Below are 58,796 nucleotides of genomic sequence, written 5' to 3'. Positions count from 1 at the left end.
TCCGAGATTTTAATGGTACAAGCCACACCTAACCATGGTTTTCCTCCCAGTAAGTTCTAGAGGGGTACTTTAAAGGACACAGTGAACACAATATAAGCATCTTCAATGAGCCAAATCTTCAAAAAGAGGACATGAAATATTTTGCAGGACAAAAGTGACCCACGGGAAAAAGCAGTAAGAGTGACTCTGTAAGGAGACGACGGCGTGACACGCAGCGCGGTTTGCCGGAGGACGTGTGTGCAGAGAGTCCGTCGGCCTGCGTGTCTCATGATCTTTCTTTCAAATCCCATAATCCACAGCTGCTCTAAACCTGCCGATGTTTTCGATTTGGCAGTTTAAATAGATAAATTAATATTCGGTCTCTTCCATTCCGCAGCAGTAGCTCAGAAATCGCCGTGTACTCGAACCTGCCGCGGACCCCGCAAAACGTAATTTTCATGTACATACATATGGGCATTTTAAGTTATAAATTACACAGAGTAAGACATTAACAACGTTAAAGTAATAATAAAGAACATTGTACATTATTACACAATACTGCACTTGAATAAAAGCGATTCTGATGCTTTAGTTCAATTCTCAAGAGACAAAACAGCAATGAAAATATATCACATATCAACCTATGGCAGAGCAATTAAACTCTTGCTTTTATACCTTTCAAAGCATGAAGAAACTATTAAAAAACAGACTACTGTTACACATTTTACAATGAAAAATAGTGTGTCATGTACCTGTAATAAAGATATCACTAAGATTGCGGAAACTCACAAGCCGTTTCTGTAAATTTCACCAAAACTTTTGGTAAACTAACTGCAGAACGCGGTATTCATATCTTTCAGTTACGAAAGACTGCACACAGAAATCACGGAATAATACGGATATCCACCAAAACGGCGCATGCGCGCACATCGTGACTGTCCTGATGAATCTTGAGCTCCTGCCCAGCAGTCGGGAAACACCTTTGGGATCTCTGCTGTCACAGCGCAGGTGTCGCTAGATTTAAGGAATAACTAGATTCAGGAGGAGTGTGAAGAGGAAGGTGTTCAATCGACTTTATTCCTGACTTACCTCCACGCCAGTCTAACATGCTTTAATTGTTAAAATCAAACAAGTGGACTGATGAATGTATTGCGCTCAGTGTAATTTATTACAGAGGGTCTAAAAAATATGGTCTATATAAAGGAAATGATCATTATCTGCATATACAACATACCTAAACATCATTTCCAGATGGAAACCTAAAGATGGTTGAGAATTTTACAGATGTATGGAAAAAAAAAAAAAACTTGAAACAAACTAGTAAGTTTTCAGGTAACAAACTGACCGGATTCAGTCCAGACGTTAGAAAGATGACACAGGCCACAATGACATGGGCAGAGACATACCATATATGGGAGGAGTCAAATCTGACAAAAAGACCGATAGCCAATGTGGAATGGGGCCACAACTAAGGTGGGTGTGGCCATAGTTGATATGGGAGGGGTCAAATTGCATGTGGCCAGAACACAAAACATTTCCGAAGGCCTTTCTTCAGCTAACAAATAGTGGGAATAATGAAGATAGACAAAGGAACAAAGATTACAAGGAAAAACAAAATAGCTTCTTTCAAAAATCACTTTTATTAATTTTTAAGAAATCAGTGGTTAAAAACCTCAATCTGCAGACAAACACAGCAGACTGTGAAGAAGTCGAAAGGCTCGTGTGCAGCTTAGATCTCAGACAGAAACAATTAAGACATCAGTCTTAACAGCCGAAGCCAAAATTGATGTTCTCTCTCCAGACAGAACAAATGAGCAAACTGACAATTTACACCGCAAATGCCAGACACTCCGAAGAGAACCATCACCCAAAACAACGGCATTACAAAATAAAAACGACATATTTAATGCCACAGTATCAAGTCGGAGTTAATATTTAAAAAGCACAATCTTGTTCAAAACCAATCCAATCCTGTGCCCATATTGCATGTCCCATTCCCCTCACCTAAAACAAATCTTAAAAGTTGGTTTTCAGGTGTTTAAAAAAAGAAATTTACATAGAAGCATCTAAGTAAACAGCTGAGACAGTCTGAGTGGTTTGGTCGGTCATTATAGCCCTTAAAATGGTTCAACATCCTAGAGACGGGCAGCTTACAAAAATAAAAATATACCTTATAAAATTTTATGCAGCCTGTTCACCTATAAACAGTTATAGTGTATTATGAAGACAAGAAAATGTTTTTTTTTAATTATTTAAATAAAATAAGTACCAATCTTTAAGAGAGTTTTTAAAATCCACTGTCAATTAAGAAAGTCGCTATACATTTTTTTTTTATTTACACCATTTGAGCTGCCAAGCATGTAAAAGTCAATATTCACAGAAAACTATACAATAAACTTTAATCAGTAGGTCAATGTTCCTGGGCATGAAGGTATCCCAAATACGCAAAAAGAAATTCACCCAGTATTTAAAAAAATAAAAGTTTATATAGATTTTAACAGCTGTGATACTTTATAGTGCAACTACCTATATCTCCATGTTTAAAAAATGTGTATTTAAAAAGCTCTGGAGTTTTTGTCCACAACCAGAAACCTGTGCTGGTTATTGCCATGGAAACGGGTCACATGGAAGGCACATGGGCACCTGACATCTGGCATCTCAGAGGGTCAGGAGACGGAGGAAGGTTCTTGAGAGGGAGGGGCCGGGCCGGGCTGGGTCAGAGCCGGATTAGGGTGGGGCGGGGGCAAGGTGAGGGTAAGACACATGCGGGTGATGTTGGAAGAGTCTCTGAGGTAAGTCTCACACAGATGTGGTCACTCTGTTCACAGCATTATTGACCTCGTTCTTGTTGGTATCCAGGGCTTTGGCCGCCATCATGTCATTGCGAAGGTTCTCCGCTGCTTTCTTCATGGACTTCAGCTCGCCGGGGTGGGGTGTGGCCTGCCGCAAGAAGGTCCCCTACGACACAGGCGGTGCCAGCGCTCAGAAACTAACACGCGCAACATTTGCACTTGGGAAGGTCTGGGAGAGAGAGAAACCCCAGTGCTCACCTCCTGCTCCTCCTCCTCATCCTCATCCTCCACGAAGCGGATGGCGCTGATCCGATGCATGGCTTGCTCGTCCCACATGTCATCCACGATGTCGTTCACTAGGCTCTCCAGGGCGCCGCAACGGGCCAGTTTATCGGACCCTTGGGATGGGGGCATGATCCTCATGAAGACGCATGGACAGTCACAAGACACACTGCCCTAGTTCAGAGAAAACTCACTGCAGAATGAACAAGTATCTCCCGTATTCCTCAGCGAAGAATCGAAGGACAGCGTCGAGCACTCCCCAGCCCTGGGTAACCAGACCAACCCCCACCCATCACCCACACCTCACCAGCCAACGAGGGCAGCAGCATCAGGACAGGTACTGCACAGATAGCCCACTGAAGGCCCTAACCCTAACCCTAACCCCAACCCCAAGAAGCCGTTGGCTAAATGAGTCAGGAATCAAACATGGGGCGGCACCAGACAAGCAGCAGAGTTAGCGGCAGGGTTTGGGGACTGGGAGGGTGCCGCAGCTTCCTGCCGAGACCCGCACACGACCCGCATCCAACCCGCACAATCACAATGCAGTCTGAAGGGGGACAAGGCCCAGCCAGTGTTACAGCCCCACCCTCATGGAGGCTCATGAAATGACAGATAACTAGCGCTCAACACTACACTGACAAGGTCACTCTGGGCTAACGGTACAGTAGCCTGGAAGGGTCAAATTATCTCAGAAATTAATTCCACTGCATGGCCAGTAGAGCGGGTGATTTATATAAACCACATGGCACATAAACTGCAATCAAGCTCACAATCGGTTAAGAATTAATGAGCCACTATACTGTTAGGTTAAAGAATTAATGAGCCACTATGCACTATACATTCACTGTGATAAATTCAAAAACTATGGAGGTGCTTCACAAGATGTATTTTATCTACCAGCAGGAACTATATTATATTCTGTCTCATGGTTCAGCACCAAATCAATGTCAAGGGCAGGAGGAGTCTGTGCCCGTCTCTCTGAAAAGCACCTGTGCTCCTGAAGAGCTGCTGAGAAGACAGCCTGCAGGAGGATTCGCCCAAAATGCTTGAAGCTCCTGTTATTTTCTTTCTGACACAGATGGAATGTGATCTTCTGGCATAAACCTGTTGCAGCAGTTTGAAAGCACTAATGAAGCCCATGACGAAAGGCAGATGGCATCAAGTGTGACTGGGGAGTGACAGACTTCACAAAAAAGGTAACAGCATTTCCTCACTAAAAGATCTGCATGTGGCTTAGGTACAGCTCATAAATGGAACAGAGCCAGACCATAACCTGAGGGGTGTCATGTGACAGGAGGTGACCCGTGATGCCGCAGATAAGCCCCCGACGAGCAGTACCTTTGCCCTCGGGCTCACTGCTCTGCTGGGGGAGCAGCACACAGGTGAGCACCCTCTCGCCCGACTCTGGGTCCACGTCCGTCTGGAAGGTGAGAAGCGGCTGAGACTGGTTCTCAGACAGCCAGAGGGCTTTCAACTTCAGGGACGTTAGGGACATGGGCAGGAAGACCAGCCTGAGGACAGGGGACAGGGTCACATGAGCCAGACACCCACAGAGACAGCGGGCAGATGCAGTCCCCTCACTGTGCAGCCATCAAGAACTTAATGTCCTGGTCAAGTGTCAGCCAGGCCTAGCCGACCCCATCCAGGTGTGACAGACTTAGTTATGCGTCATTCTCCACCCCATTCTGACAGGCCACTGAATGGGAGGGGTCATTCGAGTCCACTGCAGCTGCAGCGTTCAGCCCTAACCCTAACCCAGAGAGATGAGGACCGCGTGGCCGGCATTCCGGCACTCCCGCTTACCGGTTCCCAGAGACATCAAACACGTGCAGCTCCACGGCTTGGGAGATCTCAGCCGGGATACGCGAGAGCCGGTTCTCTCGCAGACACAGGACGTTCAGACTGCAGCAGCCGCCGATCTGTGGGGGGGTGGGACAGATTACAGGAGAACCAGAAGGAGGACGTGAAGTTGGGTCTAATGAGCCAGAGGGAGGCGCTGTGCACACAGCATTAGGGATGTTCAGTGGTGGTGCGGAGAATGAGACCATTTCATTCTGCTCATCATGATAAAGTAAGTCACCCACCTGAATACCTGCTAATGGCATCCAAAAAAACATTCAAATAACTTAGCATTTTAAATGTGCTTTCATTATATTATAATCTGAAACAAACTGGACCTAATTTTTCAGCCTGATAGGTCTGCGAGGCTCCCAGTAACACCAGCCGATTATAAAAACCAGTCAGCTCACCATTGCCACAGAAAAAAAAACAGGCACATCAGGCATTACCGTGAAGACCACAACACAGACCATAATCTGTGTCTCAGCAGGGGGGGGGGGGCAGACTCCTCTATATGGCAGCAAACAGCGTCATGGCAGGAGGGGTGGTGTGACCCACGCAGAGCCAACACGCATACAGGCCTTCACAAACACAATGCAAGCGGGACATGCCAGAACCAGACTGTCCTCCAACCAAAAATATCATGCTATGCTTAACCCCGCCCATTTCACACAAGCCATGCAAGCCTTGACAACGGGTTGCAATGTTCAATGAAGATCTTGACAACCCCTTGCCCCAACAGGGATAATAGGAAAGGGCCCTGGAGATCCCTCAGGGGTGGGGGCACATGATCCTGAGGCACACTACTGACTAGCCAGAGTGCAGAACACATCTCCCTGGGGGGCAATTAGAAGGGGGAAAAATATGCTGTGAGATGGAACTCTCATGCGGAGAGCAGCACGGAGCTGCAGAACAGCGTCAGCGGCGAGAGGTGATTTTAAAAGCCCCCAGAGAGCACCGGCCCCCAGGGACCCCTGTGCAGGGCTGGCAGGAGCCACACAGGCGGGGGCACGCTCACAGAAGGCATGAGCTCTGATAGAGGTAGGAAGAAGGCCAATTGCCATGCTGACCAGGCGGAAACGTGAGAATCAGCCCTAATCACACCAGCAGCATAATGCACATTCCACAGGTCAGACACGACCTAGGCACACAACATAAAGCCCAGAAAGCCGCAGCTGACCGAGAGAGCAGGATCACACACTCAAATGCTGAATCCCAGAATGGATGTTTAGGTCTGTCGCACGCTTCACTAAGCAGCCATATTCCTGTTTCAGAAGTCCATGAAGTTCTCCATCAGTGAAGTCACGTGGCGTTCCTCTGGCAGACGGCTGTTTATCCAGGTCACGCCTCACTGGGCCGACCTGCAGGACTTCCGTGACTGAGTGCTGCCCTTAGTCAACATAATACTCAACTAACCAGGAACCAGGGCGGGGGTGGGGGGGTGCTGGTGTTTACAGGGCGGGGGTGGGGGGTGCTGCCTGGGCATCTCATTAACGGCCGTGATGGACACCGAGCCTTCCAGCGAGGACAGTGTCCCCTCACGGATCCTGCTGCATGGCCAGCGATTACAAAGACACAGTCAGGTGTACCGGACACACACCCTCCACCATTTCCAAACAAGCGTTATTCCACTGCGTTACAGCCCAGGGCACAAGCCAGTTACATTTTCAAACAGTATCTTCACAGTTCATCGCGTCACGCTTTCATTTCCTCTCTCCTTCACCTGATTCGTGTCTCCTTTCCTCTCTCCTTCACCTGATTCGTGTCTCCTTTCCTCTCTCCTTCACCTGATTCGTGACTCCTTTCCTCTCTCCTTCACCTGATTCGTGACTCCTTTCCTCTCTCCTTCACCTGATTCGTGTCTCCTTTCCTCTCCACAGGCCTTTCTTTTAGACACTTTACTTTGCATCCAAACACTCCCTAACTCCGCCACACCCACTTTCCCTACATCCACGTTTCAGGTCACGTCTGGGAAATAATGTTTTTGTAACGATGACGGCAACAGGAAATCCCAGGCTAATTATGTGAGCAGTTACATGACAAGTGATGGGCTCAGATACTAGACTCCAAACTTGGGTTAAAGTAGGTCACCCTGGCAGCAAAATCCCAGGCAGTACAGTGCCCGTCATCCATCCAGCCCCCCCGGGCAGTACAGTGCCCGTCATCCATCCAGCCCCCCCGGGCAGTACAGTGCCCGTCATCCATCCAGCCCCCCCGGGCAGTACAGTGCCCGTCATCCATCCAGCCCCCCCGGGCAGTACAGTGCCCGTCATCCATCCAGCCCCCCCGGGCAGTACAGTGCCCGTCATCCATCCAGCCCCCCCGGGCAGTACAGTGCCCGTCATCCATCCAGCCCCCCCGGGCAGTACAGTGCCCGTCATCCATCCAGCCCCCCCGGGCAGTACAGTGCCCGTCATCCATCCAGCCCCCCCGGGCAGTACAGTACCCGTCATCCATCCAGCCCCCCCGGGCAGTACAGTGCCCGTCATCCATCCAGCCCCCCAGGCAGTACAGTGCCCGTCATCCATCCAGCCCCCCCGGGCAGTACAGTGCCCGTCATCCATCCAGCCCCCCCGGGCAGTACAGTGCCCGTCATCCATCCAGCCCCCCCGGGCAGTACAGTGCCCGTCATCCATCCAGCCCCCCAGGCAGAACAGTACTCTGACTGGACAGAACTACACTTACGAGCAGCTGATTCCAGTTCAACAAAAAGATTAATTTTAGTTGGCCTTCCCTTGGTTAGTTTATCTTTTCTTGTTGCCTTTTTCAGGACTGTGGTCATTTCAGGGAAGCTAGTATTTGGAGGCTTTCTTCAGTAACGTAGGCAAAGCGAAAGCTCAAGCAGCCCAGCATGTTAGCAGGAACGCTACAGCAGCTGCCCGCTAATCCCTGCCTGTCCAGATCATCTGCCTACGGTGACACCGCCTGCGGGACAGTCACAGCAGAAAGGCGACATTTTCCTGCGTGATTTCTCGCACCAAAGTCCCCAAACTTCTTCTGACCACTAGACGAGGCCGGCATACTTCAGCTAAATCAACCATTTCTGGCAAGTTGGTGGGCCAACGAAACGGGTTCGAGCTACAGACCAGACTTTTCTTTGTTTTTGAAAGATCAGGTGACAAATACCAGTGTCCACCAAGACCCTCCACAATCGACCCATTCACAGCACCAACTGAATGAATCTAGGCCATGTAGAGATTATCTAAATTACCATAGTAGGACATATATTTATGAGGTAACATGCTCTCGTGCTGGAGCTGATCTGGCAGCCCTATGGGTGCTCACTGCGCAGTGTCACACTGGCAGTGGAGACCTATGGCTGGCCAAATCTCTCCAGCACACACATTTCACCAAAGCATCTGTGTTGAATTTTATTAACCCCTCAAGGAACATCAGCTCTACATTTTCCACTACTCTGCCTCCCTGTACAGCTGTGTGCAGGAAAGTGCCGCCTATTAACTGTTCTTACACAGACCAATTAAAACAACAGTGTTCAGGAACACTGTACAGTGTACAGTGTACAGTCCTAACGATGCAACCAGATACAGGCACACACTCATATTCTTATACAAACTGCAGTCAGCCTGCTTACGTTCTACTTTGGGTATAAACAAGGTCGACATGCACAGCATTGAAACAAAACAGAACTATCCCAGCCAGTAACCCTCGTGAGCTAAAGTTGTCGGAATAAAGCATACCTCTTTTGGTAAAGATAGCAGCCGATTTCTGTCACAGTTGAAGTTTGAGAGTTTCTTTAATTTTCCTATGCTTCTTGGTAAACTCTGGGGGAAGAAAAAGATTATTTACAAGAATAAAAATATTTATTGAAAAATCAGAATTTGTGATAGAGTCAGTGACAGATGTACAGAGAGACAGAAGGAGACTGACACAGAGACAGTAGCAGAGAGAGGGGGAAGAGGAAGAAAGAGAGAAAGACAGAGAGGCAGGGAGAGAGACAGACAGGCAGACAGAGGGCAGAAAGAGAAAGAGAGACAGGTAGACAGAGACAGATAGAAGGACAGAGACACAGACAGAGACGGGCAGGCAGACAGACAGAAGGGGGGAAAGAGTGAAAGATAGTCAATAACAGATGTAAAGAAAGACAGGAGACAGAGACAGTAACAGAGAGAGGGGGAAGAGAGAGAAAGACAGACATTCAGACAGACAGACAGAGGGACAGTGACTGTGGTTAGATGCCAATACTCACAGTCAGCTCGTTCTCGGTCAGCACCAGCTCCGTCAGGCTCTCACAGTTCCCGATGCTCTCAGGCAGCTGGAGCAACCGGTTCTGATCCACTTTCAGAATGGACAGCCACTTGAGCCTGCCTGTCACACATGAACGGGGGGGCTGTGAACTCAGGCGGGGCCCATCAGAGTCTCTCACCAGGCACCGACACATATTGGGCACTTTCACACTGCCAGAACTTTTCTGGTATCAGAAGCTTTTTCCAGAACCAAGGACGTTTGTCATGTTCACACTGCAGGAACTCAGCCCCACTGTAGTTCCTTAGAGGCAGTTCCAGAAGCCATGTTTAATACCAATTGCAGACTCTACACTTATCGTTGGAACACAAACTATGGAGGGGGTGCTGACAGCCATCGCTTGCTAGTTGGTCGACCATAAGCCGCAAAGCTTGGAAATCTCGGAAATCATGCGAAAGTGCAAAACTAAGTTTAGGTTTTGCGGGGCAACAGATGGAATTATTTTTGTACCCCATTTACATTTAATATATCAATTAATCATTTTTGCTTGCATCTCCATATTTCTGCATTGAGAAATTCGACTGATAACCAATATACTTCTGTCTAATATCGCCAGTGCTGGGGGTGAAACTTCTCAGTGCTTATTAACGGAAAACATTACATTAATCTTTCATTTTTAAAAAACAAATCTGCTGACCAGATTTAATAAGAACCATGAACATGTCATGGGTAATGTAAGAAAGATACAAATAAAGGCTGTGGTCAAACAGCCCGGGAGCAGGTTCTGGAACTTCGGTGAAAGTGCCTATAACATCCCATAATATGGTGCAGCTGGAAGGTCTTACAGAAGTAAATGAGTAAAATGTGAACTACACAGGCCGGCATCTACCAGGGTAATTATTAAACGGGGAAGTTCTTCACACACGCAGAGCTGAAGTTATCGTGACAGACTTCACATGAACCCGACCCTAACCCCCCCACTGTGGAAGGACAGCAGGCCGCAGTGCAGCTGCTAACCTATGCTCTCTGGCAGGACGTCTATGAGATTCTGTGACAGCAGCAGGTCTGTGAGTGAGACCAGGCTGCCGATCTCCTCTGGAAGGTGCTCCAGCTTGTTCTCCGACATGTCCAGACAGAGCAGGTTCCTCAGACTTCCCATTTCCTGGACAGGCAGAAGATAAATGGCTGCTTTAGCCAGCAACATGAATGCTGATCTCAGCTGTCCAGATACTGGCATGGGGGCTGAATGTGGGGGTCACCAGCACAATGTTTAAGAGACAGACACCAGGAAACATTCTCAACCAGCAAGAAAGTTCAAATGATCATTTGGTTAAGGGTGTTCAGTTCCAGGGTTGATGTTGTTCAAGATTACCCCCCCTTCCAAAACTGGACCCATCACTGACATGAGTGCAGCTCTTTGACAGGGCACGACCATTTGCTGAACCAGTCTCAAGGCAGATGACACCACACAATCACTTTATGGTTTGTCTGTCCATACAGGGCTGACATCTGGAGAACTCTTCCTGAAACCCAATATTTAACACCTTCACCCCAATGGCTGTTAGTATTTCATTTGCCATTTTTCTGTGAATAAACCAACTCTTTAGAGATTAAAGTTTTATCAGCTTGTCAATCATAGGGGGACTGGAGTGGAGCGGATAAGGTCATTCTCAAATTATATAAACAGCCATTCAGCCTGACAGACCTAGATGTTTACAGTGTTCCTCCAGTCCCCGTCACAGACTGTCATATACGGAACTCACTCCTCACGCTACACAAATGATATTTCCAGTTTTCGTTCCAATACGAGAGCCAGGGATGCGAAGGCGATGATGACGTACCATGGGAATCTCAGCTAACTGGTTTCCATCCAACCATAAATCCTTGAGGTTGACAAGACAGCCTATTATCTTAGGCTGTGGAGTGAAGAAACATCAGCAGTTAGAGAATGGCACCACTGCTTAGCGATACGGCAAAACAATCTGGCAGCTGACACGGCGCCCTGTGAACAGTTCCTGTTATGGTTTGCATTTCCAGCCAGAATCTCCCGTGTTCATCTACTACAAAGCAGCATGATATCACGCTGATAACAATCAGTGCTGTATTTACACAGATGATTAAGCAAACAAAAATGGTCGAATGTCACCTGCAACAACACAAAGAAGCAATCCAACATCATTTCTGGTAACTAAATAACTTCTGGTAATATTGACCTCCGGACCACAAAGCTGACAAGCAGCTTTGACCCTCCATGACAAAGAGGGGAACATCTTTGCTGGAAAAACAGACAGACCTCATACAGGTCAGGTATGAGCCTTAAAGCCCTGAAACGTCATTTTCCCTGGATGACTGTGCTATTTTACAAACCCTGGATATGAAATAATATGATTAACTTACTAGGTTATACAGCTCATTGTTCCCAAGGTCAAGCTCTTCCAGTTGGTGGAGTTGAGATAGAGACCTGCAGGAAGGCAGGAGAGGTAAAGAAAGCTGAACCATCAAACATCTGATACTACAATACACCTCACTGGTGTTGCACTCTGTGGCAGATAAGAGGTACTTATTTCCTACTATAACCAGCACATTAGCTTCTTCTTCTGCTCTATTGTTCGCTCGACTCTGTTTAACATTAACGGCTGCGTTCCATTATGAGCCGGGTCATCGTTAAGCTGCAGGCCACTGACAGCACGGCAGGAATGGCGCCTCGTAAGAATAACCAGCGCCAAGCGGCTCGCGGGAGGCCGGCGAGGCAGGGCAGTGGGACGCCGCTGACTCAGGACGGAGGGCTGGGCCGTGTGCTAACGCGGGACACGCCAGAAGTGGGTCTCCAGAAGTGGGGTGGCGAGCGGGCACGCCGTAATTAGATCCCACATTTTGTTTACATGCTGTGGCCTCGTTAGACTAAACACACAAGGCCATTATCAGCAGAGGTACAACATGGCAGGTCACTGCCCTGTCGTTCTGTCTTTATTCACACACACATTTATTTCACGTGTTTATTTATCCAGTGGATGTTTTTATCCAAAGCATTTTTCAAGAAAGGAGGGTTCAGGCAATCCATGGAAGACCCAACTCTGCCCACCCTGGGATTCGAACCGACAATCTTCCGATCACAGGTGCCGTGTCCCAACCTGCTAAGCCTCACACCAGCCTCGATCAAGAAGAGCAGAACTGCAGTACCACACTCGAGCACCAAGTCTGCCCAGTTTATATAAACATGCCCTTAATGGACATTACTGCAAATGTTCCTCAACCATCACTCCCTCTACAGGTAGCAGGCCAGTAGAGAATCGCAAGGAGTAAAAAGGTACAGGAGGACTTACTCTGGTAGAAGTGACAGCATGTTCTCACGAAGTTCCAGGGATTTTAGGTTAGAAAGGCTGTAATGAGAAGAGAATTGAGAAAATTGGTCAAGTCAAGGGCGTCACAAAATCTGACAAGTCCAGAAAAATTAAGCATCAAGCACCACACAAAGCTTAAGACATTGTCGAGAACATGGACCCATTTCTCATTGGGGCCTCTGGATTTCAGTGAGAGGAGAAGCAGCAAAAATTGGCTGCATATCAAGACCCAGAAGCTCAGGGATTTTGCGCATCCAGCTTCTGCTGAAGGGTCATTATTAAAAGGCGCAGGCAGGATCCAAACCGAAAACCCAATTTCATAAGCAAGTCAAGGACGAAGCCTCAACGTATAACAACAGTAATAACAATAACCACAGAGGGGGGGGGGGGAGGTCTGATTATGACAGATCCTCCCACAAAGCCACAATGGGCAGATCGCAGGTCATCACAGTGAGATCAGAGGACGGTACATAGCATTACATTCTACGAAACCATAAACGTTCACAATTATGCAGCTTTCCATTTAGATGTAGTCAAACTAAACATAGAGGTGAGGGAAATACTCAAAAGCACATCAACTGCTAAATGGAGACATTAACAAAACCCAAGCGAGTCTTCACACCTGGAGCCATTGGAATAGCGGGATTGGGGGAGAGAGGAGGGGAGCAGCTGGAGAGCAGAGAAGATGTGTACACCCTGTTTGGAGAAGCTCCATACACTGCATCACCGGACCAAATAAACGCTACTGTGGAGACTACATTGATGGACTGAAGAAAAGTTATCGTGCAAATCATATCACCCGAGCTAAGAGCCGCAACTGTGACCACTGCACCACCCGAGCTAAGAGCCGCAACTGTGACCACTGCACCACCCGAGCTAAGAGCCGCAACTGTGACCACTGCACCACCCGAGCTAAGAGCCGCAACTGTGACCACTGCACTACCCGAGCTAAGAGCCGCAACTGTGACCACTGCACCACCCGAGCCAAGAGCCGCAACTGTGACCACTGCACCACCTGAGTGATGGATTTATCACCCCTTTCCTGATGTTTCAGTAGATAACACTTTTCTGAAGACATGTCACTTTGCGGCTCCTTCCCTCTGAACAGAAGGTGGGCCGCTGGAAGAAGCTTTTCAATGCTAATAACTGTTAGCATGCTACTACAGGTAGCTTTGGGGGGGGGGGGGGGGGGGGGTTAGTTCTAGTTCTGCACTGGTCTGATAAAACAGGACAGACAAAATTAAAGCAAGCTACAGAGAAACAGGACGAAAGGATTAGCTGGAGAGTAGCGGATTTATAAATAACATCCCCTGGGCTGGCCGCATGTGGACCCAAGGCACACGTGCCGGTACTGGCCACCTGTGGTATTCCAGAGGACAATCTCCAACTCCCATGATGCACTGGGGAGCTGTGCTGTATAGCTTTCAGTTTGCATTCGCTGGACATTCTCATCACAGACCATCACGGCAGAGGAGGAGGAGCGAAATCCGGCCACTGCCAAAGCTGACTGACACCAGTGGGGGGTGCTAATGAGCAGACTACCAGCAGGAGGGTGGCGTGTGACCAGATCATGCCCATGTTAATCCCACAGACGCAGGGATTAATGGTGTTTATGCAGAGTTATGAGCCTGTCTTCGAGGCAGGGTGAGCCTGCCCTGCCTGTCAACGAAAGCATCAAATAAGCAGATCAAGCGGAATGTAGCATAATGTAATGAGTTTTGGTCATGAAATCAAGACCAGGTGATCACATGACCACACGCCAGGATGTGGGCAATGCTTTCTCTCTCTCGCACCACTAGCGTAACCCCAGGGCGAGGACTAAGGTATCAGAATCACATTCACCCCACGGGCAACAACAATGCAGAAGAACATTTAAGATTTAAGAGACAGACTCCGGGGCAAGACATCTTCATGAACGGAGACTTCAAATTCTTCTTTTCATGTCCAAACACGTGGTAGCACCAGTTAGGAAGAGGCACGGAGAACGTCCAGAGGAGCACAGCCCGACTTATTCCTGTCTCCAGCACTGGTGAGGGCCACGGAGAACGTCCAGAGGAGCACAGCCCGACTTATTCATGGGTCCAGCACTGGTGAGGGCCACGGAGAACGTCCAGAGGAGCACAGCCCGACTTATTCCTGTCTCCAGCACTGGTGAGGGCCACGGAGAACGTCCAGAGGAGCACAGCCCGACTTATTCCTGTCTCCAGCACTGGTGAGGGCCACGGAGAACGTCCAGAGGAGCACAGCCCGACTTATTTTTGAGTAGACAAAACATACCTTTTACATACCTTCTGAAAGTTTCTCCATCTGAATTTTATCACGAGGTGGTGATTAATCCATTCTGCCCTTAGACATAATGATGTGAGGTTCTCTCCATACGCTTGGGCACACACCACACCACCATTAGGTGACCCACATTAATTGTTATCTAAACCAGGTTTCAGCAGTGATGGAAGCCCTGGCAAATCTATCAAGCATATCTGAGATTTGAACTGTTGGCTACTGAGTACTGGAGAGGAAAGTACAGTCCAGCTGTGATCAGCAGTAAGCAAACATCTGGATCAGCCATAAGTTCACCACCCACCAAGCAAGGCGGGAGAGACGATCGCAGAAACCTGACCGTGTCAGAACCTCAATGGACCTCTGCTGGGTTTCTATAAATGCTTATTCACAAAAGCAGTCTGTGTCTGAAGATCCAGCCCAAATCCAGGATGCAGATTCTCAAAAGCAGCCATTACCCATAATGCTTAATCCTCACCCACGAGGAAGACCATCATTACCCATAATGCTTAATCCTCACCATCAGTGCTCTGAAGGGATCCGACCCAAACAAACGCACTGCAGACCAGAATACCCACTGGCATTAAAACCATCATAAATCTGTCAGTTTAAGGAAAAAAAGCAACAAATTAAACAACAGGACACTTACTTTCCAATGTTATCAGGAAGTGCTTGCAAGGAAATGTCATTCAAGGATAGGCATGTTAGGTTTCGTAACTCTGGAAAACTATCAGGCAATCTGTAAAAAGAAAAAAAAATGGATCAAAAACAGCCATGGAAACAAGAGCATAAGCAGAGATTTACCCTGCAGCAGCCCCTCGGGGCCACAGGGGTGCAGAAGCAGGCAGCTCGACGTGCTCAGGGCCGCCAGGACGCTGGGAGCACAGATGGGTGCAGCTGCCGATCGTCGAGGCATCAGTGCTACTAAGGCCTTTTACTCTTCACTCCATTTAGTTCAGCCTTGTACACTAATCACATTCTGGCCAGGAACCAATCAGTAGGTGACAGAGATGGGAGAGACTAAGCTAAAATGGCAGTGGGTGGGATCAGCATGCACTGCCAACCACAGCCCATGTGAGAGACCCAGATGGAATCTATAAACCAATAGGAAGCTGGATCAATAAATAACTGACAGGGGCTTGAAGGGCAGCGGCCCATGGCAGAAAGTGGGAGAAGCATGAGCTGTTCCTTCAGACTGCAGGTTTCTGCGGCTCACCTGGTCAGGGGGTTCCCACTGAAATCTGCCACCTGGAGAGCTTTGCAGAATGAGATGCTCTCAGGAATTTCCAAGATATCTGCCATAGGAAAGAAAACACACAATGTAAAAATGACTGTGTGGTCATACTGCAGGAGGTAACTAGACCTGAAGAGACTCAATTACATTCATCTTTATATAGCGCCTTTCACAACAGAGTTGGCCCATGTAGCTTTACATTGGGACTCTTGAAGACAAAAAAAATAAATAAAAACATAACGGGTCATATGCAGCGTTTCTATCAGAATATTTAGATGTAACAAACACTCCACGACAAGCAAGAATCCTTCAGACTCTCAAAGATTAAACGGTCAGAGATGAGAGCTTTATTGAGCAGAGTGAGCAGATGAGTTTGTCCCCCAACACGACAGCGATGGCGGTCGATAACATGCCACTCAAAAGGACTTAGCTTTGTGTCCTACGTACCATTTCGGGAAATGTCGAGGTCCACCAGTTGCATGAAGTTAGCGATCTCAGGAGGTAGTCTCTGGATCTCATTGTCACTCAGACCCAGTTTTCTAAGTTTCACGAGCTGGAAAAATTGCTGAAAGATGGAATTCCAGCATCAGATTTTATAAGCAGACATTCACACTTCACAGCAGACATTGAAAATTCAGCTTCCAGACGCTTATTTCTGGTCGTGCATTACAACCGAATTTTGGATGACGACAATTTTTAAATATCGTTATTAATAGGCTGTTGTGTAATTGGGCTGCTGACCTCGGTATTAATGGTGCAATGCTAATCCATACCTCAGTGCACAATCACACTGGTAACTATGATACCGGTGCACTGCCCACTCCTACTGCTAATCTGCTTAACGCGTGGCTGTAAACGCCCATGTTAATGAGAAGCTGGTGTTTGGTGAAAAGCCTGTCTTCTGAAGCCCTCGTGATTATTGATTATTGTGCACGGGCAATATAATATTAATGTGATATTACCCAGCCCTACACCTCACCGTCCCACAATCAGGGGTGTCCAGGTGAAAGCCGCCCCCCCCCCCCCCCCCAAACATAATTATAAAATAAATCTTCACTGGAGCCCAGACCTTTGCCTAATATCTCATCCATCTGAAGATACATAATACATAAATTATCTTTCCATTATAATTCTCCCTCCTTTTAATTAAAAGCAGACAGACAAGCCTGCCGTGGAGAAGCGGACCAGCTATCCTGACAGTTACCAGGGCGTCTGTCACACTGAGCTGGAACACTGCTAAGCATCAACAGCGATACAACAGTGTGCATGTGACATGGCCACAGAGACCTGAACCAGAAAGGATCACCGATTCATTAAATCCAGCAGACACAGGCACAGACAGTCCCTCACTGCGAGGCGTGGCCACGCTCTGGCATGGAGCAGAAACGGCATTTGATCAGGATATCAAAACCGCCTTGACGATCCGTCACATTGAATTCACCGTAGTGATGTGATTCCCCGCCTGAACCAGATGTTCTGCTCCAGCCTTTGGGGAAGACCCACAGGCAAACAAAGGACAACTTCAGGAGTCATTCAGGAATCATTCCAAATATTAAGTTTTGAAAATTCACTTCTTGCCAGACATTTCTGCATAACAAACCATAGCAAGCTAAACTGGCTTCAGCGGAGGATCGATCGCATATTAACGTAGTGCTCCAGCAAGATCCTCCCGGACAGCATCACAGCTCACCGTGACGACGACCTCGGAGGGTCACCACCTCTCCTGTTGCTCCAAGGTATCTGTGTCATCGGCCAACCTCTGCTCCACACAAACGTCCACACCAGCAGCGCCTCTAACTCAGGCCCGTTAACCTTTAGGATCTGAGCTCTTCCTCAGCATTACAGACTGGCTTCAACGTGTGTGTGTGTGTATATACGCCTGTGTGCCTGTGATCAGAGGGTCGCGAGTCGAACCCGGCTTCAGCACGTCTGCAGCTCAAGCAAGGTCCTTGATCCCCAGCAGGTTGGAGGAGGGGAACAGAGAATTTCCCCACAAGGATCAATAAAGTATGAATTATATTTTGTTTGTTTGTTTGTTTGTTTGTTTGTGTGTTTGTTTGTGTGTGTGTTTGTGTGTTTGTTTGTTTGTGTGTTTGTTTGTTTGTGTGTTTGTTTGTTTGTGTGTTTGTGTGTTTGTGTGTTTGTTTGTGTGTTTGTTTGTATGTATGTATGTATGTATGTATGTATGTATGTATGTATGTATGTGTGCACACACACGTGTGTCAAATCACTCCCTAGCAGGTGGTTCACAGGCTTGCTTATTAAAAAGGTAACTCACATTGGACTAAACACCTTCTCACACCTCACAATGTCACGTCACACAACCAGTCATTGTGCGAATAATGTGTTTAACACGGCCTTCATCTCCACCCCGCTCTACTGAATACGCCCACATCGGACAGAGATTAACGTCCCAGGTTCATCTCAAGCTTCAGCACTGAAACACCACAGTTTGCACACGATGCCCCAGCCTAAATCACACCCAGCTGTAAAATTTATAGCTCCACAAAGCACCTTCGGATGAACCTTTCACATCGCCGCAGACAGCATTATGGTGAAAAGGTCAGAGTCTTGGGTCGGGCAGCTTTGCCTTATAAGAACAATCCATATAGAAGATCAGGAGCAAAGAAAATGTTTGATGATCTCTTTACATTGTCTGGCTGACTGATGTACACATGAATCATCATCTGAAATTGAGGACAAGACCTGCTGCTTCAGGATATCTCCTCAGCATTCAGGAGCAATTATGTAGAGGTGGGGGTCCTTCACGAGTCATCAGCGTTTAACGCAGGAGCAAGACGGGAGTTTGGAGGTGGCCTCTGTGTTATGCCAGGAAGTCAAACTAAATAGGCATCACATCTCAGGCATGGATCCCACAGCAACATGATCTGAACCATGGTGAAGGTCCTTTCAGATGGCAGCTGAGTCACGTGTCCGTCACGTTACACTTTAACCTCACTGTGCACCAACTGCATGCTGGCACTGACATTCAATCACTTTGTAATTAACATTAGTCACAGAACTGGCTGGCATGTAGAAACTACCAGAGGACATGTCCCGTTGCATTCTGGGGCAGGCTTGTGCCAACAAGCCAGGCCATGCCAGTGTGATATCGGAGTGTGCTAACGTTGTGTAGGAGATCCGGGGAACACAAAGCAATAATTTTCCATACAGAAATATGTATGAATATTAATATACTTCAGCAATCAGTATTTAATCCATACTCATTATACCATCAGACAAGAATATGTTCAACAAACTAAGCAACCAAAAATCACTGGGGCTGCAGCCTAATTTACATTTACAGCATTTAGCAGACGCTCTTTTCCAGAGCGACTTACAATAGTGGTTTGTAGTCCATGACTGTTCTTTGATCTAGAAGCTAGACCTAAAATCAACAACTGTCATTAAAACCAAGTTACTGCTAAAGTACATTGTAAAAACCTTGTCAGGGAAAAACAGTGCCCAGGTAAACACTGTTAGTGGGATTTTTAATATTTTTTTTAATGGAGAGAGTGGACAGTAAGAGGGGTGTTAGTCTCCAAGGTTCTCCTTGAAGAGGTATGTCTTCAGACAACGTCTGAAGACAGCAAGGGACTCGGCTGTTCTTTTGCAAGATGAAGTTCGTTCTACCACTGAGGAGCCAACATTGCAAGAAGTCTTAATGCATGTCGTACTCTGAAGTGTTGGTGGTTCGAGACAAGCAGCGCTTGATGCTCCGAGAGGACTGTCTTCTCGTAGAGCTGAATCTTCTCAGTTATAGCCATTTTTCTCATCCTTACACTGAACGACTATCAAAAGACTTCACTCAGCACATGGAGAAGTGGTTAAGGGTTAGTATTAGGTTCGGTTACGTACCCACACAGAGCCCTGACACCAAAGTACGTCACTATCTGGAAGCCGAACAAACACGTCTTCAAAGTCGTCTGATGCCCTACAGGACCGTAAAGTATATCAACAGGACGATATCGAGGCCCACGGGGGCGTGTACAGCTCTGCCGGGCAAGTGCTTTTATGAAAATTGTCTTTTTCCGCTTAGTCTGTGAAGATCGTATCAGCTGCCCCTCAGCTAGGATGGAAGAGACGACTAAGGCCCTGCACTCTGTGGAAAGCAGCCACCAGCATAAAAATGTGGATAAGTAAAACCATGGGCATTCCCACAATGCCACCTGAACACATGCCCAGTCGGGATAAATGGCACCTAAGGGGCACCCCCAGCGGGGCCAAAAAAAACGGGAAACGAAGTTTGACATCAGACTTCAACAAAAACTGGAGCTTCTAGGGCTGAATAACCAAAGGAAAGTCCATATTTACAAAGCCAACCCTCATCACAGCCAAACTGTAGGAGCAGCACAGCAACGCGCGAGTAGAAGAGCAAGCTGGGGTGCCCCCCCCCCGAACCCGTGTCCTACAGACTGGCGGGAATGACCCAAAAGAGAGTCACCATACCATTTTTGTTGTGTTGGAGTGTGAGGAGCCGTTACTGTCACCAGCTGGTTACGTAATAACCAAAGAAAACATGGATCCTGACACCAGAGGTCTGATAGACAGAGCAGGAGATGGTCATTTAGGCAGCGATCTGATTGGAGATTCACATAATTATTACCCGAGATGTGAATACAAATTAATGAAGAGACGAGAAAGAGCCACTGACCCCCCCCTCCCCCAGCCAGCCCTCAATATGAGGTTTGAGGTCAACATTCCCCAGTGATATTGTCCTAAATGCTCAGCTGAATCTAGTGAACTGTCAGAAGTGCAAGCTACATAGGGGTCACATCACAATGGAAAGAATCTGCAGCCTGTGTCACTACAATGTGTTTCATGTTGATTCCCCCCCCAATCTACGCAGTGCAGCTGTTCTCATCATTAAAGGAAACATTATAGATTATTGATATAATCATTAGAGAATGCCCTAATCGAGTAATCTATTGATTAACATAATTTATTGAGAAATGGTTTATATGTTAGACAATACAATATACTATAATGTATGCATCCATCTAATTTCTGTAAGTGCTTATCCTGATCATAAGGGGGGATTTGGTTCGGTTCGCCTCGCGCCCCTCCGCATACCGTAATCTGCTGTATTCGCGCTGTGTCATACCCGGCCGCCTCGCGCCCCTCCGCATACCGTAATCTGCTGTATTCGCGCTGTGTCATACCCGGCCGCCTCGCGCCCCTCCGCATACCGTAATCTGCTGTATTCGCGCTGTGTCATACCCGGCCGCCTCGCGCCCCTCCGCATACCGTAATCTGCTGTATTCGCGCTGTGTCATACCCGGCCGCCTCGCGCCCCTCCGCATACCGTAATCTGCTGTATTCGCGCTGTGTCATACCCGGCCGCCTCGCGCCCCTCCGCATACCGTAATCTACTGTATTCGCGCTGTCTCGTACCCGGCCGCATGGTGGCTGTAGCTCGCCAATCCCAACTCAGCAATCGACGTTAGTGAGTTTGGCACGTTCGACTGAAGCGTTTCACTGACATCTGAGTAGTTTGGCATTTTGCCGAGTTCAGTTTAGACAGTTCCTCGGCAAATCTCATGAGACTCAAAACGCAAAGTGACTGGTTCTGACTGTGCCGAAAGTCTCCTCGAGAGTTAAGAGATCCGGTTAGTAAATGTCCCGACCCTAACAGCATTTGCAAACAGCGTTTGTTATTGTATGTTGAGGATACGTATGTTGGTTTCTATCCCTCAATTAAAGGATATATAATTTTAGACGATATGGCAAATTTCTTAAGGTACTCGAGATTTTCAGGCTTTTGTAAGCTGACCGTTCATTTATATTTAAAACGCTAAAGCCTGATATCATATGATTATTTTTTTCAGTTTAATTAGACCTGAAACGTTTTAAGACCACTGTTTTAATAGTAATATTTTAATGAACATGCAGTTTCAATAAAAGTAATTTAACGAAGTGCAGCAGCATGTACTGCTCCCCTCAATCAATTCTTTGAATCGAATGTACGATTCATTTAAAATGAACAGTTCAATAGAATCGGTTCTGTGAATTGTATTGAACTTCCCATCACTAGTGCTAACCACTGCGTCCCAATATAACAAAACAAAACACATCAAAACACAAAAACCAAAAACAAAACACTGTCAATTTAGACATTCCCGTTCACTTAAGTTGCATGTTTTTAGATAATGGAAGGAAAACGGATTAGCTCTGAGAAGCCGTGCACACGCAGGGTGAACGTGCAAACTACACACACAAAGCGGTGGTGTGCAGCGACAGCACCCCCCCACCCACCGATACCGCCCTAACAGGCTTGTACGACGTGCGATATTAATAGCTACATGCACTCCTCATCTTGCAGTCACCACGATAGTCTGCTGTGTTCAAACCGTCGAACGTTACGCTAAAACCTTTTAATTCAATGATAGGAAACCCAGCTTAGCAAGCTTCGGAATCTAGCTACCTAGTATATATGTTAGTAAATCAATCTAAAGTTTACCGCCCCTGCTTTTGCATGAGCTCTGTGTGCGCTCTCTGAGGAGACCATCACTCTCATTCTTACCGTGTGACTCACTTATAGTCTCTGTGCTGCGTTCCTGAAAAAATTAAAATGAGGAGGAGAAGAAAAGCAAAGTTCTGGTCACAAAAAGACATCCGTCTTCCACTGTATAGAAATATTTTGTATCAAACAAAGACAACATTGGGCAAAATCAGGTGACTTGACAGCACTGTTTTGTGTCTTGACCAATTTAACAGACAAATATCATAATGTAAACTTTTTCTAATATCATTCAGCCCTACACATGTACAAAAAATATTATATGGGTATTATGTACCGAGTTATGTAGGATGATGAGGCTAAGCGACAGGGCTTACCTTCATTTTAGCAGTGATATTTTGACATACAGGAATCATAGAAAGTAAGTTAAGCAAATTAATTGCTCTGTGAGGCTAAATGGCACATCTATGGCTAACCTCACATTATCGGGCGAGTCCATCAAACCTGAAAGCCTTCAGGATGAATCTACACTGCACAGAGCTTTTAAACAAACAAGTAATCGCGTTTAATGGAATAATCGTGACAGCTCTAAAATAAACAAATACTTTTCGCTACAGATGAACGATTCGGCAGTAATGATCGGATTTATGTTTATTTACTTAACTGATGAGTGAATCCAAAGCTGGCATGAAAAACAATTAGCTAAACTAAAAAAGCCAATCCGGCAACAAAGATCATATCATACAATTAGCCAGCTGCAGTAAACGCAGACAAGCACAAAACAGAACTTTTAAAACGTATTAATAAATTATGTCAGAGCGGACAGATGGGCTAATGAGATCCTCTCCTGCCTGAGAATTCATAGGCATTTCCCCCAAGAACAACACAGCTGGCTCAAAGAGCCGCATGGACCTACCTCACCTTTAGGCCTACCTCCGCAAGAGAGCTAAGTGCGGGTCTGCAGGCGGCATGCCAAATCACCTTTAGGCCTACCTCCGCAAGAGAGCTAAGTGCGGGTCTGCAGGCGGCATGCCAAATCACCGCTAGGCCTACCTCCGCAAGAGAGCTAAGTGCGGGTCTGCAGGCGGCATGCCAAATCACCTTTAGGCCTACCTCCGCAAGAGAGCTAAGTGCGGGTCTGCAGGCGGCATGCCAAATCACCTTTAGGCCTACCTCCGCAAGAGAGCTAAGTGCGGGTCTGCAGGCGGCATGCCAAATCACCGCTAGGCCTACCTCCGCAAGAGAGCTAAGTGCGGGTCTGCAGGCGGCAGGCCAATGGAGGGATACAAGGTGAGCAGGAGCCAGCCCACAGGCCTCCTGCAGCTGCACAGAACCAGCCTTCAGGCCAGGATTCACCGGCATCCTTGCACAGCGCAAGTGAAAAAAGACCACACCAGCATTTCAGCCACCCTTCAGGTGTAATGGAGGTCCGATTTGCCATTAATGGAGTAAGGAGTGCCTCGCCACCAAACAGCACGCACACGCGCACACGCGCACACACGCTAAAACCCTGGGGTTCTTTAAATCAGAGCTAGATAAGATTTTAACAACTCTGAGCTCCCCAAATGAGCTTGATGGGCCGAATGACCTCCTTTCATTTGTACATTTCTGATGTTCTCATGTTCACGCACACACAGATTTATAAGCAGGGGATATTCCACAACACAGCGGTGTCACACATCCAACGGGATCCAACGGGATCCACCATTTCATACTCCCTGTTCTAGCTTTCAGTGATGTTCTGCTGCAAATTCCTTGATGGGGAAAATCATGAAGGAAATGTGAAAGAATACAAAAAGTGTGCTAAGCCAAACCTGACAATGTCTCGTGTCGGCATCATTGCAATAAAACACAAATCCAGCAGGATCTCAGCACGTAAGCAGAAGCAGCTTGAATGGACAATACAAGGATAAACAGCTGAAAAGAGATCTATCCCAGCCTCGAGGCAGACTTAACGCAATCGAGTCTCACTGGTTGCTACGTCAGCATTTCACGTGAAGAACATAGCTTTTCCCGGACATGTTTTTTTTCCCCCAGGTGCCTCACACCTAGAACTGTGTGGCTCAAGTAGAATTCACCATCTTTCCAAAAACTCCGAGCAAGAACATGAGCAGGGATTAGGGCTGACATGAATGGTCCTTGCGTTTCAAAGCAGAAACAGAAAAACATTTACATATTTATCTGATGCTTCGATCCAAAGCAATGTATAAGTGAGGAAGGTCTTGTGGTCAGACAGCAGAGTCCACCAGCATTTCTGAAGCAGATGGCATTGCTCTAGAAGAGGGGTGGCTAATCTTACCTGCAAAGGGCCAGTGTGTATGCAGGTTTTTGGGGTGACCTTTAGGTCAGCTGCTTAAACCCAGGTATGAGGACTCCTCAGCCAATCGGCCCTCTAATTAGTAATCAGAAAGTTGCAGCAAAAACCAGCGGCCCTTTCTGGATACGATTGGCCACCCTGCTCTAGAATGAAACAATGATGGAATTACTTTACTGGCCATGGATATTTGAAGCAACAACCTTCTTGACATTGAGATCCGCAGAGCCAAAGAGCACTCTGTTAGCCTCAGTGTAGGGCACTCTGTTAGCCTCAGTGTAGGGCACTCTGTTAGCCTCAGTGTAGGGCACTCTGTTAGCCTCAGTGTAGGGCACTCTGTTAGCCTCAGTGTAGGGCACTCTGTTAGCCTCAGTGTAGGGCACTCTGTTAGCCTCAGTGTAGGGCACTCTGTTAGCCTCAGTGTAGGGCACTCTGTTAGCCTCAGTGTAGGGCACTCTGTTAGCCTCAGTGTAGGGCACTCTGTTAGCCTCAGTGTAGGGCACTCTGTTAGCCTCAGTGTAGAGCTTTGTAAATGTAGTGTGATGCATGCATAATGAGGCACATAACTCACTCTAATGCAAGATAAGAAGTCACACACAGACAGGTATTTCAGCATGTATGACAAATGAATCAGCCCATTCTAAGTGCTCTCTGGCAATGCTGATCATATCCATGCTGCTCAACGAAATAAAATCAGGCTTCAACCTGACACCGTTTGATTAAAACAGCCACCAGCTCAATACTACTTATCCAACATCTAAATAAAATAATCATGGATGACAAATAATTGCCCCATTTCTTTACACGCTGGACGGCAGATTTTGGCAGACGGCCTCATTCGAGGGACCTGACAGATGGCTCGTGGACTTCTGCTGGCCTAATTACTGATCAGGCCGCCATGGGATCTTTAACTCCTACGAGGAAGTAGATCCCTTGGGATTAAGGAAATCATTACTTTAATTTCCCTCCAGGTTTACATCAATTATTCTCAACTATGACGCATTCTCACAAAAATAGGCAGCAGCTGGATGGAGAGAAAGCCGGGCACGACGCGAATGGATGGTACCACAGTGACCCATCGTGTTCATGGGGGGGGGGGGTGTCAGACGTTTTAGAAAAGCTGGGCATACCAAGAAAAGATACATGTGGAATTCAGATTAACCTGGTGACGTCCACTCTTATGGTGTTCCTGAGACGTCCACACGGACCAAACACACACACACACACACACAAACACGCTGCTGCGGAACATCAGGGTGAAATAATCGCCATGTAAACGAGGCAGCGACAGTTTTGCTTTGTTACATAAGAGTTTCTCTCTCATCCAAGGAAGCCACTCGAATGGGAATCTGCAGCTCTGCTTTCCTGGGGCCAAAACAGACACTTCTGATGTTTTTGCCAGTGACCTTTGAACCCTTCAGGAACCTGGGGTATCAGGTTCTCAGTCCAACTGAAGAACTTCTTGGAAGCAAAAAATTTCTAAAAAGACACCATACTGTAACGAATCCACATGCTCTGTTCCCATGCCCAGATTTCCAGCATATTTTTGGTTTTTCCAGAAAATAAGTATCCTCTGCATCTGATATAAGCAGTCAAAAGAAGTTGTTCCATGAGAGACTTTTTAGGAGGCTTAAGGCATGATAAACATTATTATTTTCCTTTTTCTACTGTTATTTAAAAGTGTAAATTAAAAAAAAAAACACATGTGGTCATGAAAGATAATTTAGAGCAGTCTAATTTCATAAGCAAAGTGATTCCTTCATGCTGCACAAACCCTGAAAAAGTCACAGCGTTACTCCTGCATAGATCGTGGGGTCTGGGCTACCGGCATATGACCCAAAACCAAGGAGGTCATGTTTTCACATCCAGAATACAAAAACCGAACAAATCTGAAGGAGGGACCCAAGATTTTCAGGGGGGCACGGAGACCTAAGTAATATGGACCAAAAAAGACAGATTGCGATATTTTTAGCCAGATTAGCGATACCCGTCAGCATTTTCTATTAAGTGGGCCAAGTGTTTCATTTTCAGTCAAAGCCACATGTGACGTCAGGAACACTTTCATTAAAACAGTGTGGTCAAAACGGGATGCAAAACGGAATCCTTCCCTATTTGCAAATAAATATACAACTATTCAGTATAGATTCTTAGCTGCAGATTCCGGGAGTCTATGAGACGGCACGACCAACACACACATTCGTTTCTATTAAAAATCTTTAAGTGAGCTCTAATTTTAACGCACAATTATAGTACATATACTTAAAGCGTATTGTATCAACCTATATCATTTTGAAGATATCTCGATATACCGTAAAAATTCAATATAGCGCCCAGCCCAAGGCTAGAGTAAAAGTTGTTGACTGGGGGAGCGAAGCGCTGGGTAATCTTATGACCCGCAGCCCCGCCCCTTGGGGGAATTGGTAGCTTATCTGTTGTAGCATTCTGTCGAAGACTGAAGTGGCTGTGGTATTATAGATTTAAAAAGTTATCGTCTTATTTGCAGAGGATCTTTACAGGCCGATGACCATGTGCACTATTTAAAAGTACCTTCATCCTTACGATGCTAGTGGCCGCTCGCATATTCGCATCAGACTTCGACCACAAACATATTCAGAGGACATTTAATTAAAACATCAACAGCCATAATGCACAACATACATTTGTATTTACTTACAAAATACATTTTATTTAAATACACCGACTCACCTTGGTGTTCCGACCTATTTTAACCAAAAGCCTGAAACATATCTCATAAAATTTTACAGCGGACTTCAATACGTGTCAATATCTTTTTCTACATTTGTATAAACAAATTAACTTTATCACGAGGAGAACCTACTTTAAAGTTACTTTGATACCCTGAGATCATCGTGAAAAACCACCAACGTTAAACGCCTAAAGTGTGATTTGTAAGGATAGTTTTCGCGTGTGCAGGAGTACCACCGAACTCCGCGATTATAATATGTAATATAATTGTAGGTGACAACATAGCGGGCTCTCTCTGTTCATTTAAATTACGTTTAAGTACTCTTCGTGTCTACTATGATATGCTATTTCAAGGGAATAAACAAATTAGTTAGGAAGAGTCCTCAGACGCGTGGCCCAAACCTATTGAAGTCGCAGGTCTTTTTAAAAACACAAACCCCATTAAAAACACCGAGACCCAGCTACTGCAGACGTCTGGACACATCGGAGACATCTCAGCAAAACAGGCGCCGTGCCCCGTTTGTTCTAAAACAAACTCAACTTCTGAAAGATAACTTCCTGTGACAAAACCTGCAAGAAAAACTGGAAATACAGGTATGTCCCCGATGATACGGTTTCCGTCCGCTTACACTTAACCCCCCTGTCCGTTTCATTCATTCCCGTTCACGGATCAGCGTCCGCTGACCACTGACCTTATAATAAAGTTATTATGGGTCGCCCGGTCCGCCGCCCGGTGCGCCACTTACCTTGGGCAGGTCGCGCAGCTGGTTCGCGTCCAGAAGCAGCTCCTCCAAGCTGCGGCTGTAGCGGTAGATCTCATCCGGGACGTAAAGCAGAGAACAGTGCCGCTTATCGACCGACTCAACGTGACGGTTACACCGCCACAGGGGGATACAATGAAACATCACGGGCTTCAGGCAACTCGTTACTTAAGCGGAGAAATGCGATAAGTCAAATTAAAAGTCCTTCCGCAAGGATCCACTTCCTCGCCTTAAGTCCGGCTGTTCCTGCGAGTATCAGCAACAGGCAGACATCGAAAGCAACTCCTCGGAGTAACATGGGATAAAATCTCTGGTCCTCTTCCAGCTCACTTTCAGCGCTCTTTTCCTATTTTCTCCGTCCGTTCTCACCCGTAGTTTTATCCCTTTTGCTTCGACACACAAAAACAATCCTGCCGATTTACGTGAGAGTCTTTTCACTCTTTTTGACGATCACATTTTCTTTTTGTTTTCTAGTGTCGTGTTTTCCTCGTCCGAGAGTTAATTTCCTCTCACTCCAGTTTCTGACCCGGAACATTCACTCCCTCATTCCAGCCTGACGTCACTGCTCCTCCCTTCCTCTTACTCCTCCTCTTCTCCCGCCTGTCCCGGGATGGTTATGGACGGACCTCGGGCGCCATCCCCGGGCCGTGAAGTACCGCCCGGCATAATTTTCAGAGGGGACGAAATTAATGTCACACCAGCACATTTTTGCTATTTTTGACTCCACCATCCCTAAAACAACATTAGGTCCGGCTCTACAAAAATAGTCTGCTTAAAACATAAATTAATATGACAAGCTATGAACCTATATTTGGCACCTCAGCTAATTAATCCCCCACCCCCCCATAGTTATTTTTATGCATAGGACTACACTCCTTTTGTATTTTTTCCCAAAATTTAAAACACAAAGGACACCTATTTGTACTCAGGAATATCACACGAGGTGACCACAGATTAAATGTTTCTTCCATCAATGCAGTAGTTATGCGACATAAAGCCAAATGCTCAGTACCTGTAAATCTACGATTTGTATGAGTAGCGGTTTGCTCTCATGGGAGGGATGAGGTGTGGAGACCTGAATCAGCGCAGCGGCAATGTTTGTGCATCATGGAAATACTGCCAGGTTTAAGCTTATCCATCCAAATTGGTGGTCAGCTTGCGGCTAATCACACGTAGTATGTTGGTAAAGCCAGGGGACACTCTGTCCAGGGTCTCAGATCTCAAACTCACACACAGTCCATGTATTGCCAGCATTGTGGGGACTCTCCATTTCTATGGACATCACTCTGCCCTACCCTGACCTATAAGTAACAAAAAAAGACTATTTTAAAAAGGTTATTTTCGTTTTTTTTTTTTATTCCATCCACATGCTATGTAGTGACAGTCACAGACTCAATGTCAATTGTCCTCATGCACGGGAGAGGTCAACGTGCGACTTGGAACAGGGACATTGGCAAAGGCGTAATCAGCAGCTCGACATGTGAACAGACACGCGATGCCCTGAAGCCACTGGAGAAAATGTCCTTTCCCACTAATGGAGGACAGTAGCCTGTTAAATTGCACTTGGCAGCCTTATAAGCCTATAATCTGGGATGCCTGGATTCGATTAAGCCTGACTCATTATCGGCAAGCATTTCAATTCCTTTTCGTTTTACACAAATGGTCGTTAGCCATGCAAACACCATTCAATAAGACATTCCTTTTAATTTTGTCATTAAAATTCAGGCCAGGAAAGGGTGGGGGGTACACCCCCCATGAAAGGTTTATAAAAATATTAACCCCTTTTAAAACAAAATTACACAAGGCAACATCATGTTCGGTGCGTCCACAGTCAGTGTTCAGCAGCCCGACGTAGCACCTTCGCCCCGCTTCGGATCTGCTACTTCGTATCATTTCCAAATTCCATGCATTGCATAATTTCCAAAGTCTTCTCCCAAATGACCATGCAGTTCGAAAAACCACAGCATTACTGTGCAAACTGGACCAAACTGAGGAAAACCTGTCTCAAAATGTCCTAAAATCCACAAAACAGAGTAGGGGGAAGCACACGCAGAGTTCGCTTCCAGATCTTTATTTTCAAACATGGTTACATTTCTACATACTGTGTTACATTGTTATTTAAACGAAACTAAACTCTTAGATTAGAAACGAATCAGGCTGAATTCTTAACATTCCATACTTAACATTTCTGCACTACGACTATTTACCCTCAAACACACTTGCAGTATGTTTCAGGACTTTGCGTTTTTGGTTATGAGGGAATGCGATGGTTTCAAGCACCAGAAATTTTTAAATACTTGAGAACCTCATTTTACCAAATTAAAATTAAAAAAATGTTGAAATAAATGTGTCTTTATTTGCACTGCATTCTACATAATTCTACATGTAGAACACACCAGTAACTATGCACCCTCCCTAACCAGGTATATTAGCCGGTCATTTATACTCTGTAGCCACTAGGGGGCGGTCGTGTTTAAAATCCAACTGATATAGAGATAGTTTACGGTACCAGTAAGTGCACTCAAACATTCCATAAGTAGAAACATGTACCTGCAGTTTAGAGCCCATGAATAAAAGATACTGAGAACAGGCCAAATTGTACTGTAGTACTTTTAAACTTGATTTATTTTATGACTGAAACCACCAAACAAAAGGAAAAAAGTGTGTATGGGGGACCATACTTCTGAATGTGTGTGTTGGAGGCTTCAAGATACTTAAGATGTTCAAGCATGCCATCTCCACGGGGCGATCATCTGCGACAGAGCTGTTTCTTGAAGGCTTTCAGGGACTTGGCCATCATAGGTGCAACCCCTAGGCGGGGAATTAAAGCAGGAATAATTATATAACCACATCCCAGCACCTGTTACAGTTAGGAAAAAGCACATTGAGGCACCACACACACACACACACACACACACACACACACACACACAGTCCTATACTGGGTGCTCTCGCTCAGGCTTGGCAGACTGGCCGCTGCAGCAGAGTCACATCTCTCTTGGCACCGCTCAGCACAGCCCAGTAGAGAAAACTGGGACTGGCACCAGGGACGGAGACCCTACACCACCAGCCATGACCACAGGTGTCAGTGGCAGCCTGTAACCTCTCTCACCACTTCCAGTTTTACTTAACCAACCCGATAACCATCTTGGCTCATTTGGAACAGATTCCAAGTATCCGACTGAACCCTAGAAGAGGAACATTAGAATTGAAATAACCAGACCTCAGATGTTATCAGGCAGATCTGACATCAACACTGGCCCCGACTGAAAGCTGACCGGCTCTCAGGGTCCAGCCATCCCAGTTACTCACCAATTCAAAACATCACCAGCCAATGATACACCTGGCCCTCTGTATGAATTATGGCTCCTCATCCCAACCCGCTTTAAAAATCCTAGAATCACCCCAGAAGCCCAAATACCAGGGAAGTGGCAGGGAGCCAGAGAGCTGGACTCTGATGCCTGCAAATCGCACTGCGGAGTAGAGCCATGCTGGCAAAATGCAAATTTAGCCAGGCCAGCAGGGGGCAGCATGTAGCCTGTGCACTAAATGAGCTCCCCCCTCCTCTAACCCGTCACTCCAAAGGCCACATATAGCTAGACATTAAATACCACTGGATAATTAATATAGCAGGTTTATCCTGGAGGACAGAAAAACCAACAGTATTCTGCTCACAGCAGTTTGCACTGAAGGCAGGAATGAAGTGAGGGGGAGATGCTGGGTACCAGTGAGGACTCACGTTTGATTTTCCTGGGATCCTGACTTTGGCTGGACCCAGGACCAGGGCCGGCGCTGGAGGACCTGCTGGAGTCACCAAAGCTGGGCCTGATGCTGCTGAGTGCAGAGTGTTACGGAGCAGAGTATCAGTGCCTGTAATCAGCCTAGTGAGCCAATCAGGATGTGCAGTGTTACGGAGCAGAGTATCAGTGCCTGTAATCAGCCTAGTGAGCCAATCAGGATGTGCAGAGGCCACAAAAGCCCCCTTCCAGTCGTTCAGATGGCATCAAAGCCGTCCATCTCAAATCAAAGCTCTCACCAGCTGTGGCCTCCATTTTTTATTTATCTTTTTTTTTTTTACAGTAAGAACAACTTTTACAAAGAAAACACCTAACTCGCTAGTTGGGAGGGGGGGTGTCTCCTCAGTATCTTGCCAGCCAGGGAGGGTGTGAATGTGCTGGTCAGAGTGTATGTGACCTCTAGATTAGACTGACATTCATCTGTGTCTAATTTTTAACAACTGATACAACTGCCTTAATTTGGTCCCAATAAAGCCTGAGTGAATACAAGAAATTTTCCAATAAATGTGACAAAACCCAAACATGCACAGTAAAGAGCACAATGAAGAATTTTTCTAATAAAGATATCAAACTAAGTCTTATATCCTACCTACATCCTAGTTCCTTATCGTCGGATTCAAAACCAGAAAGAATTCAAATTTACCAGTCATGCAAAACAACAGGGTGCTTGGTGACAGCCGTTGGCGTCCAGACTGACCTGAGCTTGTCCGTGGCATGAGGCAGTGGAAGAGGTCCTGCTGTCCCATGGATCTCCTGCTGAATCCTCACGTTCCTTGGTGGCTTGGCAACAGAGTGAATATATGCCAGCTTCACCTGCCGGCCTGGCGCAAGGAAAAGACCCAACATTGGCAGTGCAAGCTAAGAGACCCAGAGCCACAAGCAGATCAAGGCTGTTCTGTCCTGGGATAAGTAGGTGACATCATCGCTAATGCACAACATCATGCATGTGCATACTGTGCAGAAACTAAATATGAGCCACCAAAGGACAACAGCATTGTTTGGAAATATTTAGTGTGGGACAGTCAGGTTCAAGCTAAAATGCACTAAGCAGACATTGGTATTCTGCATTAATTATCCCAGAATGCATTTCCACACAAAGCAACACCCACATATTATAAAACGTTCTTGGAGCAGAATACCATAGATAGGAGGAAATAGCAAGGGAATTCGGAAATGGGACAGTCCAGCAAGGTCCTTGATCTCGTTAGACCAGTTGCATCTCTGACCTGCAAGGTCAGCATTCAGCTTAAATCTATTCATAGGGTCTGGCGACAGATGGTCAGATCTGTACGAGGCGGCTCACAGACAGCACGTGTGTTGGACACGCACCCTTCACACCAAAATTCACACCATTAATGGATCCAGGACAACTGCTGCCCATCTCATTGGAGTAACGGACAAAAGCTACACTGCATGAAAGACAGAATACCAGGCTGTCAGGCTGCAGAATCCCCTTACAAATCTTGGATATTTATCAGCTTATTAGCAATACTGGTGCTGTTAGACCCCGAGGGAAAGAGTGAAGGTGACACACCTTTAGGTTTCCCAGAGTGAGCAGAAACTATGCTCTTAGTCAGCCTCTTCAGCTTCCTCTCGCGCTCCTCGGACAGCCGTAGGTACATCTCCCTCCAGGACTCGTACTCCTCCAGCTTCTCATTCCTGAACTCCCTCTGGCAGTGTCGCTCCCACAGGTGATCGGTGACACCCATGTAAACCTAAGCGGACGTGCTACTGATGAGACCCTGCCATTGTTCAGGATGTGTTACTGAGCCACGGAGCGACCCAACGGACTCTTGTGTTTTTACACAGAAAGTAGACTCATCGAAACAGCCAAAGGTGTGTCAGACCAGAAGCAATTGGCCTCCCTCCAAAAGGCTTCTGGACCATGGCACTATCCGCTGCCCCCCCCCCCCCCCATGCTGCTAATCCTTACCGGGTTGCATCCTTCAATCCGGAGCAGCTGTTCTGGGGTACAGCGCTCCAGTACCGGCTCTAGAATATCAAACGGTACCCCTCCGATCTCATGGAGCACTGGAAGAGATTATGCCACCTTACAATCCCACAATGCAGTGGGCCCCGAGGGGTACAGTCAACCCCATTGCTTACGGTCAATGTTGTTTTGGAGAACACGGATGCATTGCTGGTACAGGGTCATCATGGTTGGGAGATAAGCAATCTTGGATCCTGAGTAGACCTGCATCTTTCTGTTGAGCCTCTGACCGGTGAACACTGGAGCATCTTCGCAGACCTCCGAAACCTCAACCTCCACTAAAAGAGCTCAGATTAACACCAATGAGTCCTTAAGAAAAAGCATTAAAAAATATATCTAACAATTCTAATCAGACAGGACAGTTTCTGATCCAAGGTTTTGGAGAAAGGGGTTTTGAAAAAAAGGATAAACACTTTAAAATGTGTTGGTTATATTTACATTTCTTCTCAAAGTACGAGAAACCGGACAAGTCCTCACACTCCGGAAGAGAAGTCGGCAAGGGCACATTAAGCAAGTCCATTACTGACCCAGTTGACACCTATGAGAAAGAAGGTTCTCAAAATCAAGAAGAAAAAAAAAGAAAAAAAAAAAAATCAATCCACATTTTCTGACACAGACCTAAAGCGCACAGGTGACTTCATTTCCACGTTACCTTTTGAGGCGACTGCTCCATCTGACATTTGATCAAGTCGTTGGACTCCTTCACTGAGGTTGTGCTTTTGCTGTGACTTGCTTTGAGCTTTTTGACAATCTTTTCATTGCAAGGCTTCTTCTTCCTCTTTGGTATCTTCAAACTGTAGTTCAGGCATGATTCGAAAGACAGGGTGGGTGTATCAGACCTCTCATCACTCTGCCTGTTATTGTCTGGAACCTTCTCTTGTTCCTTTGTGGCCTTCATTCTGTTGCCAGTTGGCCTCGCAGCTTCTTCGTTGCATAAATTCTTACCACATCCCCAATTCTTCCTTTTACTATAATCCAAAGATTCTGGTTTGACTTTGTCTAGTTGTTTGCCCTTGGGAGGGATTTTCAGTTCTTTGTCTTTCCCCCCCTGAGAAGAGGTCCTCTTCCCATCTTGTTCAGACCTGCACTTATGGGCGTGAGGTTTGTCATTAAACCGTTCAGGGGATCGGTTTACTTTGGGAGACAGATCTTTGGTGCTGGACTCAAGCTTGTTTGAGGAACCTGATTTGTTAGCATCAGAATCATCCTTTGATTCCTGTCTGGAGATCAACTGCTCTTTCTTGATGCTTTGATTTGACTTTCTGCAGTTAGAGACTGAATTTCTCTGCTGGTCTTTATCAAAGGGGCACATTTTCTGAGGTAAACCCTCACCTTTTACAGCCTCTTTGCTAATCTTCTCGTTTTCAGTCTTCTCTTTTCCACAGCCGTGATTATCTTGGTTGTTGCTGAGTAAAAACAGTGTTAGACATTTTATTCGTCAAACTCTGGCATTAAAAACATTACCATACCACCCAAGACACTGTACCTGGTGGGTTCCTTTGGAACCAACTTCTTCCACTGGTTAACTAACGTCTTAGCCACTTCCCCAGCATCGCCATGCTTCCGGAGGGAATTGACCGTTTTTCCTATCCCAGTTTCCTTGCAACAGGGTTAACAATGAACATCGGATCTCTGCGAAATGCATAGCAATTATATAGACAACGGGGATGGCCAACTTACTGCAAGGATGTCCAGGGTGACGTCCAACTCCTGAAGCTTCTTCAGAGCCTTCATGACCTAAGAAAATGCATGAGCTCATGAAGAACCACACTGCTTTCCCCGAGTGCAACACCCAGCCTGCAACCTTAGGGAGCCATCAGAGTAACAAAAACGACCGCTGACATTTGGCCTCTTACAATACGCAGAGCAGTAGTCTTACTGGGGGGGCAAATAGTTCACAGATTGGGATCAGTGCTTAACATTGCAAAACTGAAAACAGATGGGGGTGATAAAAATGAGACCTTTCAGAAACATTCACAGGAGTGCCAAATATGGCTGTTCCTGCAGAAGTCGGAATCGCTGAGCTTGCAGGGAGATTGTGACGCTATCTATGGGAATACCCCCTTTACTACGCTCTATAAATGGGCAGCCCTAATGGCAGCAGCTACTGCTGCCGTAAAAAGAATTAGCTGACCTCATAGGCTAACCGTTATAACAGCAGGGCCGGCCTCCACCATCCCAGCACACAACCACACTGACATCAGATTTCACCAGCATGGGGGGTTCACGTTACAAAGAAGCCCTCCCCCTGACGGACTGCAAGTCAGGTCCCTCTGCTTCTGCTGGAGCCGAGCAGCTCCGCGGTTCTCTAAAGCACAGGCTACATTACCTGCAGAGCTTACACAGCACCGAGCGCTTCTTAAACTAGCCATCTTACGCATAGAAACACGTGCCGCGTTTAACTATCGTTCACACTAAACGCACAGGCACATACTAGTAAAGGCCTCCAGTACGCAGGGTGGCTTCCCTCAAAGTTTCGGGTGGTTTACTAGATGGTTTTGGCGTCATCGCCAAAATTTGAGCCGCTCAATGAACCCGGCAAATAAACTCCCCTGATCTCATTAACTAACCCATCCACCTGCCTGGATCACTACGCTTTACACACTAGATCAAAGACTAACCTTTATTACCAGGCCGGTATGAAGAAGACTAGCAGATGAATTTACATTAGCCAAATAAATGAACGCATTGAAATCCCCCCTCCCCTCTTAACTAAACCCGAAAACTGAGCAGAAACGACGCACAGCCTCTCTGTGTAAATTAGTAAAGCGGCTGCATTGGCAGCCCCTACGCTAGGAAATATCATACCGTCTTCATCTCAGAAGACTCTTTTAACTTAAGCTTTAATCGCAAAACTTTCTTCAAGGTGTCATTCGCAGCCATGGCTACAGCCGCCGCAGACGCCTCACCTGCGATGCGGGGCCGGGGCTCCTTGGTCGGCGTTTTATACGAGCTGCGGAGCGCCACCTTCCCGTTAAAGTGAAACAGCCCAGGAGCTGAAATTCCCGGTAGGTTCTCTACATGGCTTAGCGGCAACTGGAGACGTTTTAACCGTATAAACTATTTCATTTCATCATTTGCTCAAAAAAAAACACGTACACTGAGTTGATGCGTATTGGACGGGGACTCTACATTAAAGCATTCGGGTGTTCAAACGGGACAAAATGCAAGAAAACTAGTAACTACAATCATTTCAACCACATTAAATGATGATGTTGTACCACTGCTTCAGATATATTATTATTATTATTATTATTATTATTAATAATAATAATAATAATAATTGATGATGATGATGATGATGATGAAAAAGAAGATAGGGGGCATTAGTGGTTATAGTCCTACACTAAAAAGCCCCCGAGGCAGATAACGAATGTGACCCCAGTATTCACTGCGCAATCTGATCTGAGTTCACACACCCAGAGGAGGAGTTAAGACCAGTCCGGTCTGCGGGGTCCGGCGCTCCGTCTTTCTGTCTCCCACCCGCCGTGGCTTTGAGTTGCAAGTCATCTCATCTCCTGCTTTTCGTGTCCACTTTCGGTAAGTTGTACACCATTGAAAAGTCTCATGAAGTTTGACCAATACATTGATATTGTAATATTGGTCTAGAAGGCAATGCATCGGTATTAGAAAACGGAAAAACAGGAAATTTCCAAATTTGTTTTTACTCATTGAAATATCATATTTGGATCACGTGGAATGAAATCCTTTAGCGGTGTGCGTGCGACATAGCTATTGTACTTGTTTTAAATGTAATATCCCTGCTGCTGAGGTCAGCTATAGACCCATGCTTTCCTGAAACACACATGGAGGTAAACTCGCCTTCTGCCTGCTCATTAAGAGCTATGGAATCAAACTGTGAAATTGGTCAATATATCGTTAAAGCGTTAAAGACACATGTGGATCACGATGTTTTTAAATTTAATTTTATTTATTTATTTAGCAGGCTGAGTCTTTAAAAGAGCGACATGGCGACTTATCTGTGTTTCTATTCTGGGACGTCGCGCTGATAAATTGTGACAGATGCGAGCACAGGAACGTCGAGAGCGGCTCGGTCACACTGGGCGTTAAAACACTCATTTTATTCCTTAAATATGTGATATGTGCGCAATTTTATTACAGTGCTTACAGCAGTTTAAATAATTATATTATCCAAATATCATGTATGTATGCTGGGTGGGTACTACTCTAAATTGTGTATTAAACTATATGACATTTTGTCTTAAATTAGTATCAGACACATTTTCAACTAATTTCTTGGTGACTTTAAGCTTCCCAGTGCAGCTTCTTCAGTGTCTTTAACTGCAGTCTCCAATCTCCAGAAGAATTAACACCAGCAAACCCTCTTCCAGATCTTGGCTGTGACCCCTCACTGCAGTCATGGCACCCAAAAAGAACAAAGCCACGAAGAAGAACAAAGCAGACATCAATGAGATGTCCATGCTGGTGGATGATGGAGCCATCAATAAGATGAACGGGCTCAATGCTCTTCTAGAAGGTGGTAACGGCTTCAGCTGTATCTCCACTGAAGTCACCGACCCTGAGTATGGCCCGAGTCTCCTGGAAGGCCTGAGCACCATGAGGCAAGATAGCTTTCTCTGTGACCTGACTGTTGTCACCAAGTCCAAATCCTTCAATGTTCACAAAGTCGTCATGGCTTCCTGCAGTGAGTACATACGCAGTGCTCTAAAGAGAGACCCCACGGCCCAGAAAGTGGAGCTCAGTGATTTGTCCCCTGCTGGCCTGGCCACCGCCATCACATATGCTTACTCTGGAAAGCTCACCCTGTCCCTGTACACAATTGGCAGCACCATATCAGTGGCCAGCCTCTTGCAGATCCATAGTCTGGTAAAGATGTGCAGCGATTTCCTAATGCGGGAGATGAGTGTGGAGAACTGCATGTATGTGGCCAACATCGCTGATACATACAGCCTGAAGAACACCAAAGATGCGGTGCAGAAGTTCATGCGGAGCAACTTCATTGAGTTCTCTGAGATGGAGCAATTCCTGAAGCTTACGTATGAGCAGATTAGCGACTTCCTCATGGATGACTCATTGCAGCTGCCATCCGAGATTACTGCCTTCCAGATCGCAATGAAGTGGCTGGACTTTGACGAGAAGAGGTTGAAGTACGCTGCTGACCTCCTGGCCAACATCCGCTTTGGCATCATCTCAGCCCCGGATCTCGTCAACCACGTTCAGAGCGTGCCTAGGATGATGCAGGACACAGAGTGCCACCGGCTGCTGGTCGATGCCATGAATTACCACCTGCTCCCCTACCAGCAGAACATCCTGCAGTCGAGAAGAACCAAGGTCCGAGGGGGACAGCGGGTCCTACTCACGGTGGGCGGGAGACCGGCCCTTACCGAGAAGTCCCTCAGCAAAGATGTCCTCTACAGGGATGCCGACAACATCTGGAACAGGCTGACGGAGATGCCCGCCAAGAGCTTCAACCAGTGCGTGGCTGTGCTGGATGGCTTCCTGTATGTGGCAGGAGGGGAGGACCAGAACGACGCCAGAAACCAAGCCAAGCATGCCGTCAGCAACTTCTGCAGGTGAGCCTGGGATGTGTCAGGTGGGCTGGGCATCGAAGACATCATGACCTTTAGTTGAGTTAATAGGAACTAATCTATACCTAGTACCTTTCAGAGTGTGTCTGCATAAAGTTCCTCTCCTGTCCCGCAGGTATGATCCACGATTTAACACGTGGATCCACCTGAGCAGCATGATTCAGAAGCGAACCCACTTCAGCTTGAACACCTTCAACGGGCTCCTTTTCGCTGTTGGCGGGCGCAACGGCGAAGGCGCACAGGCCTCCATCGAGTGCTACGTGCCGTCATCCAACCAGTGGCAAATGAAGGCCCCCATGGAGGTGGCCAGGTGCTGCCATGCCAGCACCGTGATTGACGGCAAGATCCTGGTGACGGGGGGCTACATCAGCAACGCCTATTCCCGCGCAGTGTGCTCCTACGACCCCTCCACGGATTCGTGGCAGGACAAGAGCAGCCTGAGCACACCCCGGGGCTGGCACTGTGCAGCCACCATAGCTGACCGCGCCTACGTCACCGGGGGCAGCCAGCTGGGCGGCCGCGGTGAGAGGGTGGATGTGCTGGCGGTGGAGTGCTACAACCCTCATAGCGGCCAGTGGAGCTACGTGGCACCCCTGCACACCGGCGTCAGCACGGCCGGGGTTGCGACGCTCGGCGATCGGATCTACCTCTTGGGTGGCTGGAATGAGGTGGAGAAGAAGTACAAGAAGTGTGTGCAGGTGTACAACCCCGATCTGAATGAGTGGACTGAGGACGAGGAGCTGCCCGAGGCCACCGTGGGCATCTCCTGCTGTGTCATCACCACACCCACCCGCAAGAGCCGTGAGAGCCGGGCCAGCTCCGTGTCCTCAGCGCCCGTCAGCATATGAAGGTCCAGCAGGTAGGACCGCATAGATCAGGAGCAGACTGTGGAACAGAATCCACCCAGCCAATTATTTAATTGAATATGTATTTAAGATCTTTTTTTCCAACTCAACTTACCGAAGATGTGTTTTGGTTATATTTAATATTATAATTAGTGTAAAAAGTTTAAATTAAATATTTCTAGAGGTACATAATGTCCACTACCCAACATTGCCTCTTCAAGGCTCATTTTGATTGAGATTTTCAAGATTATATGCATTTCATGAGTAACAAAATTGTTTAAAAGTAGTTTTTGTAACTGAATGTGTCAGGACTTGTTGACACAAAAAACAAGGCAAGAGTAAAATGTGTTTTCTTAGTTATGGGTTTAAAACACTTAAATTAGTGTTTTTATTTCCCTCTGGGGCCAATTCTGCATTAACATTTTGTCTTTATCTGCCTGATCTCATGACAAAACATGAAGGAGTTGCAATGTGTGCAGCTAAAGTGCATCATTAACATTCATGCTGTAGCTGCATCAGCCCTTTACAATACACAGGGATTTCTCCATCTTTGTAGGCTAGTGGTTCTCACCACGTTGTCGTAAATGACACACCAGCAGCTCTTTGCGTTTTCAGGTTTCTCCAGACTCATGAATAATGTACATTTGACCTCTCTGCAAAACTGGGAATCGCGTGAATCATGAGACAAGGATGCAAGAGCTGTTATCTTCAGATAATAGATCTAAAAACTCCATGAGATGCATTTATGTATAGCAGCATAATTATATTAAAGCCAAAAAGTATTTTTTTTCTTTTAAATCTGCCACACAACTGTGAGTTACTGTAACCAGCACGCTGGAATGAGGGACAGGAAAGGTCACTTAAATCAGCACAAGAATGTAAGCCAGGAATAAAAGAACAAGCCCCTTACTCCCGTAGAGCTTCACTTTCACTTTTTACACATACCTAAGAAGCAAAAAGAGCATGCTGATGTGTTTAAGAAGCTGTCCAACAGACAACAACTGAATTCTATAAAGCTTCAGATTTAAAGTTTGATGAAAATGACAGGAAAATGTAAATGTAGCACTTTGCAGCAGAGGACACCGTGATGTGGAATCACACAAGTGTGACACGGGGCGGGTGCTGAGTGTGGTGTACTCGTGTGAGCTGGAAGGGTTGTTACTGAAGTGAGTAACTAGTGAACCAAGCTGAGAGCCTGGACTGCCTGAGGGATGCGTGCGTGTTACTTTAACGTAATGCCTCAAAGCCTCAGACAGTTCATGTTTCAATGATTTCATGGCTTGAACTGAAAAATGTGAAACTCTTCTGTCTTCAAGCAGGACGTGTAAAACAGTACTGAGCTGCTGTATAGCAGGATGTGTAAGACAGTACTGATCTGCTGTATAGCAGGATGTGTAAGACAGTACTGAGCTGCTGTATAGCAGGATGTGTAAGACAGTACTGATCTGCTGTATAGCAGGATGTGTAAGACAGTACTGATCTGCTGTATAGCAGGATGTGTAAGACAGTACTGAGCTGCTGTATAGCAGGATGTGTAAGACAGTACTGATCTGCTGTATAGCAGGATGTGTAAGACAGTACTGAGCTGCTGTATAGCAGGATGTGTAAGACAGTACTGAGCTGCTGTATAGCAGGATGTGTAAGACAGTACTGAGCTGCTGTATAGCAGGATGTGTAAGACAGTACTGAGCTGCTATATGCTATTTATCCTTGTTTGTATTGTCATTGCTGAGACTCCACATTGCACCGTAAATAAAATCACAATAAAGTTTTTTGTCATATCCTACTTTCTAAGGGTCATGCCTTTCATTAAAAATGTCAACGACCTTGTATGACCTTTGCTTTGCTCTTACCAAATACTTAATTATTGTAGAAGTTCCTATTAACTTGGGATCTGTCTGCTCTGACCAAGTCCAGCCTCATTCCCCTAGTAGACGGAAGCCTACTGGACCTAAACTGAATCTTTAGAGTAGCAACAACAAGTCTGTGGTCAGAATTCACAAACCGGGCGCTTCTGTAGACCCTGAAGTTCTGCAGGAGGCTCCAGCGTCTGCTCGCACCACCAATATTGCAGTACCAAGTTCAACGATGCAGATCAAGGCGTTGGACCTAGGATCCAGTGACCCGCTGCCCCTGACCTTTTGCTAAGTCGAGGAACATGGAGCCACTCTCACCCCGGTCTCCCCCATGGGGGCCGACACAATATGAACATAACAAATTTTCAAACGAGAGGAGGCCATTCAGCCCATCAAGCTCGTTTGGGGAGAACTTAACTAATAGCTCAGAGTTGTTAAAATCTTATCTAGCTCTGATTTAAAGGAACCCAGAGTTTTAGCTTCCACTACACTAGCAGGAAGACTATTCCATACTCTAACTACACGCTGTGTAAAGAAGTGCTTCCTCAAATTCAGTTTAAAATGTTCTCCCGCTAATTTCCACTTATGGCCATGAGTTCTAGTATTTAAACTGATATTAAAGTAGCCATTTGTCTGAACAGCATCCAGACCTGTCAGAATCTTATATACCTGAATCATGTCCCCCCTTAATCTCCTTTGCTTGAGGCTGAACAGATTCAGCTCAGCTAACCTCTCATCATAAGACATTCCTCTAAGACCAGGAATCATTCTTGTAGTCCTACGTTGAACCTTTTCCAAGGCAGCAATGTCCTTTTTAAGTTATGGTGACCAAACCAGCACACAATATTCTAGGTGGGGTCTTACCAAGGAATTGTATAAATGTAACATCACCTCCCTTGACTTAAACTCCACACACCTAGAGATGTAACCCAACATCCTATTGGCCTTTTTAATTGCTTCCCCACACTGGCGAGAGTGGGACATGGAAATATCAACATACACACCGAGGTCTTTCTCATAATCAGCTACCTTTATCTCAGTGGAACCCATAAAATATCTGTACTTTATATTTCTGCTCCCTGCATGGATTACCTTACATTTATCTGTGTTAAATTTCATCTGCCAAGTATCAGCCCAGTCGCTAATTAAATCCAGATCCCGTTGTAGCCTCTCTGCTGCTAGATCAGTATCTGCTACACCACCCACCTTGGTGTCATCTGCAAATTTAACCAGTTTACTGTATGTATTGGTGTCAACATCATTAATGTAAATTAGGAACAGTAGTGGTCCTAAAATTGAACCCTGCGGTATCCCACTATGAACGCAGGCCCACTGTGACATTGTGCCTCTAATAACTACTCGCTGCTTCCTGTCAGTTAACCAGTTTTTGATCCCAGCTGCTACAGTTCCTAAAATCCCTGCAGCTTTGAGCTTAAGCAAGTTTGCAGGGGACAACATCAAAGGCCTTCTGGAAATCTAAGGAGATCACATCATAGGCCTTTTTGTGATCAATTTCTCGTGTTGCTTCCTCAAAGAACTCAAGTACATTAGTTAATCAGGACCTACCTCTCCTAAATCCATGTTGGCTATCTCTCAGAATGTTACTTGAATCCAGGTAATCTACCATTTTCACTTGGATTATAGCTTTCATTACCTTTCCAGTTATGCAAGTTAAACTGATTGGCCTATAGTTTGCTGGATTACTTCTATCCCCTTTTTTGAATATGGGTGTTATATTAGCATGCTTCCAATCAGAAGGTACCACACCAGTAGATAAGGATTTCTGAAATATTAAAGTTAAAGGTTGGCTAATAATATCCATCATCTCTATTAAATCTATAGGTAAGATGCCATCTGGGCCCTGCGATTTATTTATTTTGAGGTTAGCTAGGCTTTGTACCACATCAGCCTCAGTTATACATATATTGGTCATAGACGTATTTGTACTAAATAGTGGCAGGTTACTTGTGTTCTCTACTGTGAACACCTGTGTAAAATAATCATTAAACTCATTTACTATATCAATTTCATTTTCAATTATAAGACCCTTACTATTCTGCAGATTAGTGATTTCAGCTTTTAGAGCTCTTTTGGAGTTAAAATATTGGAAGAAACTTTTAATGTCATCCTTAGCCTCCAATGCAATCTTCCTTTCTACATTCCTCTTAGCGAGTCTAATGTTATTTTTTAACTCAACCTGTAGACTTATATATTCCTGCTTTATTTTTACAAAACACCTGTTTTTGAGTTCACTGGGTCTGTATGATCATTTTAGCCAATGGACATATCTTTCCTATAATGATAAGGTGGTCTGGCTTCCCCAGGATTATTTTGAAATCGTTAGTTAATTTCCATTTGTGAAAGAGAGCCCTTTTCCTCCTGACTTTATTCTTTATTTCAATAGTAAACCATCTTAGTTGCAGTTTCCTAGATTTAGTTTTGCTGGAAACAGGTATGAGGTCCTCTTGCACTTGCAACAACGTGCTTTTAAAAAATTCCCATGTCTCTTCAACCGTTTTGCTATTTAACTCCATCCAGTTTACAGTTTCTAGTTTCAGTCTCATTCCATTAAAGTTAGCCTTCCTCACATTGTATATCTTTGTTTTGGACTTTGCTCTTCGGACACTAAAATTAACCTCAAATTTAATCATATTGTGATCACTAACACTATTGTGATCACTAAGTGGTTCTAAAACCTCAAATTTTCCAATCCTATCCTGGTTGTTAGACAAAACAACATCAAGAAGGGCATCTTCTCTGGTAGGGGTATTAACAAACTGAGTAAAAAAACAATCCTGTACTAATTCCACCATCTCAATAGCCAGCCCTGTGAGTGCCAGTGGTTGCACTGAAGTCACCCATGACCAGAGGAGTGTCACCTCATGGGCACCCTTCAACCACCGAGCGAAGCTATGAGTAAAAGGTCTCCCTCAGTGAGACTTCACTCACCGCGGTCGGAGCATACACTGAGACGACAGACAAGACACCCAAACAGTGCCTTAGCCTGAGTCTCATAATACGCTCGTTGAAAGGAGTGACATCAGACACCATCGGAAGGAGCCGATCTGCCACAGCAACAGCGACTCCCTGAGTATGGCAGCTGTCAGAGCAACCAGACCAAAAGTAGGTATACCCACCTACAGAGATGTGGCCAGCCCCGGTCTGCATACCTCAGAGAGCGCTGCCACCAAAACACAGAGTTTACGAAGCTCCCCCCACAGCATACAGAAAGATGGACATCGTGCCGGAGAGACACCCGGATGGGCCGCCTCAAACTGGGACCCGAGTGCCAGCATGCAGCAGGCGACACCTCAGCACCACACCAGCCCCGATCCCCAACAGGCCTGACCCTATTAGCTCTCCGATGGTTTCAACTCTTCCAGGGATGAGGCTCCTGAAGACATTCCCCCATACCCTTCATGGTGTGTGCAGCCTTCCTATGGGCGGCTGCAGCAGACCTACTCCCACAGAGAGCAGAAGGGTGTTGTTCCTATTTGGCCCTAACTGCAGTGAAGTGGATTTCTGAAATAAATTACCACGCGTCTCAAACCAAAGACAATTCTTTGCTAGATTCTGTCAGTTACACCCGTAGCCTGACCCACATTCATTAATCCTTTGAAATAAATTGCATGCTGCCTCACTTATTTGAGTGTACAGGTACACTGACGAGGCAATACATAGCACACTGAGAGACAGGGCTACAAATCATCCATCAAAGAGGTGAAAGGTACGCCACAAATTTATCTGTAAAATGATGAAAGGTACGCCACAAATTCATCTGCAAAACGGTGAAAGGTACGCCACAAATTCATCTGCAAAACGGTGAAAGGTACGCCACAAATTCATTTGTAAAACGGTGAAAGGTACGCCACAAATTCATCTGCAAAACGATGAAAGGTACGCCACAAATTCATCTGCAAAACGATGAAAGGTACGCCGCAAATTCATCTGCAAAACGATGAAAGGTACGCCACAAATTCATCTGTAAAACGGTGAAAGGTACGCCGCAAATTCATCTGTAAAACGGTGAAAGGTACGCGCAAATTCATTTGTAAAACGGTGAAAGGTGCGCCACAAATTCATCTGTAAAACGATAGTGTTGTAGTCAAGACCGCCTAAACCGAGACCAAGACATTGCCGAGACCGGAGGGTATCAAGACCAAGACACTGCCGAGACTTGAGGGTACCAAGACCAAGTCCAAGACCAAGACCAAGACACACTAAGGCGAGACCAAGACCAAGACTGGTCGAGACCAAGACCAAGACCAAGACCGAAAACAGACTAGAATCGACATTACATTACCCAGATCAACTGTAGAGAAAAAAGGCATTGCTGTAAAGTGTCATTACTCGTTAAATCAAATTCATGTTATCTTTTCAATTATATTGTTCGTATGTCCATATGTCTCTCATTTAAAATCTCCCAGATTTGTCATAGTTACGAGACCTGATAGAAAATAATATTCTCAGCAATCCTCTCCTATAACCATTTTATCAGACCTCGTCAAGGGAAAGAGATGGGATGTACCAGAAAGATGTTCATATTAAGTCTCTTATACCAGGGACAGAGGCCTCGGGTAAGCTATGAATACGGCTATGTAATGATCCTTTGCTTTGAATTGAAGAGAATGAGCCTCCAGATTGACTTGCACCTCCAAGACCGTGCTTTCTAATCAATGTAAAATACCTAATTTATTTGAATTATAACTATGCTATAGACTCCTGTCTTTTAACTGGTTGAATCCTGCTTCGTATTTTTTCTTTTACTTTTTTCCGGAAATCCAACAGTGTTCTGTTTATGTGCATAGCCATTAGAAAAAGGTCTATCAAACCATTTAGGTGATACACATTTAACCTGCTGTGGCAATGCTACAAAAAATAATGGTTTGCGCATCACACTGAAACACAGATGACGCAAACACCCATTGTAAGTATAAAAAAAAATGCTAGTACGTTGCCACAAAAGTATTTGCTAAATAAATAAACGTAAGTGTACAAATTGGCCTTCTACCAAAAATCGTGATCATGCAGCTTTCTGTAAAAAGAAATTCTGCATCAAGTGAGGTAAGCGTACACAAACCCTGATACTGTACATATCTGCAATTACCTGTGCAAATTCCACTTGTTAACATTCACACAATGCCGTTTGAGGACTTAAAGCACACCTGGTTGCATTTGAATTGAGGCGCGTAATAAATAATGATACTGTTCTGTGAGGATGTGCAGTTTTCTCTTTTTTTCCCCATCCCATCAAGACCGCTATGTCCGAGACCAAGACAAGACCGAGACCAAATAGAGTCGAGACCAAGACAAGACCGAGACCAAATAGAGTCGAGACTAAGACAAGACCGAGACCACAAAAAATTGGTTTCGAGACCGGTCTCGAGACCAAGACCGGTCTCGAGAACTACAACACTATAAAACGATGAAAGGTACGCCACAAATTCATCTGCAAAACGATGAAAGGTACGCGCAAATTCATTTGTAAAACGGTGAAAGGTGCGCCACAAATTCATCTGTAAAACGATGAAAGGTACGCCACAAATTCATCTGCAAAACGATGAAAGGTACGCCACAAATTCATATGCAAAACGGTGAAAGGTACGCCACAAATTCATTTGTAAAACGGTGAAAGGTACGCCACAAATTCATCTGCAAAACGATGAAAGGTACGCGCAAATTAATTTGTAAAACGGTGAAAGGTGCGCCACAAATTCATCTGCAAAACGATGAAAGGTACGCCACAAATTCATCTGCAAAACGATGAAAGGTACGCCGCAAATTCATCTGCAAAACGATGAAAGGTACGGTGCAAATTCATCTGCAAAACTGTGAAAGGTACGCCGCAAATTCATCTGCAAAACGATGAAAGGTATGCCGCAAATTCATCTGCAAAACGATGAAAGGTATGCCACAAATTCATCTGTAAAATGGTGAATTCATCCCACAAAAATTAGTTTGCATGCAGTATAAATGAGAGTGCGAAAGCATGACCACATCACCCCCATCCTGAAAACCCTTCACTGGCTCCCTGTCCCACTCAGGATAGAGTACAAGGTCTCTCTCCTCACCCATCAGTGCATCTATGGACATGCCCCCCTTTACTTACAAGAACTCCTCACCCCCCCATACCTCCTCACGCACCCTCCGCTCTGTACACACTAACACCCTCCAAGTCCCCAGAACCAAGCTCCGCAGCATGGGTGGTAGGGCTTTTTCATCTGTGGCGCCGAGGCTGTGGAACGCCCTCCCTGACTACCTGAGAGCCCCACAGTCGACTGATGCTTTTAAACAAAACCTAAAAACTCATCTTTTTAGAAAGACATTTTCTTAAAATATTTTATAGATTCTCGTTTTATTTGTTTATTTATTTTATTTATTTATTTTACTCTGTAGCACTTTGAGATTGCTAAAATATAAAGTGTAATACAAATAAAATATACTATTATTATTACATGAATCCCATTAAATGCTTATCAATAGGCTTACATATCAAAACAAATCATAAGGAATAAGGAGAGGCTTGGTATAATAAATATGAGGCAACACCTGTATCAACAGGCAGCGTAATTCATTGTTCAAACATTATCTTAAATCTAGGTATGTGCTTAGTCATCGTGACTCTAACAAACTTGGAGAATGGAGAAAAAGAAAGAAATATTTCAACATGTAAAATTAATCATGTATTAGAAGCGAGGTTATCTCTGTACAGCTTTAGGGAAAATAGCGTTATCTTAAACATTAAAACTCTAATAAGCTGAACGTGATTTTATGTTTTTTAAAAAGTCAGACAATATATGTCAGTACAAATATTTCTACGCCAGAAGCGACGCGCATTTCTGGAATTCATTTCTGATCCCGGACTGCGCACCTTCTCAGAAGTGACACCGGCACGACTGGAGAGCCTGACAATCTGGGGGTGTGCAGCTCATCGTTTTCTCATTTCTGAAGCAAAAAAAAAACATAGCAATATATTTATTACATTGCTTTTAATAATTTACACTGAATGAAAAACAAGTTATTTTATTGGACCTATTTATGTGATAGGTTATATTCTATCTATTCACCCACCGAATTAACCACTTGTTCCATAAATAACTTATATTCATTAACTTCGAACGTGCGATAAACATGGGTGCCTTTTAACTGTGTAACATCTAGGTCTTTACAATAAGGGTCTGTACACGGTTTGCAGTTTCACCGAGGTCTTCAGAAGTGGAATACTTAAAATACTTGAAATACACATCAGAGCAGTAACACTCGGCTCGCCACACACAGACATACAAAGCCTGCTCCTGCTTCCTCCTCCTGCGCCCTCCTCCCGCTCCCTTAAGAGAACGGAATTTGCCGAGTCATTTTATGACGTCAGCCCGACGGCGTCACATGATCGCGCCGGCCTCTAAGTGCAAGTCGGGGAGGCCGGGCGATCCAGTGCAACGGTTATTGGAGGAGGCGTGTTTCTGCGAGCTGTGCGGGTTACCCGGACCACTGGATCGTTTCAGGAGCGTTCCTTATCGTCTCCTGTTCCACTGCTCCGCCATAGCCCGGGGTTGTGTCGACGGGTAGGGGGAAGCACTGGGCTCTGTGTTTTAACACTGATGCCGATAGGCCTCGGGTGTTTTGATAAAGCCGGTGGGATCGCAGCTGCATCCATCCGGCCGGAGAGCGCTGGACTACTGCCTGCTTTTTATTAAACGCAAGTGTCGGATCGCAGTAGACGGTCGTACGCAAAGCGCGTAGCGGCGCCGTCTGAAGCCCCTGGAAGACGGTGAAGGGAGAAGCGCAGTCGCCGGCCGCAGTGCATCGGCGCCATGGGTTTGCTGTCACAGGGCTCCCCGCTGGGCTGGGAGGAGACCCGGCGCTACGCCGACTACATTCGGCAGCACGGCATCATACAGTTTTTAAACATCTACAACAAGGTGAAGGATCGGCAGAAGGACGTCCTCAAATGGGGAGACGAGGTGAGGACCCCCCACACACAATGCTTCAAACCACCCCCCCCCGTGACACGTGCCTTTTTGCGCACTTTTTGCTCCAGCGTTAATTAATTGTTTCTGGAGTGCGGCGATGCCGTTCTGGCCGAGAGCAGATGCGCATTTAGGCGCATGGACAGGTCGCGTGTCATTTCCGCGGCGAATTGGATGCCGGTAAAACGCCCCCCTTTTTGTTAAAGTGACCCGGAGCCCCAAGGGGAAGCTGATGGAGCGAAGATGTATGAGTGGAGAGAAGAAAATTTCCTGTCCTATTGCGAGACTTCGCAGAACTTCTGCATTTCTGTTAACTGCGCTGGTATTCTCGCTTGAAGGTGTATTTAGGATTATGCCGCCCTACACTGAAATGTCCAGAGAGCGGGTTCGGATTTAATCCTCAACTCCGACACCGCGCAAAGTTAGTTTCATATTCCAGTTCTAGCAGCAGTATGTTTAAACAAAATCAAGCAGCATTACTTGGTTTGCCAGTTTTCTTGACGGACGGATTTTATGTACTATTTCAATGTCTATGTGCGCACTTCCCGTTCAATTCCTGTCTCTCTTACAATCTATAGTGATGAATGGACATTGTAGTTTTTAATAAATACATATAAAATATTAGTTTTAGTAGTCCATTAATTCTATGTCGTACTTTAAACGGACACGATACAATGCTTAATAGTAACGCAAAAGCAAAGCGAAATCTCTCAGAAGGGCTCATTTTCCCTCCCATGGGCACTAGCGGCTCCCCGCCATCCTAGTGGACTTTAACCTTAATAAGATGACAGCCGGACATCAGTTATAAGAATCTAGTATTTAAAATGATGGGAATGGGTAACTGATGAGTAGAAATCCTGTACAAATTCGGCACATTAGTCACAGGATTGCTCCGCCTGCCTATTGCGCTGTATGGACTACATTTAAAGTTACAGTGCACAAAACCTGTATTTTAAAGACAACATACTGTCTTGCAGTGTTTGCAATAAATTGGGTTGGTGAGACCTTCATAGTGACATGTAATGACGTTCTGCAGCATGCATTTCCCCATCATAATGGCCAGTATATTGCTGGCAATTAAATGTTTGTATTTTGTTTTGTTTTTCTTAAGTACCAAGGGTTGTATGTGGTAATGCCTTATTTCTCCATACCTGGACATGTTTCTGGTCTTGGGTCTCCACCGGCATTTTCCTGGTAAATGGTGCCATCCACACAGCAGCCCTAGTTTCCTACGTCAGGAATGCTGTCGCTTTAGCTTAATCCATGACATGATGAAAGCTGGAGCACAGCAGGGTTAAGTTAACATGAAGTGCGTAAAGTTCTGTGTGACCTCTTCGCAGGTACTCTGGCCTTGCTGTGTGCTGTACGAGTGTTGAGTGAAATACTGTTAATATAATTTTGAGAACATAATGACATCTTCTTTTCTTCAGCTCCAGCTGTTCTACTTGGATCTCGCATAATGACGAGCAGTGACAGTCTTCCTTTGCTTTACTGTAAAACTTCTGGTCTAGCTTCTGTCTCATAACTGTCAACACATCTGTGTTAAGCATCTGGTGAAAGAAACCTGATTGTTTATCTGAAGCATTCAAACCGGCTTAGGTGCTGAAAACGGTTTTGGGCAGGAAAACAAATGTTGATATCGCTGCTTTTGCGTAAAGAGATACCAGAAGGCGTTTGGACTCGTCAGCATACACTTTTTATCAGCAAAGTTAAATGCTTTTCAGGGACACAGACCGAAAGCCCTAAGATGTTTCGCAGTTTGAATGCGGTGGCAGAGATTATCGGCATGTCTCCCGGGGGCCTCGTCATCTTTATAGTGTGTTCCCTATGGATAAAATAAAGGCCACCATTTCAGTATTTCTTATGGGGGTGTCACTTTGTCTTTAATATGTTACCAGATTTAAACATTTTCCTTTAAGGTGGAATACATGCTCGTGGCAATGGATGAAGAACAGGAAAAAGTCCGACTCGTGCTGAATGGGGGAGAGGTTCTGGAAACACTCCAGAACAATGGTGAGAAGAGCAACCCAAAGTAAGTGAGGCCCTTGGGGGTAGGTCATTGGGGGGGGCGGTTTCCCCAGGGGGTCCCCAAACAAGACAGGTGTCTGGCCACCTGTCTGCAGTATCACCTGCTCACGGCTTTCATCTCCAGCTTTCATTTGTTTACCAAATGATCGTTGCCCTAGTCTCTGACACTTAACTGCTCCTGTACTGTTTTTCCTCCCATGTGACCCAGCCATCCCACACTCTGGAGGCCAGAATATGGAAGCTACATGATTGAAGGAACTCCAGGGCAGCCGTATGGTGGGACCATGTCTGAGTTTAACACCGTGGAGAAGAACATGGGCAGGAGGCGGCAGGAGGCATCCTCAGTGCTGGGGAAGAGCGAGACGCTGTGCACCATCACCTCCTTCCCCAGGTGAACGCTTACTCCCTTCCTTTGGTTCCATGGCAGCTGTTTGCTTTGGCTCATGCTGATGGAGGAGAAGATGTAAGATCAGAGTGCTCCCCCGAGGCCTGGAAAGGACAGCTATTCCTGGAAGGACAGGAAAGGCCTCAAACTTCAGCTGGATACTGTCGAGTGTCGCATTAGCTCGATAAACTTGTTCTGAAAACTGATGTTCATCCATGTCAGCTGTCTCTCAGTGGATTTCCAGTTGTCCTCTGGTTTTAAGTAACCTTAAAGTCACTTTTGGGGGAAGTTACTGCCAGTGCAGAGTGGCTTCTACACAAACAGGCACCCTTTCACGCTCCCTCTCTCTGTCACGTTGCCTAGGAACAAGTTTGTGTATTCTGCTTTACTGTCACGCACCAGAGGACAATAGACACACACACTGGGGGCCCTGGGGCTGAATTTGACCCTGTAACCGTGAAACTTTTAACTTTATGTTGAACAGCTTTGTGCAGTCTCTATTGGGGCTGATGATAAAGAAAAGGGGTTTCTGAAGATGCTCTGAGATGGAGGCCCTGTGGGGGGGGCTGCAAGGTTTCCCCCTGAATTCATGTCTGTGTTGGACCTTTCAGACTGGGCTGTCCTGGCTTCACCTCGCCAGAATATAAACCCACGCCGGTGGAAGAGGGAGTCTCCAAATCTCTGTTTTTCCCTGATGAAGCAATTAACAGACACCCGAGATTCAGGTAGGTAGCGTGTTTGTTAGCTTGGAGTCGGGGGGGAGCTTCGTCTCGGCTGGGGGGGGGGGGGTGTTAGGCGTTCTCCAGGCTGTAGGGATCTCTGACTCTGAGACATTAAACACAGACCAATATAGCTTGCCTGTTGGTTGTCCAGTCATAGTGGGGTGAAAACTGTTCCCAAAGGAGAGGTGACGTGCTATGCTGTGTGTTCCGGTCGGCCTCACCTGCCCACTTGGCTACATAACGCTCAGCAGCAGCTATGGAAAGATGAGTCAGTCAGTCTTGACGTCAGAGGAGACTATGAGCAGCATCGTGGCCGGAATCATTGGAAACTTCACTGCCTCTCATGAGCAAGCAAAACCAGCTTTACTCATGCGCAGAAGTGTAAACAAAAGCCGTGGATAGGAAACCAACCTGACAAATGGCTGGCTAGTGGGGAGGGGGACAGGTGCACTGGAGACCGTTACTCTGAAGTGTTACCTTTACTCTTTACTGTGCAAAAATGTGTATTTCACTAAGTGACATTTAAGCCTGTTTTATTCTTCAAAAGCCACCAGCATAATTTGCATTTTCATGTGTTTGCATCGAGACGTTTTGAAAATCAAATGATGTGCTGTTCACTTCACAGCACCCTGACCAGAAACATCCGCCACAGACGGGGTGAAAAAGTGACCATCAACGTCCCGAGTGAGCGTCCGGGCCTGGCCGCAGGGTGCTGGGCTCCAGCCCTGCCTGCAGTTTTATTTATTTTTAAATGTTATGTTGAAAAAATGCACAGGGGAAGGACTCCAGTTACGTTTAGCTCACTCTGAATCTTATCTACAGTAAACGGGAACACTGCAGATTCTAAAACAATGTGACAGTCCAAAGGTAACAGAGCTGCCTAAGCTACACTCTCTGCAACAATAAGCAAGTGACTGAATGCTTGCCAAAGTAATCACGCCTCTTAAGTCTGCCTTTCTTTGAACTCGGCTTGAGTTTTTCCCGCAGATTGTTGCGGCCCAGTACATACATCTTTGTGATGTGTACATGTTCCCACGGTGACTGGGAAGTGTGGATGGATTGTGAATGTTGCTGTCTTATTAGTTTTTAAGGACAAAAACACGGCGTCTCCATTCGTGGAGACCTTTCCTGAGGACGACGGTGAGGCCGCGTCGGCAGCCCTGCCTGACCACATCTACATGGACGCCATGGGCTTCGGGATGGGTAATTGCTGTCTGCAGGTACGTCCACCGCAGGCGACACAACAGGCCACTAGTGAGATTTGTAATGATGGACCAAATGATCAGCGTGCAGTGGGGGCTGAGGGTACGGCTGACACTTACGTTTGCTTGCAGGTGACGTTCCAGGCCTGTAGCATAAGTGAGGCGAGATACCTGTACGACCAGCTGGCTACCATGTGCCCCATAGTGGTGAGGACAGTCCTCTAACTTCTGATGGTTTGTGTGGTTTGGGAGCAAACCCCTATCTAGTGACTTTTCAGACTTTATTGGCGAAGCTGGTCTTGGCACCTGTGTGTCTTTGTGGATGCCCCCCGTCTGCCACGAGCTGAAGGTTTCCCTCTTTTCAGATGGCCTTGAGTGCAGCCTCTCCGTTCTACAGAGGCTACGTGTCAGACATCGACTGCCGCTGGGGTGTGATCTCCGCCTCTGTGGATGACCGAACGCGTGAGGAAAGGGGCCTGGAGGTAAGGTCTGGTGGCCCAACACAGCTGCTCCAACTGTACTGCAGAGGTCGTTATGTCTGTGTGTGTGAAGTCTGCGTGTCTGACAGGGACATAGACTTTCCTGTTCTGATTTCCTGAGGATGATATGGAAGATGGGGAAGTTTCTGGTTTGGAATTTATCATTGTCTTCCTTGCAGCCACTGAAAAACAGCAAATTCCGGATCTTTAAGTCACGATACGATTCGATTGACAGCTACCTCTCCGGCTGTGGCGAAAAATACAATGACATAGAGTTAACGATAGACGAGGAGATCTACAGACAGCTTCTGGAGGCAGGTAAGGAGCTAAAAGGTTTCCTGTGCATTTCCTGAGCTTTTGTGTCTGTCCTGTGATCTGCTTGCAAATTGAACACTTGTGGATTTTAAATCTTGGTAAATGGAACCCCCTGTCAGGTATCGACAAACTGCTCGCTCAACATATTGCGCACCTCTTCATCCGAGACCCACTCTCTGTGTTCGAGGAGAAGATTAATCTGGATGACGACAATGAGTCGGATCACTTTGAGGTCTGTGCCTGTTTGCTGCCTTACTTAGTCCTTTTTCCACAGGATCTGAAGGCCTGACTGATTGCAAACTACAGAAGTTAGACATTAAGCATGTTTAAGCTGACTGATCTGGTGTTCAGGTGACTGAGATTAATGATTGGCTGTAGGGTTATTCCAGGTATGTCCCACAGTTAAACACTGGGTCATCTTTTTGACAAACACTCTGTCTTATTTTGTAAAGAATATTCAGTCGACCAACTGGCAGACTATGAGGTTCAAACCACCCCCCCCAAACTCCGATATTGGATGGAGAGTGGAATTCCGCCCCATGGAGGTAAGATCAGTGCAGGATATCCAGACTGGAACCAAAACCCATGTGAGAGATTGTGAACGCCCAGTGAAGCTCCTGTCCGGGTTGGGTGGGGTTTTTGTTTTGTTTTTTGTTTTTTTTACTTCTCATGTTTTCCTCCTACCCAGGTCCAGCTGACTGACTTCGAGAATGCTGCCTACGTTGTTTTCATTGTGTTACTGACCAGGGTCATTCTGTCTTACAAGATGAACTTCCTGATCCCCTTGTCGAAGGTAGGAATGACGTGCGCTAACATGAGATCAGGAAAACCCTGGTGTGACGGTCAGGCGCTTAGCTTGCGTTTCCTGTCACATGGTCGCTCTGCTTGGTCCCACCTCAGGTAGACGAGAACATGAAGGTCGCCCAGAAACGCAATGCTGTGCTGGATGGGAAGTTTTACTTCCGGAAGGATATTTTTAAAGGCGAGTCTGATGGGGGTGAATTCTGCAGTTTAGACGAATCTGTAGTTCAAGGTTGCTCTTGCATCAGTGAGAACCTGATGATGGACAGGAGGTAGTGTGACCTGAAAACTGCGTGGCTGAAGCACTTAGTAACTGAAACACATTTGGTCCGTTTACATAATCGAACTGCATATTGACTGTTTAAGTGCGTGTCAGTTTACACTCATCTTTTAAAGTATGCTTTTACATTGTTGCCCCCCCCCCCCCAGGCTGCAATGCTGTAGTGGAGGGAGCTCCAGCCACCCCAAACGGCCTGGAGAGCGGCGATGACCATGAGGAATACACCCTCATGACAATCGATGAGATCATCAATGGAAAGGTCAGTGTCCTGTTGTCCCCCATCCCAGCCAGATTCTGGCTGCTGACTAGCCAAAATGTTCCGATGCCTCTGTTTTAGGAGGGCGTCTTCCAAGGACTCATTCCCATCCTCAACTGCTACCTGGAGAACATGGAGGTGGATGTAGACACGCGCTGCACCATACTGAATTATCTGAAGCTAATCAAGAAACGAGCCTCAGGTTGGTGGAATTCCTTACAGTGACACTTGGACATGCTCATGTTTCTGCTTTAGAACTTGTGTGTTCAGCAGCACCAATTGCATAGATTAGAATGAGGATGGATTTCATACTGGAGTTTGGCAGTGGTGCATTCTGGGATGCCCTTGTCACAGAGAGCCCCCCAGCTATAACCAAGTGTTCTGTATCCCACGCAGGTCAGCTGATGACTATGGCAAAATGGATGCGGGATTTCGTCTCTAAGCACCCGGAGTACAAGCAGGACAGCGTGATCACTGACAAAATCAACTATGACCTCCTTCGGAAGTGTGACCACATTGCCAATGGACATGAGCACTGCCCCGACCTTCTAGGGGAGCCAGTCAACCGTGGAAAATAAAGGCCGTTCTGAGGCGCTAACGAAATTCCCAAATGTTTCGGTTTTCAAATCCCTCTTTCTGCACAAAATGACCAAACCTTTGGCTGAAGACGGCAGCCAATGGTCCATTCTGATTAACTTGGTGGGGGAAGAAGCCCACCCCAAATGAAGGGCGATTATGCTGGACCTTAGCTGGAAAAAAGCTGTACATATTTTTCTCCTGGTATTTATGGGTAACAGATTTCTTTCTGCACACATGACAGGCTCCTCATGTGCTTTCACAGGAGTTTACTGTAAATACTGTACAGTGGACGTCGTCATGCCCATTATAACCCGCATCTAACTCGATTTTAATTTTATGTATTCTTTTGATCGAATGATACTCCAGTATCTTTAGGGAGCATTTGCTGTGATGTTGCGTTGATTAGCATCGTAATGCTATGTTGCTGAAGGCTAATCATTCACCATTTTGAACGGAGTAAAGGTATTTTTTTAAAATATAATATGAGGGGCTTACTGTGCATTTCAGAAGTTTTTCCCTTAATACATATTGCCTAAATAATGATTAGCAGGAATTCTAACTAGCAAAGTTCAGTTTTTATATTCTAATATGAATCTTGTCCTTTATTCATGCAGGTTTCCTTTATTTTTGTATCTGATAAACATGGACTGGAAAGCTGACCTACCATAACTTGACATCTGTGAATTTAATGAGCATCCATCTGTCAATCCATGTATTTTGTGTAACTGGTTTGGAGAGCCGGGTCACTGTAGGGTCAAAGCCTATCCCAAGTTAAAAATGTGACTTACCTTTTTTCTTCCACTAGAGGGAGCCGGAGAATAAATTTACGTTCAGTTCATAGAGTCTGATATGTCTTCTATTTTTAAACATTCACTTAAGCAGATTTATGGAAAAAAAAAAGCCACAGATTGTTATGAGAGCAGGTATTTTTGTGGTATGTAGTGCTGGATCCGTCTGATGCTTATAATAAAGACTAGGGTTCACAGAGATTATATTCTACCTTTAACATGACTGCCATACTGTTTTTAAATATTCTAAATGTTCTGTGTTTAGTATGCACTGTGGCTGCATGATATTGAGAGAATTCACAGTATTTGAATTATTCTGCAATATTGTAATATTTCTGAAGCAGAAAGTTGGGTTCTTTTGGCTGTAATTTGGAATAACTATCTACCAATGATGTCCAAGTAAGTTTATAAAGTTGTCAAGATTTCTGTCAGCTAATCCCTCGCTTTTACGCCGTTTTGTGTCCATAACTGGTTCTTGTTTGCTTTCTTCATCCTCACTTGTTTTTATTAAATTTGTAAGAAACACATCACACCATCTATAAATGCAACAACAAGGACAAAGACTGCATGCAGAGCTCATGCAAAAATACCAGCAGTGAACTTTAGATTTTTTTTAAAACAAAAATTAGATAACCTTGAAAAGGCGCAATCACTAAAACCGCAACGCTTACTAAACTTTCTTCTCCATTGAACAAATATCTTCCTGTTCGGTAAGTCTTGTTGTAACAATTTCAAAACGCTGCAT

The 58,796-nt window shown here is 45.8% G+C and overlaps 4 protein-coding genes across 16 annotated transcripts; 2 read left to right on the top strand and 2 right to left on the bottom strand.

Moving 5' to 3' along the window:
• Positions 1–1,600: 1,600 nt before the first annotated feature.
• Positions 1,601–28,786, bottom strand: lrrc1 (leucine rich repeat containing 1). 2 transcript variants are annotated; one of them, XM_023829115.2, is made up of 14 exons: positions 28,177–28,782; positions 16,398–16,515; positions 15,933–16,011; positions 15,366–15,455; positions 12,419–12,475; positions 11,493–11,556; positions 10,937–11,011; positions 10,113–10,257; positions 9,100–9,218; positions 8,591–8,674; positions 4,857–4,972; positions 4,392–4,564; positions 3,030–3,169; positions 1,601–2,937 (listed from the first exon to the last, which is right to left on the bottom strand). In XM_023829115.2, the coding sequence occupies exons 1-14, from the start codon at positions 28,333–28,335 to the stop codon at positions 2,779–2,781; spliced, it is 1,578 nt and encodes a 525-aa protein (XP_023684883.1). In that variant the 5' UTR covers positions 28,336–28,782; the 3' UTR covers positions 1,601–2,778. The 2 variants fall into 2 exon arrangements, with proteins under 2 accessions (XP_023684883.1, XP_023684885.1); XM_023829117.2 differs by lacking the exons at positions 1,601–2,937; positions 3,030–3,169 and adding an exon at positions 3,190–4,157 and having other exon boundaries at positions 28,177–28,786.
• Positions 28,787–30,246: 1,460 nt separating this feature from the next.
• Positions 30,247–49,604, bottom strand: eloal (elongin A, like). Of its 10 annotated transcripts, XM_023829093.2 has the most exons (12): positions 49,534–49,604; positions 49,121–49,194; positions 35,659–35,715; positions 35,465–35,577; positions 34,631–35,384; positions 34,417–34,516; positions 34,095–34,265; positions 33,922–34,019; positions 33,523–33,703; positions 32,686–32,809; positions 31,931–32,025; positions 30,247–31,002 (listed from the first exon to the last, which is right to left on the bottom strand). In XM_023829093.2, the coding sequence occupies exons 3-12, from the start codon at positions 35,710–35,712 to the stop codon at positions 30,941–30,943; spliced, it is 1,752 nt and encodes a 583-aa protein (XP_023684861.1). In that variant the 5' UTR covers positions 35,713–35,715; positions 49,121–49,194; positions 49,534–49,604; the 3' UTR covers positions 30,247–30,940. The 10 variants fall into 10 exon arrangements, with proteins under 10 accessions (XP_023684861.1, XP_023684867.1, XP_023684862.1 ...); XM_023829099.2 differs by lacking the exon at positions 35,465–35,577 and having other exon boundaries at positions 49,534–49,589; XM_023829094.2 differs by lacking the exons at positions 49,121–49,194; positions 49,534–49,604 and adding an exon at positions 36,888–37,041.
• klhl31 (kelch-like family member 31) lies at positions 37,389–42,179 on the top strand. Of its 2 annotated transcripts, none has more exons than XM_023829085.2 (3): positions 37,389–37,518; positions 38,331–39,533; positions 39,664–42,179. In XM_023829085.2, the coding sequence occupies exons 2-3, from the start codon at positions 38,359–38,361 to the stop codon at positions 40,394–40,396; spliced, it is 1,908 nt and encodes a 635-aa protein (XP_023684853.1). In that variant the 5' UTR covers positions 37,389–37,518; positions 38,331–38,358; the 3' UTR covers positions 40,397–42,179. The 2 variants fall into 2 exon arrangements, with proteins under 2 accessions (XP_023684853.1, XP_023684854.1); XM_023829086.2 differs by having other exon boundaries at positions 37,392–37,518; positions 38,250–39,533.
• Positions 49,605–49,626: 22 nt separating the features above from the next.
• gclc (glutamate-cysteine ligase, catalytic subunit) lies at positions 49,627–58,101 on the top strand. Of its 2 annotated transcripts, none has more exons than XM_023829087.2 (16): positions 49,627–50,210; positions 52,136–52,248; positions 52,453–52,635; positions 53,241–53,354; positions 53,977–54,035; positions 54,435–54,571; positions 54,686–54,760; positions 54,919–55,035; positions 55,212–55,350; positions 55,467–55,579; positions 55,800–55,892; positions 56,036–56,140; positions 56,248–56,329; positions 56,578–56,687; positions 56,766–56,886; positions 57,081–58,101. In XM_023829087.2, the coding sequence occupies exons 1-16, from the start codon at positions 50,061–50,063 to the stop codon at positions 57,260–57,262; spliced, it is 1,893 nt and encodes a 630-aa protein (XP_023684855.1). In that variant the 5' UTR covers positions 49,627–50,060; the 3' UTR covers positions 57,263–58,101. The 2 variants fall into 2 exon arrangements, with proteins under 2 accessions (XP_023684855.1, XP_023684856.1); XM_023829088.2 differs by lacking the exon at positions 49,627–50,210 and adding an exon at positions 50,618–50,637.
• Positions 58,102–58,796: the final 695 nt, after the last annotated feature.

This window comes from Paramormyrops kingsleyae, chromosome 3 (assembly GCF_048594095.1).
Source record: "Paramormyrops kingsleyae isolate MSU_618 chromosome 3, PKINGS_0.4, whole genome shotgun sequence".
NCBI lineage: Eukaryota > Metazoa > Chordata > Actinopteri > Osteoglossiformes > Mormyridae > Paramormyrops > Paramormyrops kingsleyae.
Note: the sequence above shows the minus strand (reverse complement) of the source record. Positions and strands in the feature narration are given on the sequence as shown.

What these genes read in the sequence shown, in the direction of transcription:
- klhl31 (XM_023829085.2), top strand. Translation starts at nt 38,359, where the DNA reads ATGGCACCCAAAAAGAACAAAGCCACGAAGAAGAACAAAGCAGACATC. An exon ending in GCCGTCAGCAACTTCTGCAG is followed by an intron (nt 39,534 to 39,663) that starts GTGAGCCTGGGA and finishes CCTGTCCCGCAG; the next exon opens with GTATGATCCACGATTTAACA.
- eloal (XM_023829089.2), bottom strand. Translation starts at nt 36,861, where the DNA reads ATGGCTGCGAATGACACCTTGAAGAAAGTTTTGCGATTAAAGCTTAAG. An exon ending in TCACCCTGGACATCCTTGCA is followed by an intron (nt 35,578 to 35,658) that starts GTAAGTTGGCCA and finishes CCCTGTTGCAAG; the next exon opens with GAAACTGGGATAGGAAAAAC. An exon ending in GGATTGAAGGATGCAACCCG is followed by an intron (nt 33,704 to 33,921) that starts GTAAGGATTAGC and finishes ACGTCCGCTTAG; the next exon opens with GTTTACATGGGTGTCACCGA.
- lrrc1 (XM_023829115.2), bottom strand. Translation starts at nt 28,335, where the DNA reads ATGTTTCATTGTATCCCCCTGTGGCGGTGTAACCGTCACGTTGAGTCG. An exon ending in CTTCCTGATAACATTGGAAA is followed by an intron (nt 12,476 to 15,365) that starts GTAAGTGTCCTG and finishes TTCTCATTACAG; the next exon opens with CCTTTCTAACCTAAAATCCC. An exon ending in ATGAGGAGGAGGAGCAGGAG is followed by an intron (nt 2,938 to 3,029) that starts GTGAGCACTGGG and finishes CCTGTGTCGTAG; the next exon opens with GGGACCTTCTTGCGGCAGGC.
- gclc (XM_023829087.2), top strand. Translation starts at nt 50,061, where the DNA reads ATGGGTTTGCTGTCACAGGGCTCCCCGCTGGGCTGGGAGGAGACCCGG. An exon ending in TGGGTAATTGCTGTCTGCAG is followed by an intron (nt 54,572 to 54,685) that starts GTACGTCCACCG and finishes GTTTGCTTGCAG; the next exon opens with GTGACGTTCCAGGCCTGTAG. An exon ending in TGGAATTCCGCCCCATGGAG is followed by an intron (nt 55,893 to 56,035) that starts GTAAGATCAGTG and finishes CCTCCTACCCAG; the next exon opens with GTCCAGCTGACTGACTTCGA.